General features: G+C 44.9%; 1 protein-coding gene and 2 long non-coding RNA genes across 3 annotated transcripts; 2 read left to right on the forward strand and 1 right to left on the reverse strand.

The window, feature by feature from the left end:
- Positions 1 to 916: 916 nt before the first annotated feature.
- Positions 917 to 8,062, reverse strand: BHLHE40 (basic helix-loop-helix family member e40). The gene is made up of 5 exons (XM_084766155.1): positions 6,733 to 8,062; positions 6,485 to 6,554; positions 6,073 to 6,180; positions 5,055 to 5,178; positions 917 to 3,218 (listed from the first exon to the last, which is right to left on the reverse strand). Exons 1-5 carry the CDS (start codon positions 6,810 to 6,812, stop codon positions 2,353 to 2,355), a joined length of 1,248 nt encoding a protein of 415 aa, XP_084622281.1. The 5' UTR covers positions 6,813 to 8,062; the 3' UTR covers positions 917 to 2,352.
- A 1,061-nt stretch (positions 8,063 to 9,123) lies between these two features.
- On the forward strand, positions 9,124 to 18,674 carry LOC311588206. Its single transcript, XR_014776109.1, has 3 exons — positions 9,124 to 9,416; positions 15,602 to 15,723; positions 16,248 to 18,674. It is a non-coding gene; the product is annotated as an uncharacterized lncRNA (long non-coding RNA).
- Positions 18,675 to 23,099: 4,425 nt separating this feature from the next.
- Positions 23,100 to 33,064, forward strand: LOC311588207. The gene is made up of 3 exons (XR_014776110.1): positions 23,100 to 23,194; positions 29,142 to 29,230; positions 32,707 to 33,064. It is a non-coding gene; the product is annotated as an uncharacterized lncRNA (long non-coding RNA).
- Positions 33,065 to 71,723: the final 38,659 nt, after the last annotated feature.

Genomic DNA, 71,723 nt, shown 5'->3' on the forward strand with positions numbered 1-71,723 from the left:
AGAACTCCAGACAGCTAGATAATTCTAAATGATTCTAATGCTCTGGATCTTGGATCCTGTCCACGAGGAAACCTCAGGACAAACCAAGATGATGGGAAGGAAGCAACATTCTCAGCCCAGTCATTTAACAACAACAACAACAACAACAATAATAATTATTATTATTAAGTAAAAGCAGTAGTACTTGTTCCCACACATACCCAAAGAGAGACTGTTGGACAGGACAGCAGAAAATAATTATGGACTGTTACCTTCCAACAACACCGCTGAAGGTTTTGGCCAATCCATTAGAACTTGCTCGATTCCAAACTGTTGGACTGCTTTAGGAAAGAAGTGCTATCTCCAACCTCAATTACCATCAATAATCCACTAAATCTTTCCTCAATGTGTGTAACCCTCCAGAAGCCTCCATGGACGTTGCAGCCCATGAGCTCACACTCTGGACTTTTCCCATCAAGCTGCAAAGCAGTTGAGGTTAACTTTGAACACGGGCATTGAGTGAGTATAGACGCCCGAGGAGAGGAGGATGTGGCCGGGTTGGTAGACTGCTTGCCTACGATGTGTAAGGCGAGAGTTCTATCCTCAGCATTGCAGGAGACCAGCCCTGGGGGGTGGAGGGGAGCGTTACTGCTCCAGAGAGCCTGGCTATAATCCCAGCATTTAGGTGGACACAGTAGAATCCATTCAAGACCAGCCTTGCTACAGAGCAAATCTGATCCCAGCATGCGTTATTACATGTGACCTTGTCCCAAAACAAACAAACAAATAATAAAACAAAAATAATCCAGTATCTATTTACTATGTGGATTCAGCTTCTTCTTCATGCCAGGCACATGACAAGCTAGATGCTGTCTTCAGGCCAGAGAACTGAGGAAGTACCATGACACTCAAGTTATTTTTAAAACCAAGGAGACCATTTCTCTTCCACAGGAAAAAAAGATTCTTTTATTAAGTATTTTTAAAACAACTACTTAACATTTACTTAGATAAAAATATTTACAATTTCACACCTTCAGGAAGGTTCCAAAATATAAACACTGTAACCTCTCCTCTCCCTAGAGAAAAAGAATTATTCTTCTCTTCAAAAACAGGAATACATTCATTTTTCCTCACTGTGTAGATCAAGTAATTATACAAATAGACATCTGAAACATTTTCCTTTGTCATATATTTATATAATATATATTTATAACAGCTTTACAAAGAAAGGCAACGACTTTTATGCCCAAATAAAAACAAAGTTAAAACACAAGCATAGTGCATTTTGGAAAAGCTGGTGCAGGGCTGGCTGAGCAAGTCAAGAAAACAAGGACTCTGAATCAAAAATAAAACTTCCTTAAAGGAGGCAGAATCCTTTTTAGCAGTAAGGACACTCCATATGCTGCCGGGCAAAAGGGATTAGCCTACAAAAGGATCTTGGGGTGCCAAAGCTCTGCTAGGCCTTTGAGAAGCTTGATTCAAAGCTTTAGGATAGACTGAAATCCAAGTCTAGCTGTGCAATACGGGATAGTAGCAATTGATTGCTTAGCTTTGTGCACTTTGGGACATTTGGGGCATCTGCCATTTCCGAGACCGTCCTTTGGTTTCTTGGGCAGCATGCCATAGAAGTGAGACCTAGGAAGGGATGCCACGGGCCTGAGGACTGCTCAGGTCCAGCTTGGGTCCCCAGCAGCTCAGCTTGTACAAAGGGGGCCATTTTCGGTTCCTTAGTAAGCTTATCACCACAAAAGCCTGAGTTAGGGAACTGCATTGTCTTTATTCATTGGAGGCTGGGGTGGGGGGAGGAGACCTGTGGAAAGTTGCCCAAACCACTACCGTGACATGCCAGTGTTGGCTACCTCGCCACCTTAGCAGAAAGCTCAGTCTGTCCACTCTGTCAGCCTGGTGTGAGTCACCTCGACAATAAAGGGACAAGGGTGGGGTCCTAACAGCTGGCTGTGCGCTGTGCGTTGGAAGGCCCTCTTTTGAAAGTACCTTTTCTCAAAGCCACAGACAGACCCATCTCCCAAACTGAGGAGTGACTCACAGGTCAAGCTTCTGAAGCATAGGAATTATCCAACTGATTTCTCTCACAGGAGACTCTTCTGGGTAAAGGAGAAGCCCAGAGGATCTGCTACAGTCCTGTCATCTGATGCCAGGCCATCAGGAGGAACTTAATGTCCTACACACACACACACACACACACACACACACACACACACACACACACGCACACACACGCACGCACGCACGCTGAATCTTCTCTGTGGGTCTGCAAGGTGGAAGATCTCTCTCTGCACTCACAGATACCTTCGTGGTTTTTGGAATCAGGGAGGAAGGACAGCAAAGCAGCAGGCGATCCCCCTAAAGAGTTTAGTCTTTGGTTTCTAAATTTAAAGGAGGGATCTGCTTCAGAGCCTGCAGCAAGGCCGAAGAGTCGAGGGATGAATGTGCCAAGGGCGAAGGGAGTCTCTGGGGCAAGAGCAAGGGCGTCGGGATCTTATCTGGGTTCATGAAGCTGGAGAGGGCTGCTGCCGAGGTGTTGAGGCCTGGGTATAACACTGGCACAGAGGTGGGGTACCAGCATTTCTCCAGCATAGGCAGGTAGGCAGTCGCTGATGGTGGTATGAGATAGAAGGGCAGGCAAAATGGAGGCTGATGTGGGTGTGGCCCGAGGAACGGGGAACTCATCAGGTCACTGCCAGCAAAGTGGCCTTCCTCCTCTGAGAGCTGCATTCGACTCTTCTTGGTGGGAGGCTCCTCGGATTCTTGCTTAATCGAGCTGACGCGGTCTCCCACGGCGGCGGCGAACCTGCGTCCGTGGTGATCGCTTTTGAAGTATGGCTGCTCAGCGCGCAAGTCGCCCTTCTCCAATTCGCCTCCGTAGCCACTGTCTGTGTCTGTGTCACTCCCGCTCTGCTCCCCACCCGAGGAGGAGGCAAAAGTCCGCTGGATGACTGGCACACAGTTTTTCCCAGGGCCTTCCGTTCCCTTGGCTAGGAAGCTAGGCTTCTCTTTGAAGTCCATGGTTTTGGGAGCTGAGTCCAAGGGTTTCCTGGAAGCATTACCCTGCAGCAGCTCGGAGACCACACGGTGGAGATGAGTGACGAGTTGGGCAGACTTCAGGTCCCTTGTGTTCTCATGCTTGGCCAGGTACTGGAGCACCTCACGGGCACATGTCTGGAAACCCGAGCAGAACATTTCCTGTCCTGCCTCGATATTTCTTCCTGATAGCTCACCTGGAGAGAAAGACCAGAAAGAAGGATTTTAGAAGGCTGGTAGTAGGTACATCAGGGGCTTTTGTTTCGTGGGTTATTTTTTTAAAAATCATCAGTCAATTTGCATTTCCAACTCCAAAAGTAATATGCATAGAGAATTATGTTGAAAAGTGTAAAAAAAAATATTCCTACCACTTAAAGACAGATTTTTTTGTTTTTTATGCTTGGGCTTTGATACAAAGTACAATGGGTTATCACTAAGTTACTTACACTCCACTGTCCCCAAACAGGATTTTTAATGTCTGTATGGTACCTCAGAGATATAGAACAAATTACTCTTGTGGTATTTGAGGTAGTATCTACAGTTTTTCTTGTGATACACAAACAAACAAACAAACAAACAAACAAAACAAAGAGCATTCGAATATATTTATAAGTTCAACAGTCACCAGTCACACTTTTTTAATGACTGGCACACAGTTTTTCCCAGTCTCATTCTAGCCTAGATTGGCATTGAATTTACTCTGCAACCCAGGCAGGCTTTGAACTCATAGTGAGCTCATCTAACTTTCAGAGTGCTGGGACTGTGAGTCTGAGCTACCACATCCATGCCCAGGCGATTAGGATGGCAACAGTCTCATGAAAGCAGAAGGCCAGACTGTTACAGTGAAATCAATATAGAAACAATACCACCTAAAGAAACAGTGCCTCTCAACCCACTTCCCTTTTGGAAAGACAGGGTCTCCCAATTTTGTCTTAGATGGCTTGGAATTCCCTAGGCAAAACAGGCTGGCCTTGAATTTAAGATGTTCTGTCTATACCTCTTAAGTATGGGACTACAGGCATGCGCCACCATGCCCATGAAAGTTGTAGCTCACACCTGTAATCCCTCCACCTGGGAGGGTGAGGCTGGAAGATTTTTGTGTCTGAATTTTAGAAAAGCCAAAAACAAGAACCAACCAACTAAATAACAATAACAAAACAAACAAACAAAAACCCAACACCACCCGTACACACAAAAAACTAACCTATTGAACAGTTGCATCTCTCTCTGTGAACTTTAACTAGGCTCTTTATTTGTAAGTCTTTCCCATATACTGTATCCCTGACTCCCCTACAGATCAGTCCTGGTCAACTTTCTATTTTTAAAAGAAAACTGGCAGACACACAATGGTTTTTTTTTTTTTTTTTTGTGATTCTCGAATTGGCCATGGCCAGGACAGAATTATATGTGAAGAGGCACGTGTTAGGATTCCCTCTGGTCTGTACTGTATGATCCGGAGATAAGGAAGGTTAGAAGGTGCCTCTTTTTTCTCTGAAACTCAGGAGAAATGAATGATGAAACCAGTGGTTTCGTTAGATTGTGCAATTCGCCAAGATACCTAGTGGCTATTCAGGGAACCGCAATGAAATGCAGGAAAGGAAAAAAAAAAATCCTGCTGTCGTCCTGCCAAGGCTGCACCCCACATCCAAAGACAAGGAAGCAAAGAATCAGGAAGACACTGGGGGCAGACCCGTGTTCTGCTCACTCGTGAGTGAGGGCTCACAAGACCAGCTGTAAAACACCCACAATGCAAATTGTAGGTGCCTTGGCATTTTAAAGGAGAATGGGGAAGTCTCTCAGAATCTAGACAGTCTTGGGCCAAAATGTCACAGGAACATTTCATCACTGGCCTAAAATCTACTCATTCCAGGGGCACACAGCCGTGCACTCCGAATGGAAAGTATGACCTTTTAGGAAAGAATAAAAAAGCATCTCTCCCAATGAATGTGCAAAAGTGAATGGGGACAGAAGAGTCTGAGCCACAGCAAGCCTGGGGCTCTCTCTGGAGATGCTAATCAGATCCCAGCACTCACCGGCTTGTAAACCGCTCTGCAGGGCAATGATTTTTTGCTGCTGCTGATCAATTAGGTTTGTCAGTGCTTTCACGTGCTTCAAAGTAAGTTCCAGAACCACTGCTTTCTCCAAGTGACCCAAAGTCTGAAGGAAAAAAAAAAAAAGCCGGTGAAGTCCCAGGAGACTGTTTATGATGAGAACTGGGTATAAACAACAACAAAGACTGGACGAGCCTTTCCTGCCTTACTGAATTTATAAAGTTTTCAGTTTAGCAAGTACATATAGATGATCGAAGGTTTAAAAAAAACAAAAACAAAAACTGAACACACTGAACACATGTCCTCTATCTTTGGAGGCGTTTTGGTCGCTCTTACAGTCTCAGGAGTGAGCTGACAGATGTATTTCTCCAGCAGCTGCCCTGACCTTAACTCAGGGGACTCCAGGGATAACATTTCTCTGCTGTGGTGTCAACCCAGGGAAGGATGTCTACTGTGTCTGGCAACCAAGAGGCTTTCCCAATGTGTGTGTGTGGTTTTTTTCCCCTTTCCCTGACACTCTTTCAGAACTTCCAGTCATGCAGGCTTTTGTCTTCCTTTCCAATTATTTTTCTCCCCCGAAGGAAAAGCCTGAAAGCTTTTGGCTACCACTAAAGGATATGACGAAAATAAAAGACACACATTAAAGAAGATCCTCTTACAGATGGAAAGTGGAGAAGGAAAAGGGCAAAAAATAAAAAATAAATAAAATAAACTTTTGTGGTTTGTTCCTTCAGGAAAACTAAGAAGGCGGTGAGAAATCACCAAAAGGAAGCTGTGCTAGTGTTGAAGCCAACTTAAAAAGGCCCCAAATGGTTCTGGTTCTGTCTGCCTGAAAGTCTTGGGTCAGGGAAAGAGGTTCCCTCCAACCCAGAACTACCAGGAGCTTTGATCCGCCCGTCTAGCCTGCAGTTCCACGTGACGCCTGCAGGCGGCGGCTGACCCCCTCATCCGCCCTCTGGGCAGAAGAGCTAGTTTGGAGCGCTGCCAGCTTCTCACTTACTGTAAGTTTGAGGTGTTCGGGTAGGAGATCCTTCAGCTGGGCAATGCACTCGTTAATCCGGTCACGTCTCTTTTTCTCAATCAGCCGGTGCGGCAATTTGTAAGTTTCCTGCAAGGAGTACATGGAAGTGATGGGTGCCTGGGGGAGGGAACATGAAGCCACGCTTTCTCCCGGCCCGGCAGCAGGGGAGGGAAGGAAAAAAAAAAATAAAAAAATCCTGCGAGGGCGCAGAGACGCACCCCAGAAGCACCTTCTCTGGCCCTTCTTTCCCAATTCACTCATTTGTGACAACGAGCTCACCACATCTTGAATCCACCAGCCAACCTCCCAACAAGCAAACTTTTCTTGGAAACTCGGCGCACGGGGGGGTCGGGGGGGGGCTATGGACCAGGGTCCCCAGGGATGCACCTACCTTGCTGTCCTCGCTCCGCTTTATCCCCCGCCTGGACTTGTACACTTGGTACATGTGGGCAAAATCCATCCTGCAGGGACAAGAACCAGAAAAAGCTATAACTCCCAAGTGCGCACAGGCTGCAGGCGCTCTATCCATGCAAGCAAGACCTCCCTCCCCCCCATGCTCTCAGGGGTACCCCAAGTTAACAGTGTCGCGGAGCACAAGGCTAGAATTGGAGACTTGAAGGGGTCACAGTGCACACTTACCCTGACAGGTCTCCGTGCTCCAGTCCTGGCGCTTTGGGCAAGCAGGTAGGAGGTGGTTGCGCGCTAGGGATCCGCTCCATGATGCGGCGAGCCGGGGCCACCGTGCGCTCCTGTCTGCACTTAGCAGAGCTTTAGAGGGAGGACTTTCCTAGAAGGGAGGATCCGAGGGTCTCAAGGGTTATGTTCCTTGGAGCTAGCCTGAGCGTCCTTGCAATGCGCTGGGCTGCTAGAAGCTGTGGCTTTGAGGCGTCGCTTCAGTTGGGGGCGTGCATGGCCGGGTGTCCCCGCGGCTTCTGGCTCCCGCTCTGCGCACAGACTGGCGGTGTGTGCTAGCTGCGCTGTCTGCGCTGTGCGAGCCAAGTGAATGAGAAGTGGGGCGGGCGGGGAGGCGGGAGGGAAGGGAGGGTTGCTCAGGGCGGAGCGGGGAGGGGGGGCGGTTGCTGGAGGGGACGAGCCGAGGAGTAAGGAGAGGCTGCGGGCTGGGTTAAATGGGAGCGAGTGGGTGGGTAGAAGCTACGTGTTCTACCCTGTGACTCTAAGCACGTCTGGCCGCTGCCGGGGAGGGAAGGAGCGACCTGCCCGCCCTCCCCGGGCTTCATCACATGAGTCTCACGTGTTGGACAACGCTCTGGCGGCTGCGAAGTGCTCCCCCCTCCAACCTCGGGCCCCAGGTGTCTGCGGCTGCGGCCTCCTTTCCCCGAAAGAGGGGGTGGCAGCGCAGCTTGAGTCCTACCCAGCTGGGTGGGGGGCACGGAAGCTGGAAGGAACCGGAGAGTTGGGGGGAGGGGGGTAACGTGGGCGAACCTGCCCCAGGGAAATGAAGTAAGTTCCCGTCTCCTGGGAGGGAACGGGGGAGGACGGATCCGCCCGCGTCTGAGTCAAGCCAGGAGAGGAATATCCCTTCGGTCGCTCCAGCCCAGCCCTCTTCCTCCTCCCCCGCCTGACCCGCTCCTAGGAACCGGTGTGCAGCGGAGGGAGTCGTCGGCCCCGCTTGGCCTTCCCCAGAGGCTGGGGTTTCTTTCCGTCCTGGCTTCCCAGCCGCCTCCCCCCACTCCTCATCCCCCACGCTCAGCCTCAGTGTCCAGGAATTGCCGGCCTTGGGGAGGGACCGAGGGCGGAGCGGATGTCACCCCATGGGAAGCGGGCAGGCGGCCAGGCGCTAGGGCAGCCGAGGCCGCCACCGAGCACGCCGCGCGCACCTGACTGTGGACCGTGTGAGCCGGGCGGGCCCCTCACTCTCCCGGGAGCTCAGCTCCGGGGCGCAGCCTGCGGGTGGCCTGGCACCCTACTGGCAAGCACCCATCTCCTCCCGCCTTCCAGGGTGCCTCACTGCCCCCACCCACCCTGGCTAGTCAAGCACAGAAAGATACCGGGCACAGTGCCCGGCGTTCCCTCCCTCCTCTGCCCCCTCCGGAGCAGAGGCGTCCGGGTCGCCTCCCCTCCGGCTGCAGCGTTACACAACCGCGGCGACGACGCCTGCCCTGCAGTAGTGCGGGGCGTGACGCTTCACGTGGCCCGGGCGCGGGCCGTAGCTGGGCTCACTGCAAGCCTCTCTGCGCCGGCTTCCAAGCTGTGACCCCCAGCGCAACGTGCTGCCAGTTTGCATGGGATCCCGCTGCTAACCAGGAACTTGGGTGGCGCTGTTGGCGGTCTATTCCAGGATAGGGGGAGAGAGGAGGAAGAATGAAGAAAAGAAAAGAAAACAAAAATCTTCGCCTATCACAGTGATGTCTCCACATTTATGCAGCACACATTCATGGAACCCCTTACCCAGTAGTATGCTGGTGGCTGGAGACAGTGGAGGTATCAAACACGGATTTTGACCTTGAATTTATAAGGACCTTGGGAAGGAGCCAATGAGGCCAATCGGAAGACATCCTTCAGCATAAAGTCTATCGGGGCCACTGGCAGAGAATAAAAGATGAGGTTTTAATTTAATACTAACTAAGTCATTTAAGTAGTAGAGGTTAACTCACAGGCCCGTGCGTGGGGGCACAAAGGGCAGCTCCAGGGGCCACAGCGTTCTTCAGTTTCGTTGAGGCCGCCCCCCCCCCCCAGCTGCCTTGGAAAAGTCTGGTCTCTTTGACCTTCTAAGAGCCCGGAGCTGGGAAAGCATCTGAGACGCAGAACCTGCGGCGGCGCTATGAGCAGCGCTGACACACAGCAAGGGGCCAGTGGAAATTCATGACTAAAATAAGGCCTGGCTGGGGATTTCACTGACCTCTGCGCTCCCCTGCCCTGCAAGTTCGGGGAGTTGAGAGATGACTGTTAACCTTTCCCACCGAGCTTGGGGTCAGCCACCCTGCTGCGGAGTGCCCTGGCTGGAGACCTGCGGGAGGGGAATGGGGTCAATACTGGGAGGGGGTGTAATTTGGGGGGGGGGGCGGTCAATCTAAATTGGCAGTGTTCTGACGACCTGGAGAACTGGGATTCACATGCTGACCAAACTGGGAGCGCATTTCCTTCAGGTCGCTCAAGCTCCTACTTCCTGTTTATGTTTCACAAGCGTCAAACCATTAGCAAGTGTGAGAAAAGATTGCTTTTCTAACTGTTCACTGGCTGACCTCACACTGGGGCTTAGCGATCCGGCCCTCCTCCCTAGACGGATGTCCTTTGGCTGGCCGGTTATCATCAATCTCTCTTGGAGGGAATGAATGTTCCCACCTTCCTGCCACGAGGCTTGGGTATGTGCTTGCAGTTGGGGGTGGGGTAAGGGTGAAAGAGGGCTGCGACCTTCCTGCAACTCTAATGAGGGGGAAGCGTTGTCATGGTTGCGTCAAAACCAAAGTTCCACCAGGAAATACGCTCTGTCAGAGGAAGGAGCACATGTCCTCTTTTGTGCTTCCCCCCTCCTCCTCCCCGCACTCCCACCCCAGGATTGAATCTCTGCAATTCTGCCTGTATGGTTCATGGCTCAAGAAAATATCATCCTTAAAACTATTTGAGTGGTCCGTACATTTCAAGTCTTTACTTAATGCTGTAGCTGTAAATAACAAAATGTGTGTATTGCTCACGTACTTAAAAAAAAATATTTACAGGTTCCCTACATATCTCAGGTAGGCCTTAATCTTGAAAAAACTCCACTTTCAGCTTCCCAAGTTCTGGACATGATAAACATAGAGCAATTCCTAATTTTTATTTGTTCCAAATATACGCTCAGGCATCAACATTATCTCCATCCTGCGGTGTCTGGATTTCTTCTTTTTAAAATCTGTGGAAGAAAAAGAAGGAAGTCAGGCAGGCAGAGCGACAGACAAAGTAACTTAATGTGTTATTTGGGGCTGTTGAAACTGAGTCAGTGAGTTGCTTGCTTGCTTGCCTGCCGTGCAGTAAAGCCTGAGTTCTGGTTCCAGCAGAACATAAAACTAGGTGTGATGTCACCACTTGCCTCTAATCCCAGCACTGGGGAGGTAAAGTCAGGAGGATCATAAAAAGTTATTTTTTTATATGTTACATATTTAAAATAAAAAAAAAATTAGCTTGGGCTAATGAGACCCTGCCTCAAAAAGTAATATAAAAGAGAAACCTGTTGTTTTCCCTTGTATGGTTTACAGCTATTTGAAAAACAATTCTTCCCAGGATGAACCTTTCTGTCCTGAAGAGTGTCACTACTTCAGACCCCATCCCCACCCTCACCCCACCCCCACCCCACCCCCATCTGTTTTAAAAGGAGAGACAGTGTATTAAGAAAGGCACTCCCAACGGTGGGCTAGGGACAGTTAGCTGAGAAGACCAGATGGTTAAAGTCTTTTGTAGATCCTTGATGGATGCTTGTTTAGTTACTGTGTGCCATATGCTAAGAACTTGGTGTATGCTGCGCCCACCTTACAAGGTTTAGTGTTAGTGTTAGCTAACACATTTATTTATTGAGAGACTTCCTCAGAGCAAGGCACTGGACCAGGTCCTGAAGCTATACAACATACTGGGAAGTTGATGCTCAGGGATACTGAGTGACTACCTTCCGTTATATGGTCTGGGCTTCGCTGGGGATAAGAATCCAGGTTTGTTAGACTTCAGGAGCTATACTTCGTTCTTTGTAATTTTGAAGTTACACAATGACACACTGACTTTATTAGTAAATCTGAAATAACATTATTGGGTTTCTTCTGCGTGGGGGAGGCATGACGCTTAGAAAAATCACATTACAATGAGAGATGAGAATTTCACTCTGGCAGTTTAAAAGTAGGCATTATAAACTGGGTGTGATGGCACACTCCTTTAATCCCAGCACTTGGGAGGCTGAGGCAGTTGGAATCTCTGTGAGTTTGAAGTCAGTCAGCCTGGTCTACAAATCAGGTCTAGGACAGCCAGAGCTCTGTTACACAGAGAAATAGACTTTGTCTTAGTGAAAAAGAAAAGTAGGCATTATGACACTTTTTATTACATTTTAATCATCAAGCCTGGGAAAGGTGATTTAAATAAAAATAACTGCTGCAGGTGGCTTCCCTCCCCCAACAAGGGCTTTACTTTTGTTCACGCCTCAGGGCTGCCTAGTGGAGGGGTACCACTTAGGAGGAGCCCATTGACATAGTACTTAGTGTGAGAGACCCTCCGGAATTGTTCAGTCCCACTGACCAGTGATACTCTTGCCCTTTTTTTTTTTTTTTGGTCACTCCCCTTTATCTTGTTTTGTCTAATTGTGTAAAGGTGAAAATTTTGTACTGGGAGGGATGAAATATTTCATTTCTTGCTTGCTCAGATAATACAAATGACATCTTTGCTTGTTTCCCCCCCCCCCCCCATTCACAGTAACAAATACATTTTATAATGGCCTGTAGTTCAGTTGTCAGACTGCTTGCCCAGCATGGGTAAAACCCTGGGTTTGATCCCTAGCACCATATAAACTGGGTGTAGTGGCATATACATGTAGTTCCAGGTACGGGGGAGGTGGAGGCAGGAGAATGAGAAGGTCAAGTTTATCTTCTATACATAGCCAGCCTGAGATACATGAGACAGCGTCTCATGTGCATGTATGTATGTATATATATTCCATCCCAATACATACATATTTCATATATATTATCATAATCCAAGACACATGTACTTCCATATGTCTTAAATACAGGTAAGCCGGAGTTGAGTTGGTATATAGCAACAGCTACTGTTGAGTGGCAGAGTTTTCCTTTGTAGACATTTGTCTACTCACCCTAGAAAGGGAGTTAGTGATAGACCAAAGTAATGATTACACCAACATCCAATTTGATGAGTCAAAATTGGCTTACTGCCCCACCCCCAAAAAACACCTCAAAGCAGTTGCATCCTGAGAAAGCCCACCCAACATGGGTGACACTGACTTCTTGAAAAATTGCAACCCTGGAATTCTCTGTTGCAGCTTGCAGGCAGCCCCTCAGTAGTCAAAAGATTTCATTCTTGGCTATTTGGCTGGTTACAATCTCTACCCCTAGCAATTGTTTATTCCTTAACATACTATTGAGTTAAGGAGGCCCTCAAGCCTCTTTCAAGTTTCTGTACTGTGGGAAATGTGACCTTTTGTTTACCTGCCGGGGCTCACCAGCCGTCCCTTCCTTCTGGCAGAAAAAACTTCAACCTGAGGGAATGTTGCCACCTGCCGAAACCGGCCATACCTACCTTTATGCTCTCACTTGGAACCCTGAATATTGAATATTTTATTTTGCTTTGTTTTGTTCTTTTGAGACAGGGTGGCCTGGCTGGCTTGGAACTCCCTATGCAGACCAGGTTAAACCCTAACTCACTGAGGTCTGCCTATCTCTGCCTCGATGAATACTGGCATTAAAGCCGTGCACCATTATGTCCAGCCACCCACTCCCCACCCCCTTTTGAAATAGGATCTCACCATGTGTCTGGAGAGTGTGTCAAATATGCGCCACACAACATACATGATATAAGATTTATTGTAGAAGCATGAGGAGAGAAAGAGGGGGGGAAAGGCACCCCAGGGGGACAGAGAGAAAGAGTAAGAGAATAAGAGGAAAAAGTAAGAGAGTCAAGGTGGCAGGTTGGCCCTTTTATAGTCTGGCACACACCAGGTGGCAGGTGATGACATGGTTGGTTGCTAAGCAACCTAGAGGCAGCAGGCCACTTATATGCAAACAGGAAGATCTGAAACTCACTATAAAATCCAGGCTGTTGTCCTGTGCCATCATCTTCTGCCTCTTCAGTGCTGAGTTTACAGGTGTTTAATTTTTGCTTACTTTGCAACAACTACGTAGGAAAAAGAATCCAGGCCAATGCATTTACAGACAAAAGCCTCACAAATAAATATGTATCATATAGTCTGATCTGACAATTCCTAGTCTAATTTACTAGATTTTTATCTAAAGAAGAACATTCTGGACTTGTCTTACCACACTGACTTTGCAGCATATCAACAGATCCTGATTTGGAGGTTGGAATTTTGCTCTGTTCTAGAGAGAGTATTGTCAGTTTGCTCTGCCTCTCCTCTACAAATAAAGAGATGAGTAGTATCTGCACCATGGAAAATCTTTCCAGCTGCTTATAAAAACATAAGTAAGGAGCTTCGATTGTAGCTGGGTCAGTAGAGTGCTTGCACAAAGCCCTCAGTTCAATCACCAATTCAGTGTCCAGGGCCATAAAAGTTTATAAAATTGGATGTGGCTACTGTACCATTCTTAGATACAGGGTAGAGTTTGTTACAGAAGATGCTACACACACAAAATAAAAGCATGCACGGATTCTCCATATGGAAAACACATCTAATAATTCTCTGTCTGTGTTCATCCTCTTTAAATCTCTGCTCTTAAACACACACGCAAACACACACACACACACCACATTTACTTGTTTTATTGAGAGGTAAACAGATAATAAAGTAAACAGATTTTAAACATTTGAGTCATGAATGGAGGTAAATGAAGTAAGTCTGTATTGTCGCTAGCTGGTATGGTTTTGGTCTTATTTTGTCCCACAAAAGCCATACCCTTGGTCGCCAGCCAGGGCATAATTGAGAGGTCCTGGAACTTTTAAGAGCAGGTCCTAGTAGTGTGAAGACAGGTCATTGGAAGCCTGGACTTGAAGCAGACATGGGGACCCAGTCCCTGGCTCTTTCCCTCCGGCTTTGTTCTCCACACCCTGACATGGTGTTCAACCTCATCATAAAATCCAAAGCAACACTTTTGAAAACATGAGCCAAAATAAAGCTGTTTGTCTTTTAAAAGCCTATTTGTATAAATTCTGGCAATGTATTTTGAAACAAATCCACGCTCCGGACTCCTCCCTGATGCGTCCCCACTTCTCCTCCCACCTAGCTTCATGGTCTCCTTCATGTGTTTTTAAACACATTGAGTTCCATTTGTGTTACTCTCGGGTGGTGGGTGGTGGTGGTGGTGGTGGTGGTGGTGATGGTGGTGGTGGTGGTGGTGGTGGTGATGGTGGTGGTGGGTGGTGGTGGTGGTGGTGGTGGTGGTGATGGTGGTGGTGGTGGTGGTGATGGTGGTGGTGGGTGGTGGTGGTGGTGGTGGTGATGGTGGTGATGGTGGTGGTGGTGATGGTGGTGGTGGGTGGTGGTGGTGGTGGTGGTGGTGGTGGGTGGTGGTGGTGATGGTGGGTGGTGGTGGTGGTGGTGGTGGTGGTGGTGGTGGTGATGGTGGTGATGGTGGTGGTGGTGGGTGGTGGTGGTGGTGGTGGTGATGGTGGTGGGTGATGATGGTGGTGGTGGTGGTGGTGGTGGGTGGTGGTTGGTGGTGGTGGTGGTGGTGGTGGGTGGTGGTGGTGATGGTGGTGGTGATGGTGGTGGTGGTGGTGGTGATGGTGGTGATGGTGATGGTGGTGATGGTGGTGGTGGTGGTGGTGGTGGTGGTGGGCGGTGGTGGTGATGGTGGTGGTGGTGATGGTGGTGGTGGGTGGTGGTGGTGGTGGTGGTGGTGGGTGGTGATGGTGGTGGTGGGTGGTGATGGTGGTGGTGGTGGTGGTGATGGTGGTGATGGTGATGGTGGTGATGGTGGTGATGGTGGTGGTGGTGGTGGTGGTGGTGGTGGTGGTGATGGTGGTGATGGTGATGGTGGTGATGGTGGTGATGGTGGTGGTGGTGATGGTGATGGTGGTGATGGTGGTGGTGGTGGTGGTGATGGTGGTGATGGTGGTGATGGTGGTGGTGGTGGTGGTGATGGTGGTGATGGTGGTGGTGGTGGTGGTGGTGGTGGTGGTGATGGTGATGGTGGTGATGGTGGTGATGGTGGTGGTGGTGATGGTGATGGTGGTGATGGTGGTGATGGTGGTGGTGATGGTGGTGGTGGTGATGGTGGTGGTGGGTGGTGGTGGTGGTGGGGGGGTGGTGGTGGTGGTGGTGGCGGTGGGGGTGGTGGTGGGTGGTGGTGGTGGTGGTGGGTGGTGGTGGTGGTGGTGGTGGTGATGGTGGTGGTGATGGTGATGGTGGTGGGGGGGGGTGGTGGTGGTGGTGGTGGTGGTGGGTGGTGGGTGGTGGTGGTGATGGTGGGTGGTGGTGATGGTGGGTGGTGGTGGTGGTGGGTGGTGGTGGTGGTGGGTGGTGGTGGTGGGCGGTGGTGGTGATGGTGGTGGTGGTGATGGTGGTGGTGGGTGGTGGTGGGGGGGGGTGGTGGTGGTGGCGGTGGGGGTGGTGGTGGGTGGTGGTGGTGGTGGTGGGTGGTGGTGATGGTGATGGTGGTGGTGGTGGTGGTGGTGGTGATGGTGGTGGTGATGGTGATGGTGGTGGGGGGGGGTGGTGGGTGGTGGTGGTGGTGGGTGGTGGGTGGTGGTGGTGATGGTGGGTGGTGGTGATGGTGGGTGGTGGTGGTGGTGGGTGGTGGTGGTGGTGGGTGGTGGTGGTGGTGGTGGGGGTACGATGCCTTAGAGAGCAGTCAACCTATCCCTAAAGTCACGCCCTTAGATAAAACTGACTCTTCTCTTCTAGCAGGTATCAAATGCCAATAACTGCCGGACTAAGAGTGGAACTTCATGCCAGCCCCTACTCCCCCGCTGTGATTTGGTCTGGCTTGAGTGTGCACAGGTCTTGTGTATGTCTTCACAATCCCCGTGAGTTCATATGGGTACCTGCTGGTGTCCAGAACATACTGTATCATTGCAGTCACCTACCACCTCCGGCTCTTACAATCTTTCTAGCTCTCTTAGGGATGTGCAAGCTATGTATAGTCCCTTAATCTCTGCATGTTGACCGATTCAGGTTCTCTGAGTTAATCACCATCTATCTCAAGAAGAATGTTATTTGTTGAGAACTGAGAGAAGAATTAATCTGTGGGGGTAGCCGAAAGCCATTTTAGTCATTTTTATGCTGTCCCCTTAGCAGAATAATAGTAGTAGTTCTTCCCTGTGGCCTATGACCTTCTAGACATAGGTTCTTGGCCCTAATAACAGTGATGGGTATGGGCTCTATCTTGTGGAATTGGACTTAAAAATTCAATTAGAGAGTTGTTGGTTACTCCCATAACATTTTTGCCACTAATGCACCAGTGTGTTTGACTTGCCAGGACAATCGTAATTGTAACTCGTAGGGTTCACAGCACAAATCAGATGATTAATGTTTACTTTTCTCCTCCCAGCATCATGTGTGGAACCTTCCAGCACTATGAAAGCTACACAGTAGGGAGGAAGCTTCCAGTGAGTCCCAGCTGGATTTTTCCACGTTCTACGATGCAAGTATTCGATATCGCCATTTATAGTGTCCTACCATCAAGTTCTGGAGGGTAGCCAAGAGCAGTGGCAACAGCCTGACATGTTTGGGGGTGTGTGAGACTCTGCTGGTTAACAACTCAAAAAGAAGTAACCTGTTCCTGGAACTGGAGATTTGATTTGCAATGCCCCCCTTATCTATGGATATATTTTAGGGAAACATTCCTTCTTTCAAGATTTAAAAAAAATTTTTTTAAAAATAGGTCCTCACTATGTCACTTTGACTCTGCAGTTCACAGAGATCAGCCTTCCTGTGCCGCCTCAGTGCTAAGTGCTGGCATGAAAGGCTTGTGCCACCATACCTGGCTTTTAAGGGTTTGTTTTTAATGTTACCTTTATTTAATGTGTGTTCATACACATGTGTGCAGGTATGTGGTCATGCATGTGCCACACATACATGTGAAAATTAAGGACAACTTGCCAGAGTCAGTTGTCTCCTTCCACTGTGGGGATCCCCGGGATTGAACTCAGACCATCAAGCTTGGTGACACGTGTCATTACTCACTGAGCCATCTTGTTGGCCTAAGGTTTTTTTTTTTTTTTAAATCTGAAATTTTGTCACAGTGACTGAAGAAAAGCTGACTGACACACAAGGTACAGAACTTCTTTTCTTTTTTCCTTTTTTTTTGGTAATCAACCCAGAACATTTACTCATGTTCTTTAGGTTCCATCACCCCCACAATCACCTTCTGAATTCTTTGTTTGTTTGCTTGTTTGTTTTTGCTTTTGTTTTTTCAGATGGAGTTTCTCTATGTAGCCTTGGCTGAGTCCTAGACTGAATTTGCAGACCAGGCTGGCCTCAAACTCACAGAGATGCACTGTCTCCCAAGTGCTGGGATTAAAGGCGTGTGCCACCACCGCCTGGCTTCCCCTTCTGAATTTTATCACTACAGATGAATTTATTGTTGGAACATGACTCAAGAATGGAGTCATGCAAGGGGATTCTGAGTGCGTGTGAGAAAGAAGACCCAGGAAAGCAAGTCAAGAATCTTGTGACCCCAATTTCTTCAAAAACACAGAATTGTTCTTGCAATTTGTTTTCATGGTTCTCCCAGGTGCAGTGGGTAAGAGTGAGTTTACTTCAGACTCTTCATTACAACTGGTTATTGTTATTTGTTTATATTGTCTCTATGAAAAAACATGTTTTTGCCCTGTGTGGCTTGTCCTAGGGTTTATACATTTTACTTATATGATTCTTCTTAACCCTCAAAGTACACTTGATGGCAAGTATGTTTACACACTAGACACTTCATTGGCCTTAATTGTATGGGAGTTTGTTTGTTTGTTTGTTTTTTTGTGACAGGGCCTCACTATGTAGTCTTGCTGTCCTGGGGCTTGCTATGTAGTTAAGGCTGGCCTTGAACTCACAGGAATCTGCCTGTTTCTGCCCACCGCAACCCAAGTGTGCTGGGACTAAAGGCTTGTGCCACCACACCTTGATGACTTTTATTCTTATATATAATACTTTTAAAGGGAAATAATCCAACATTTACACAGAGCAAAAATTTTTGGACAAATATTCCACAAAAGAAGACATATCTACAGCCAATAGGCACTTGAAAGGTTGTTTGGCTTCATTAGTTTCTGGGAAAAAGGAAGCTAAAGCCTCGATACACTATCTTTTCACTAAAATAAACTGTGTCAACTAAACGTTGGTGAGGAGGTGGGTTTCTAGCAGCTAATATTTCCTCAGTAATTAAAAAACACTTTCTGATGACATATAATGTATCAGATTATCAAAAACACGTTAAACAACACAAGTTTTTATCAAAAGAGTATATTCATGGCTGTACAGTGTTTGGTGGGTGTATTGAGGATGGCCCCTGTAGGCTATTGGGTTTGAATGCCTGGTTCTCAGTTGATAGGGCGGTTTGGGAAAGATTGGGAGGTGTGGCATTGTTGAAGGAGGTGTGTCACTGGGGCCAGACTTTGAGGTTGTAGAACATTAATACTAGTCTCTGCCAAGATTTGAGCTCTGTGACTGCTGCAGCAGCAGCATCCCTGCCTGCCTGCCTGATGCTGGGCTCCTTGCAATTATGGGCTCTCTTCTAACCTGAACCTGTAGGCTCCAAACAAATGCCTTTAAAAAAAAAAAGTTCTATTTTGCCTCCATCCCACCTTGTATGCTCTTATTTTCAGACTCTTGTTTCTTTGTTTTGTTTTTCGTGACAGGATTTCTCTGTGTAACAGCCCTGGCTGTCCTGGACTCACTTTGTAGACCATTCTGGCCTCGAACACACAGAAATGCACCTGCCTCTGCCTCCTCAGTATTGGGATTAAAGGCCTGCACCACCACACCTGGCTTAGACTCTTGATTTTTTAAAAAAATGTCTTCATATGTTGTAAATCTCAGGATATATTATTTATTTTGCTTTAACTAGTCAACAGTACACACACACACACACACACACACACACACACACATACACCTTTTACTTTTTAAAATTCAGACTTAATTTCTGTGTAGGAGTTTTTTGTCTGCATGAATACCATGTCCATGCCTGGTGTCTGTAGAGGCCAGAAAAGTGTGTTGGATCCCCCGAGAACTGGAGTTATAGATGTTTGGGTGCCACCATGTGGGTACTGGGATTCAAACTCAGGTCCTCTGTGAGAGCAACAGCTTTTCTTAATGACTGAACCATCTTCTGAGCCTCTTGCTGTTGTTGCTGCTGTTTTAATCCAGATAAGGTCTCACTATGTATTCCTGGCTGGGCGCAAACTCATGACATAAACCAGACTGGCCATCAACTCACAGAGCTCCACCTGCCTCTGACTCCCGAGTGCTAGGGTTAAAGGTGTGGGCTACCACATCTATCCTCAATAATATTTTAAAATATCCATGTGAGCGCATATGCAAACAGAAATAAAGCTCTAGATATATTGCATGAGGTTGCTATCTATTGGTCCTCTGGGACTTTTTCCAGATCTGGGTTTTCTTTCTGATCTCTTCTATCTAGTATGAAAAATGTTAATGCTAGCTTTTCTTGTAACATGAAACTTGTAGTATTTTTATGTTTTGTTTGTTCTTGTAGTAGGGATTGTTTGACTGAAAAATGACTTCATTTTACTTTATTTGAAAAGTCATTACGGTTTTACTTGCCTTGTGTGGTGAGTATGCATGTTGTCACCACTCACTAGAGGTCAGAGGTCAACTGTCAGAAGTCAGTTTTCTCCTTCCACCATGTGGGGCTAGGGCCTGAACTGAGGTTGTCAGTCTTAGGTTGTGATGCCTTGCCCACTGAGCCATCCTGCCAGCCTCCCTTTAACATCTGTATAGCATGGATGGTTTGTACTTTAGTGATTTACTTTGTGTCTGCCTCTGTCTTTTAAGTTTTTACTTCGGGTATACAAGCATATCTAAACTGTTGGTTTGTTCACTTGCTTTGGTGGTTCTGGAACAGAACCTAGGGTTGTACATGTCCTAGGCCAGCACTCTATCCCCAAGCCACACCCCAACTCTTCCATACCTGAGTTACACCCCAACCCTTTTCTGCTTTAGCCGTGAGGTGTATTCTCTTGCTTATCTCCACACATACACTTTGAGAAAGGGAAAGAAGGAAAAGAAAGGGCTGGTGAGGTGCTCCGGGGGTAAGAGTGCTTGTCAGGCTAAGACTGAACTCCATCGAGACCTGACTTCTGAAAGGAGTGTTGGAAGTTGTCCTTGGACCTCCCAGTGTGGCTCATAGCCTGATTTCACCCCACCCCTCTCTTTCCACAGACACAGGCACACACATACAATAATAACAACAATAAAGAAGGATAATATTAAAAATGTAAGAATTCTTTGTGAACGTTTGGTCCAATTACATAGTTAAAGTGTCTTCTTAAATCTTTATCATTCTGTTGCGTTGGGACTCTTTCAAACTTTCTCTCAGTTCTTTGTAAAATCTCTAATAACTTACTGCAAGCTCCGCTGTGCTGTAAAGCATTAGGACTTATTCCTAATAGTATTTTACTACCTGTCATCCATCTTCCCTCCGAGCCCCCGCCCCCAGGCCCTCCCACGTCCTCGCCCTTCTAGTGGCCACTGTCCATCCGCGTACTTCCTTGAGATCAACATCTTGGTTTCCACGTAGGAACGAGAACATGCCATAGTGTATCTTCCAGTGCCTGGCTTATTTCACTTAGCGTTAAGTTCTCCGTTCACACTTCTGTAATATCACAGGATTACATTTTTATGGCCGAATTACAACACCATGCATTATAACCAAGATATGAAATTGCCCAAGGTGTTCTCAGATGAATGGATTTAAAAAAATTCTCTCACACACACACACACACACACACACACACACACACACACACACACACACACACACGAGTATTTCTCAGCCCTGAAAAAGAATTTCATCATTTGCTCTTAACTGGCTTGATGGGAGCTTTGGTTCTTAGCTTTCAACTCAGCCTGAGGCCTGAGCTGTCCTGGAGACTGCTGAGATGCACCTGTACTTCACAACTAAGCTGGCAGGTTTCACAACTGTGGGGGAGCTCGCCCTGCTTTACAGCCCTACTCATGGCCTCTTTATCCTCTTTGCCCTTTGCTCCTTGCCTTCTGTTTCTGATAGCTCTCTCTTCAGCACCAACCCCTTTACAAGCTCTACGGATTCCACAAAAGCCCCCACATGCTCCAAGGAGACCCCTTAGGTCCTTTTTCTGCCTCCGACTTTGCAGAGCCGTGTCTAGTAGCCCGTGATGGTTCTGTGTGGAGCGGGAAGGTAGGGCAGACCCATTCAGGCTGCTGCTCTTCAGGCAGGTGAGTTCAAATGGTTCTTGGCCAGCACGGTTTTTCCCTATTCCAGCCAACGAAGGTGAACGTGACCGCACAGTTCTCTGCTGGGTAGAGATTGGCCCTTGCTTCCATTAGGTTCACTTAGCTATCTCTGTGCACCTGATGTGCTTTAAACAGCAATCGTTTTGAGCTTACCTGCCTTGTTTTGGTTACTGGAATTAAAGCAAGGACCTCGTGTAACCCTATGCATCTGTTCTTGTAGGTGCTCTTATAAAAATCTATTTTAGTTTAGGTTTCTTTTATCTTTCTCCCCTCTCACCCCAGTTCCTTCCAACACCCCACCACCAGGTAGGAGAGAAAGAAAGTGGGGAGACGTGCGTAGTTCTCCTTAGCTACTTCCTGCTGCTTAGTGTCATTGGGTTCTTTGGGCCAAGTCCAGTGTTCGTTTCAGGATCTCTCCAACTTCTTGTCAAACAGCATCAAGAGCAACCAGGAGCAGCAGGAGAGAGCCCCCTGCCTCCCTTCTAGGTCTGGGACTTACTCCCTCTCCTCAGTCCTCAGAATTAAACTATCTACAACTGGCACAGAGCCCCTCTCAGGCAAATAGTTTGCTGCTGTGGACAGTCTGAATCAGCCCCATATCCCACACACCTGGGATTAAAACAGAAACACGCTTCCAAGAACACAACTGAGTTTTTTAAAGACACCAAAACTTCCACTACATGCTCTTGTCAGAAACCTCCCAGATGATGGTCACTTACCAGCAATGAAAAGGTGTGCTTGCAGCTCCCGTGCCTGGGCAGCACCCCTTCAGCCGGGAGTCAGAGTGAAACATCGGTTACACCGAAACTGTGCTTTATATTTCGGTATTTATTTCATCTGTCTACCTATTACCCATCTATCTATCATCTGTCTATTTTTAAGACAGATTCTCATTAGGTAGTAAAGTTGGCCTTGAACCTGCCGCCCATGACTCAGCCTCCCAAATAATCTGATTATATGCAGCCATGGCATGGCAACTGATCCAAGAATTGAAATGTTAAAAACTAAAGTTGAAGGAGAAGATGGAAATAATAAACCAATGCTGTAAAGAATCTACCAGTGAGTTTGTTTTTTAAAATATTAGGTTTCATAGAAGTAGAATTCAGCTCAAGAACCACCCCCTCTGCCGGGTCTTTCAAAGGAGGCGGTTCTGCTTACTTCAGTGGTCTCTCACTGGGAAGACATAAAAATGCTGTAACAAAGCAAGGCTGGGAAAACCAGAGCACAAGAAAACACAATGAAGATTTGCCACTGCAGTCTGACAGTTACTGATGTGCTAGACACCCATACACATGCACACAAACTTATATACAGAGAGAAGGGGGAAGGGAGGCAAAGAGACGCTTTGAGTGCCCAGCAAGCAGTATTTGTTTTTTAGAACATGGGTACTGCTCATCCCCTCCTGTGCCTCTTAGGATAGTGTATCTCACATTTCACTCTACATTCATAACACCTGGGTATTATATTAAAATTAAGATTCTTCCTTAGCTCTGAGGTTAGGCTTAGGATTTTCCCTCCCCCCCCCCCCCCCACTTTCTCTGTTGCCTTCTTCTTGCCGTGGTTTGGACCTGGCTACCTCTTAGCTATACCTCCTCCCCCAAATGCCATCCCTTTTCTATGTTTTATTTGTGTGTGTGTGTGTGTGTGTGTGTGTGTGTGTGTGTGTGTGTGTGTGTGTTTATGTGCACACTAGCAAATACGCAGGTAACAGGAATGATACTCAACTAGTGAGCACCTGGGCCACGTGCTTTCTTTTCGGTGGGCCACACAGTAGAACGAGTTCACCTGTGCTCAGCTGACGTGATGGCTGATTGGGGTTGTTAACTTGACTGCATCTGGGGTCGATCGAAACCCAAGCCTGTGGGCACGCCTGTGAGGGGTTTTCTTGACTGGCTCATATGAAGTGGGAAGACCCCCTGCCAAATCTGGGCCACACCTCTGGTTTCAGGCCACATAAAAGAAACACGGAAGCTGCTTCTTACTGTCTGCTTGATGTCATTGTTGCTGGCGTGTTCATCTGTCTGCTGCTGAGGCATTCCTTCACTGGTAACGTAACGTACTTGTCCAGTATGTAATGTAAACTGAAGACCAGCTGAACCATGAAGCCTCAGGGGCTGAGAAACTACTGGATTCTTGGTCTTTTGTCAGGACACAGCCATTGTTGGACTAGCTGGACTGCAGCCTGTAAGCTGTTCTAAGGAGTCCTCTTTAGTAATAAAGGTTTAGTCTATCAGTTCTGTTTCTTTTGACAACCCTCTCTAATACAGAGGACCCCAGTGTAAGAAAAACAGAAAAAAAGACTTTAATGAAATTAAATAAATGAAGCCAAACCCCAAGAGCTGGAAGTAGCTGGAATATGCTTTAGAGGCACATGAGGTACATCGAAAAATGATGTTTTGGTGCAGCATGTTTTCAAAAGTGTGTGTGCTACTGTTATTAGTTATAAAGTCAATATCTGATATGTAGGATATCTGATATGTGTGACCCCCAAAGGGGCAGTGACCCGCAGGTTGAGAATCACTGTTTTAGTGTTAAGCCCATGCAGTGAATAGGGTTCATTTTTTTTAGATTAAAAAAAAATATTTTAATTGCGTGTATATGTCTATGTGTTGTTATGCACGGGTGAGTGTCTACCCAGGGAGGTCCAGAGGGGCCCTGTAAATTATAGGTGGTTCCTTCCAGGATGGGTGATGGGAACTAAATTTGGTCCTCTACAAGAGTTGATGCCATCTTAATCTGTAAGCCATCTCTCAAGCCCGGTAGGCCTGTTGTCGCTTCCTAGGTGGTGGCTTGAGTTTATTCGGAAGTGGGCAGCTGGCACTGGAGCAGTCCATACAAAACTCTTTGAGCGTCAGTGCCCTCAACTGCTGACCTTGTAGGGAGGAGCGGATGGTGAAGGACCTGTGAGAGAGGACAAACAACCTTCGATTCCAGATATTGAAGTAGACTGTGGGAACAGTGGTGATTGAAGTAAAGATTCATCCAGAGCCTATACAATTAGTATGCAGAGATCACTACATAAGTTACCCTTCCAACAAGCCACAGCACTCCCGCACTCCCGCACTCCCCCAACTCCCCGACCCGCACCCCTCAAAAGAGACTTGGCAGTTCAGGCAGTGTTGTCCTGGTATCCGGTGCTGGTCCCTTATTGTTTACAGACTAATCCACAGTCTGTATTTTTCCTCACTGTCTGTGCCTGGCAATGTAGTGGTAGCCGTGAACAGAGAGCTTAGGACCCGACCGCCATGAATGCAAGAGTCAGGTGGTCTGAAGATTTTTGTTCCGTTTTGTTAAGTGTGTGGGTGTACATGTACATATGTGTGCACATGGAAGACGGAGGTGTCCTCCATTTTTTTTCATCTTGTTATTTGTTTGAGACAGTTTCTCACTGAACAAGGAGCTCATGGATTGACTAGGCTGGGTGGCCAGTGAGCCCTTGAGAGTTTCTTGTCTTTGTCTTCCCATCACTGGGAATATAGATACATCTGGCAACACACAGCTGATGATAAGAATTTTGGGGATTTGAATGCAGAGCCTTGTGCTTGCAAACAACCACGTTACTGACCACCTCCCTAGGCCCTGTTTTACTTCGTTTGAGATGGGGTCTCACTGTGCCAGTCTGGCTTTGAACTTGGGATCCTTCTGCCTGGACTTCTTAAGTGCTGAGATCGCTACTTTTATTTACTAGTTGGCAATATTTAATTAAGTGTAGTTATGCTTTTTTGTTCTCTCTCTCTCTCTCTCTCTCTCTCTCTCTCTCTCTCTCTCTCTCTCTCTTTCTCTCTCTCTTTGTGTGTGTGTGTTTCCTAGACTAGGCTTCTCTGTAGCCCTGGCCATCCTGGAAATTGTAAGGGCTTTCATTCATTTACTTAATTAAAAATATTTGCTGAATGTTTTCTGAATACCAAACACACACTGTAAATGATATTTTCATGAGTGTGCTCCCCATGGATCCAATAGTTAAGTCAGATGTCAACACATAAGCCTGGAAGAGGATGACCTGAACTTGTATTGTTGATGATGTTGCTCCAGGACAAGTGTTTAACATGTAATGACTGCAGTGATTATTTTTTGCATAGAAACAAAAACATTTTGCCTAGAAAATAGTTTTTTCTTTGTTCTTTTAGATATTTGCTTCCTCTGTTATTAGGAACAGAATTGGTTTTCCTCAGCAGTAGCTATTTTATTTATTTATTTATTTATTTATTTATTGTGTGTGAGCGCATATGCAAGGGTGTACAAGTATGGGGGTGTGTGAGGACAACTTTCAGGAATCAGTTTTCTCATTCTGTCACATGGTTCTAGGTCCTCCCCTGAACTCAGGTCCTCCTGCTTGGCAGCCAGCTCCTGGCCCTGTAGCACTTTCTTAAGGCCTCAGTTTACTCTGTAGGTAACAGTATCTCATTCAGAGGGTCACTGCAAGGATAAAGTTAAATTATTCATTTAAAATACTTAAACAGTGCCTACCTACAATGAACCAATTAAAACCTGTTGTTTCTATGGAGCTTTAGTATTAGAATGTTGGTAATTATTTAGCATATCTGCATATATAGGCCATAGATGTAACTGAGATAGTAGCATTGTAACCAATGTTTTCTCAAACAAAACGTGTTGAAGAATAAACTGGGTTCTAAGATTGGATAGCTCTTTATGAAAATTTAACAATGGCTCTTTAGGACAACCAGCAATAAAACAATTTAGGAGTCCTGAACTTTTTGCCCGGAAGAAAATAAAACTAACATTTCCCAAGAGGGTGAAGTTGCCCAGAGTACCCTAGTAGTTTAACTTAGTTTTGTTTTTTAATAACCAAAGAAAAAATTCAAGTTTCAGTTTTCAATAAAATAAACAAGTAGCTGATTTTGAGGCGTTTGAAATTAATGTTTGTAAGCCAGGTGCGGATATCACATGCCATTGATCCCAGCACTTTGGAGGCAGAGGCAGGCAGGTTTCTGTGAGTTTGAGGCCAGCCTGGTCTACAGAGTAAGTTCTAGGACAGTCAGGGCTACACAGAAAAACTGAAAGAAAAAGGGAAAGAAAAAAAAAGAAGAGAAAAACTAATGTTTGTAAGGATTGATTAGGTTGAGTTTTAAATTATTATCCTTTAGCATATAAGAAAAATTGCATAAAAACTTTAGAATTAGCTTTTATAAATTCACTTAACAGAGGGCTATGCAGCTCCACTGGGGTGTTCTAAGATTAGTTTCTTTCTACACAGTGCTAAAGCTTCTGAAGAATTCTAATTTTTGGCCAGAACGGGTGCTGCTTATATAGGTCAGTAATGCCAGCACTCAGGAGTTGAAGGTTATCCTTAACTTTGTGGCAAGTTCAAGGCCAGTCTGAGCTACATGTGTCTCAGAAGCCATCTGACAGATAAAGTTAGTTAATTGAGACGTCTGACCTGGTAGCCAGCTGTGCATGTGGACTTTGCCTAGATATATCTTCTAGTAGTGTGGCAGTAATAGAGATTTATGATGAGACCAGCAAAAAAGAAAAAAGAAAAGATTAGCCTGTGTTTAATTAAACCTATGTCTCAATGGCCTGATAAGCTATGCAACCCTGGCCAGTGAATGCTTGAGAGGGATCATCTAGGACCACATATCCTATCATAAAAGACAGTTATGTTTTCTTTTTTAAGTATCATCTCGTTACAGAGAGGATTCAAACTGGGCCCTTCCCAGATGCTAGGGAAATACTTGAGCCTTAAGCTACATTGGCAGCTTTGTGAAGTTCACACTTGGTTCTCTATGGGCCCCTCTCAAGAGGAACTCTGTTTTCTTTTGCACAGAGTTTCTCCTTTCTGGAACCCTGCCTCATGACTTCACCTACAGCAACTCACCTCCCCAAACCCCATCTCCAAGGACACACCACTCCCTGCACTGGGGGCTGCATCTTCAGAGTAGAATTAGAAGGGTGGCATTTGTGCCTTTCACTGGAAATGCAAATATATCTGTCTTCCTGTGAGAGAGAGACAAAAAATGAAGAAAATGAACAAAATCAGTTTATCTCTGAATGGAATATTTTAATGATTAAAAAAATAAGATACCAGGCAATAGATATTATATGGAAAAGTTTATTATATGAGCATGGGGAGAGAAGAAAAGGGGGGGAGCAGAGACAGAGAGAGAGAGAGAGAGAGAGAGAGAGAGAGAGAGAGAGAGAGAGACAGAGAGACAGAGAGACAGAGAGAGAGACAGAGAGAGAGACAGAGAGAGAGACAGAGAGAGAGACAGAGAGACAGAGAGAGAGGAAGAGAAGAAGAGGAAGAGAAGAAGAGGAAGAGAGACAGGAAGAGGAAGAGAGGAAGAGAGTGGAGGAGGGAAAGCAAGAGGGAGGAAGAGAATAAGAGGTAAGCGGGAGGGGTGAGGTGGCTCTGTCCTTTTGTATACTAGGCAGAGCCACTCCTAGTGGCAGGTAGGCAATGACATCACAGGTAGGCAGACTGGTACAGAATCCAAACAGAATGGCCATGGTGGGAGAAATAAGCAAGGAACGAGATGGAACATAAGAAAATGAGAGCTATGGCCCTTCTGATGATGGGATGTTTCTGCTATGGTCTGAGGAAGAGGGAGGAGCCAAGCCAGGAGAAGAGCATGCCCTACAGAAGGGGCATCCCTGGCCAAGTGGGATGTTCTAGATCAGACACAGGACTGATGTGATTTGACAGGGATGTAGGATGAGCAACAAGAGGGGACTCTATGGTAGCCAGGGCTGGACAGCTTTCTTTGTGTATGTGTGTGTGTGTGTGTGTGTGTGTGTGTGTGTGTGTGTGTGTATGTATATGTATATGTGTGTGTGTGGTGGGTGTAGGAGTGAGTGTGTACCATAGTATGTAGGAAGGTCAAAAGACAACTTCTACCAGCTGGTTCTCCTCTTGTATAATACAGGTCCTAAGGACTGAATCCAGGTCATTAGGCTTGGTGGCTAGTGCTTTCAACTATGGTCCCTGAGGAATATCTTGGAAGTACAGCTTCCTCAATTTATTCTGCCTGTAGGAATATCCTTTGAAATCCAGACATCTAAATACCTATGGTGCTTCAGGAAGGCTGAGTCGGTGGGTGGGTGAACGGGAGCAGTGGCACCTGAAAGAGAGAAGTGAGACCAAGCTGACTCATTACCCGAGGCAGGCTTTTACTGTGTACGAAGAAGCAATTCTCAGACCTAACTCTTCTGGGAAAGTTGGGTTTCTGTTTTCTCCCAGTTGAACCATTCCCTCCTGTAGGAAGGAAGGAGATTCTGGAAGGTGGGAGGCTGACAAGATTCACAACTCCCCTCCCCACGACTATAAAAGCACTAAACATTACTGGGAAGGAGAGACTGTCTCCGGAGGAGACACCTGCAAGTTGGGCAACTTTTGTGAACCTTACTCAGGATAGATAGTATGAGCTTTTTGGTGATGTAGATGCTTTTGAGTTGCCCATGTCCCTGTAAGTAAGTCTTTACTCATGTACCTACCTGCAAGGAACCCCAACAGCTCATTGGTTCTCTAAACTAGAGTTGGATGGAATCATTTCTTTTGTATGTCCCAGTACTTTGTCTGGGACAAAACCAAAGCCAACCAAAAAAATTGTTCACATCCAACCAGAAAAATCACAAGAGACAGATAATTCAGCCATGTCATCAGTTAAAAACCACTGTTCTGTGATTGGAGAATAACTTTGTAGGGTCATGTGCAAGGCCTAGAACACACACAGGCATCAAAGCCACCCACACAATGAGACCCCACACTGCTTGATTCCTTCTCTAACCAAGCCCATCCAACCACAGGAGGCACTGTGCCTCCTCACCCAACATCGAAGAGTCTTTGTCCTAGTTTGAAAGAGCCAGAAGAAGCCTTTGCGGGAATCTCTCATGTAGTGCCAGTGATGTCCTTGACAGGTGGAATATATCTACTTCTTGCTGTTTGTCACGTTCGGTGACTGTTGCAGACTCCTGAGTGCCTGGTCTCTCTGAGAAAGAAGTCCTAAATCCTCTCTTCCACTTTTCTATGTTGCAGACAAAAGAGTCCTAGAAAACTTGTACAAACTCAATGCGGTCGCCTTGTGTGGAATCGACAGCCTTGGACCTCAGGCCTACAGGTTCCAGGTGAGCTTTCATGGCTCTTGAGGATTTGCTACATTGCATGCCTTTTCATTGTTCAACTACTATACTATAGAAATCACTGCCTATGGAACCAACACTGAAAATTACACTTAAAGTGTCTCTTCAGTAAAAGAAAATACATACTGCTTCCTAGAAGGGTCTCACCTAGTGACATGGAAGCACTGCAGAGCATGAAATGTTAACCGTTTGTGAGCAGGGTAGATAGATGGTTTCCTGGGACAGGGCATGCATGGTCTCCACTCACCCCAGTGCAGGAACCATGAGGAAATAGAGATGCTCTCATCTCTTAGTGCTGGAGTGTTAAAGGCTTGATGCCAATTCTCAGAAAGCCAGTGACTGCCCAGGGAGTATGAGGCTAGCCAGTGACTACAGCCAGCGTCGTAACTGTGGAAACATGCTTGCCTTGGCTTTTTAAAATCCTTTTGTGAACTGGACCATGATATAGAACTATTTTCATAGCAGTTTCTTGTAACAGAGTGTAATTATATTAATGGCCAAATAAATGAAGCATTGTTTATTTTGTAGCTTTTAAGCAGGTCGTCTGGACGGGCCAGTTATCACGTCAAAGTGATATCTAAAGGCCATATATTTTATAGTATTTATTTAGGCAGTGTTTACCTTGACATTTTTAAAAAAATTAAAAAAGGAAGGAGTCAGGTAAGCATCGAGGAGACAGAGTCCCCCATGCTCTGAACTAACTGCCTTTTGTGTATGCCTCCTTAGCCCCTCAGAAGTGCTCCTTGTGTGGTTGTAAAGAAGGAGAAACGTGGGTGAGGGAAGGAAAGTACGTTTGCAGAGCAGACCGGACATGCTTTCTGGAACAGCTTGTTCTTGGGCTTTTGCTCCACCCAGCTTTAGTCATTAGCTCTAAGTTCAAACAGGACTTAACGTTGGGAGGGCCGCACTAATGAGGAGACTGTACAAATGAACATAGCACCACGTGGCACATCCGGCTGGGAGGGGTGACTCTTTAACTACAGGACAGGTCAGGGCCTCTCTCTTGACTCCTACTGTAGGTCCTACTATTCTTCTCCTGGATCTTCATTCAGATGATTTTCCTGAGTCTTCATTCATTCATTCACTTGTTCGTTCATTCATTGATTAAGGTAACAAGTGTCAGGCATTAGTGACTCTCTGTGGATGTTGTCAAAGTCACTGTGCTTTTCAATAATAAGGGCAATAGAGCAGCTAGTGACTTCAGTTACACATTGTTTGGATTTCTATCCCTGCGCTAGTTGAAGGGGCCACCTGGCAGACCTTATAGAAGGCCATAGCCCAGGGGCGGGTCCAGAGAGGGACTCTGTGATTCTAACTTTGACCCAGAACTACTGTAGAATGCCAAAAAGAGGGACCTGAAATGCCTCTTCTCTTGCTTGTGATCCCCCTACTAGGAGGTGGAGGCAGGAGGATCAGAGGTTGAAGGTCATCACAGTGAGTTTCAGCTACACAGTGAGTTTGAAGCCAGCCTGTCCTACATGAGACCTTAAAAAAAAGTTTGTCTTCCACAAAATGAAAGCCCTTGACTGGCTATCTCAAGCAAGGCATTACTATGGGATGTGGCTTTCAGGGGTGGCAACGGATTGATTGTTCTGGTCTATGCCTGGGAAAGGAAAGTGAGATGCTTGGGGCATACATTTTACAAAAGCCTTGGGTCTCAGGGCCGTATAAGTATTTTCATCCATGCGCTTTCTTAAACCGGGGCCCCTACGTGCATCATTTATTTTACTCTCTCTCTCTCCAACTCTGTCCTAAAGACTCCATAATCAAGTTTGGAAAATAGTATTTACCATATACTATGTGTTCTCAAATAGTCCCTACGAATCCATTAGAGGCTGTGCAGTTTTCTGTAAGCAAGGGCTCTCATGAGCCCTACTTAACCCTGTGTGCGCCATGAGACAGATTTTGAGACAGGCTCACTCCATTGCCCAGGCTACCCAGGAAACGACAGTGTAGCCTAAGCTGGCCTTAAACTAGTGGTAATCCTTCTGCTTCGGTCTCCTGAATACTAAACTTAGAGCTGTCTGTCACCACACACAGCTTTCTTCCTATGGTAGCTGAGGCACAAGAATTGCTGTGAGTCTGAAACTGGTACAGTGAGCACCTGGCCCAGGCTACACAGTGAGACCTTGCCTCAGGAATACTGGTCAGGAACTAACGCAGAATGTTTACATAAGGAATTATTCATTGTTTTGAAGTTTTGTTTGCTCAACAAAAGAGTATCAGGCAGTTTTACGTTACAGCTACAAAATACCTGAGAGAATCTTTTAAAAGGAAGAAATAAATTTGACTCATGCTTTCAGTTCATGCATTGCCACTTGGCCCTGTGGCCTTTGGACCTGAATGTTCTGCCTCAGGAATGGTAGTGCATGTGGAAGGGGAAGCTGCTTTCATTAAGGCCAGGAAGCAAAAAGGGAGAGGAGGGGTCAGGGTCCCCCCACTGTTCCTTTCAAGACTGTATCTCAAAATGACCCCATTTATTTCCACCAGACCCCATTTCCTGAAAGCCCCTTGAACCTCCCAGTAGGGCTCCAGACTGGTAGCCAGCCTTTACCTCCGCGCATTGGCCTTTACGCGCATACGCCCTTCAGTGCATGGGCTGTTGGAGGGCATTTCATACCCACACTATGGCCAGTAGCTATTTCCTATCCTACGGTTGATTGGACTGAGCTCTTAGTAGCATGAGAGAAAGGGAAGGGTTTGAACATTATTCAGGCTGTTCAGCCTCAAGCTTATCAGTTCACTGATTGGACCAATACTGAGTAAGCACTTACTTTGACTAGGAATACAGTGATGAATGAAAGGAGTCTCTTACCACAGAGGAGCGTATGTTCTCTCTGAGTCTAAATGGATCTTGATAATTATTGTAGAAGAGCAATACAAGCAAGAAAAATAGCTCACAAAAATACCCATTGACTGCCAGGCCTCCAGAGGAAATTAGCTGCATAGGGAGAAATGCTTGTGATCTTTTCTTTTCTTTTTTCTTTTTTTCTTTTTTTTCCTTTGAGACAGGGTTTCTTTGTGTAGCCTTGGCCATCCTAGAATTACTCTGTAGACCAGGCTGGCCTTCAACTCAGAGATCCACCTGAATGCTGGGATTAAAGGTGTGTGGTCTGTTTGTGATATTTTAGAAGTTCTCACTCACTCAGATTTCAGATTCTGGAGAAACCCTGAAGCCGATTGTCATTTGAGTAAGAAGTTAGTTAGAAGGCTTATGAATGACATAGACATAGGTACGGCTAGATAACAGCATGGCAGGAATTTTATGCCACAGTAAGCAGATAGCATGGCAGGAACTCAGGTGAGGGTGCAGGACAGTGAGCCTGGAAGAGGCAGAGGCTTACACATCCTAGAGGAAGGGGGAAGGTTTAAAGGCACCATCAGTGGGCTGACCAGCTCTCAACCCAGGCCCAGATCCAGAGCTCCGAATTGGCCCACTGCCAAATCTATATCATCTGCAGACAGTTGGGATGCACGAAAGAGCCAGTCCTGCTGTCCCAAAGCTGCAGGATCTCCATGACACAGGGCAACAGCAGGATAACCAGGACGAGTCCTGATGAGGATCCAATGTTGATGGTGTCCCAGAAGCCTGAGACCTCGGACCAGACCAATGAGTCATTGCAATGAACATTTGCAAGTGAAGATCTGTGGACAGAGGGATATATTGTGGGACACACTGTGAGATACTACAGCTTCCATGATGAGGCCTTTTCTATGCTTTGTTTTTGTTGTTGTTTGTGTGTCTTTTAGTGGGGGAGATTGCAAGGGCAAAGGGTGGAGATGAGTGGGGTTGGGTGCATAATGTGAAACTCAAAGAATCAATAAAAAGTTAAAAAAAAAAAAGAACCCACAGAGATAGATAAAAGATAGATAGATAGATAGATAGAGGGATGGATAACATAATCTACCCTACAGACACATTTTAGCAGGCACACATAGCCCACAATGCACAGTATGTGCACCCACACACAACATCACCATACCCTCCCAACACAGTGTGTGCATCATCACTCACACTTGCGTTCTCCCTTCTTCCTCCTGTGAGAGGCACCAGCAGCTCCCTACATGGTCTGATTCCCCCAAACTTCTGTTGTGCACTTGCCTTGCAGGATTCAGGCAGAGCCCCTTCTTGGAAGGCCCTTCTGAAAGACACAAAGCAGGACACCAGGAGGGAAACCCCCTAGACACCTATCGGCAAAGTTCCACATCAGATCAGAACCAACCAGCTTCCATGTCCCAGTGGACTCAGTTGTGTGCTGCTTTGACCTCTCCTCCATATCATAGCCAGTTGAATTGTCTTCTTGCCATTAACACACACACACACACACTCACACTCACACTCTCTCGATGAGATGGATCCATATTCACCATGACATCACTGGCTACCCCTGCAGTGTTCTCCAAACTAAAATAGACATGCACATTTCCTCGGTGGTTTGTTAGGCATACAGTTTTTAGGGGGAAAGAAAAGGAAAAACAAAACAAAACAAAAAACCTTCTGCAACTGGGCCAAAGCTAGCTGTGTCTTGCAGGACTTGGCTTAAGGTTACACTCACATTTGACCTTCCGTGTTTGTAGAGAGGATTAAGGACTGATGAGGGCAGGGCCTTGAGCAAATAAAGACATTTGGCAGAGGGGCATGTACACACACACATACCTACGTGTGCTCTGCAGGAGAGTTCAGTCTGTGACATGAGATGGTGTCTGCACTTCAGAACCAGGGACACAGCGGGCGGAAGGGCCTCTGAAGGAACTGGTACTGATGGGCTGTAGGAACGTGAGAGACTTAAGAATGGAGCTGCTGGCCTGTTCCTCAGCTCAGGAACAGAGAAGTGGCAGACTACGAATTCTGCAGTCTCTGCACTGATGGCTCCAGACGCCTCCAGGCTTACATCAAGCTGCCCAAAGTTCCCAAGGCAAAGAGTGAGCACCGTAAAGAATCAAAACACCACTGATGGGAGGCTGGCCCCTGCCTCTGCTTTACCCGCATATGCTTGCCCTTCTGTGGGTGAGCCTTGTAACCAATGAGCTGGGGGGAGGGGGGCATACTGTTGGCCTGTTCTAGATTTCCTAGTCCACAGTGATGAGCAGTTACAGCAAAAGTACATGAAATGACAAGAGTTGTTTTTTCACAACAAATGGTTGTTAGGACCAGGATGCATCTACTCCAAGTCATGACCTTGGCCTGCCGTAACCAGCTTAAGCAGCCCTAAGGGAAGGTATCATGAGGTCAAAGCTTCTTCTGAATTGATGGCATTGTGGATAAGTGATCTACCACTGAGTTATATTCCCAGCTTTTACTTTTTATTTTGAGGCAGGATCTGACTAAGTTGCCCAGGCTGCCTTTGAATTTGTGATCCTCTGACCTCAGCCTCCCAAGTGGCTGGGATCCTATGCCTGAGTCATAAGAGGGTCCTTCCTCTTGAAATAACTTTGAAGATGGTTAAGTTATTGTGAGTGAAGAGTTAGAGCTTAATGTGGGTATAGCAGTCTCAATTTCTTGTGGAATTCTTTGTTCACATGAAAAAACATTTTGTGAAGTTTATGTTATCCACTTAGTGCTAAAAATAATGCTTATCAGCCAGTTGTGGTGGCACACACCCTTAATCCTAGAACTCAGGGAGGCCAAAGCAGGCAGATTGCTGTGAGTTTGAGGCCAGCCTGGTCTACAAAGTGAGTCCAGGACAGCCAAGGATACACAGAGAAACCCCATCTCAAAAACCAAATTAATAATAATAATGATATTAATAGTGATGCTTATCTACAATTTTTACTTTGAAAGTTCCCAGATCTTCATAACAGTTTTAAAAAATTGTGCCAAGAAATGTGATGATGCATGCCTGTGATTAGAGCACCCTGGGATTTGAGGCAGGATTGTGAGTATGAGGATATCCTTAGATCTGGAGAGTTCTGGGCCAGACTCCACCACATAGATTTCATTTAAAAAATGCACAAAAGCAAAAACTCCACTATCCTTCATTTTAAACAATATTTTACCACACTCACTCTATCCTTTGCTCTACACACATGTGCACAACGTGTGTGCTTTTGTTGTTGTTCTACCAGTTAAGTGTTAACTATAGGTATGTTGACTAATATTTTTTTTAATACCCTGAACATAATTTTGAGTATATAGGATTGGACTGAAGAATGTTTATCCTAACCCAAAATTATCCAGCATACAGTTCAGATTTGGGTTTTCATGCACCTCAGTGATGCCCTTTAGGGTGGCTCCTGCTCTGGAGTCAAGGATGACACATTGGGCTTGCTTGTCTCATGTCTTTGGTCCTTTCTCTTTGTCTTTCTCACCATTGACATTTTTGGAACCTGAATCCTGACTGTCTTGTAAATGGGCATTAGTTTGAGGCTCATGACTGTTTTTGATTGTGATAGCTGTTCATGGAATACTAGAATACTGTGTTTTCCTTAGCATGGCTTTTGTGGCCTTATGATGTCAGTGTGTGCAGTGCCAGTGATGTTGCCTTGATAATTAGCCATCCACATTGCCAAGTTATAATAATGGCCTTTATCCATGTAGTTAATAAGTACCTCATGTGATAACATGTCCAAATTCTGCTCTCCAAACTTTTTCCTCAATGGAAAATTTAAAAAACATTTATTTATTTTGTGTATATGTGTGTACACAATATGAGTATGTGTATGTGTGTGTGTGTGTGTGTGTATATATATATATATACACACACACACATGTGTGCCATAATGCTTTTGTGGAAGTTAGAGGACAGCTTACAATTGTCTACAAATTCACAGGCTTAGGGTCTAATCACATGTCTAATCAAAGTACATTTCATTTCCACCTTTTTTTTTTTCTCCTGAGAATGCACGTTTGAGACAGCAGTTTCAAGGATAGGAGTCAGAAGACCTAGTTTCTCAGGCTAATAGCATAGAATTGTCTTAAAATAATAAACTAGCTCCTCTTTCAAGGGGCATAAAGAAAAAACTCTTATCAGTGGGTGACTTCACAAGCCACCCAAACTTTCCCTTAGGTTGGGTCTCCAGACAGAATGAAACACAAATTTAAATAATCAAAACTCTTGAGTTCGAGCTCCTAAAGCAAGGGTAGGGAAAACCATAGTGCTGAGCCATATCCTACCCACCATCTGAATTTTTGCCAATAAAAGTTTTATCCAGCCATGTCCAATCATTTGTATATATCCTGTGGCTACTCTCACAAAAACATTAAGTCATATGGCCATGAGAGAGACCTTGTAACACAAAAACCTAAGCTATGTGCTGGTTGGCCCATGGCATGAAAGGATGCTGATCTATATGCCCCCAGATGGCTGCAGCAGTATCTGACATCATCTGAGACAGAAGGGCTCACTTGAACCTGATCAACCACAGGATCCTGAGCAATAGTGAAAGAGATGCCATCTTTACTTTGGAGATGATTTGTTAGACAGCAGCAACTGAAACAAATGATAACACTCCAGATCTATGTCTCATAGGCTTGGCGAGTTCATTGCTTAAATTATTTTCCCCTCCTCCTCCTCCCCCTCCTCCCTCTCCTCCTCCCCCTCCTCCTCCTCCTCCTTTTCCCCTTTTACCTCTACTTAAACGTTTCTAACTCATGGTAGATATGTATGTGTCATTGACTCTCTCGCCAAGCCCACATCCTTTTGGTAGCTAAACCCAACAAAGGTTTCTAGAACACCTCGTTCATCTGACTCTTGGCGAGCATTGGCCACTTCTTAGTTCTTTGAAGCCTTATAATCTTTCTTTTGTCTCATAGTGTATTAGTTATTTTCCTATTGCTGTGATAAAACGCATGGCCAAGGCACTTACAGAAGAGTCTGTTTGGGAGGTTACAGTTCCTTAGGAAGCAGAGTCTTTCACCGTCCTACCATGGAAGTAGTAGGGACCAGGCATGGGGGCAGTAAGCTGAGAGCGCCCATCTTAAACCGCAGCCAGGAAACGGAGATCAAAGTGGGAATGGGTGTGGCTTTTGAAACCTCAAAGCCCACCCCTAGTTGTATGCTTCCTTCAGCAAGGCCAACCCTCTTAAATCTACCCAAACTGAACCACCAGCTTGGGATCAAATAGTCAAATGACCCAGACTCTGTGAAAGATCCCATTCAGACCACCAGGCGTATAGGAAGGACCTGTCAATTTCCTTTTGGAAGTTTTGTCCAACAGCTGTAGTTCCCCCAAGAGTCTCTCAGATTTCATTTCACAGTTAATAGAGCTCCATCCTAGTGCCTATCAGGCACTTGTCTGGGCCCATTAGTGATTTACTAGTGAACAAAATGTGAAAAAAAAAATACCCCTGTCCTTGGATAAGTGACATACATTATCACAGAAGCCAGAGTGGCCAGTGCTTTGCTCATTATTACTGTATTTGGCAGTACTAGGGATTGAACCCAGGGTCTCATAGGGCTGAAACAAGCAATGTTCTGCTGGGCTATTGCACCAGCCAGTGACAAGCACTTTTAAAGAGGAAGTAAGGTAGAAGAGTAGGGGACAGATGGGAGTAGAGAGAGGGGAGGGCAGCTTAAAGAAAGGCACTGAGGTGCTGACCTCCATGGGAAGCCTAAGGGGGGGAGGGGGGGAATGTACTGACACATGGGTACCTAAAGGAAGAGAGTTCCAGGCAGAAAGAAGACCCAAAGGGGACAATCTAGAAGGGCTGAAAATGCTAAGAGTGGCCTGACGGTGCATGGAGAGAAGTCTAGGACCACCACGGTCAGAGAAGTAGTGGGCTTGGCATGCTGTACCACGGTCAGCGAAGTAGTGGGCTTGGCATGCTGTAGGACCTTGCAAGTCAGTGTCCGTGGCCAGTCTCCTCTTGATGAGACGGGGTTTGTGGGGGACCGCTGGGGAGTTTGTGGATAATCAGGCCACCTCAAGGATTTCTCTGGCTGCTTAGGGGAAAGGAAGATGGAGTGGGAGGAACGGCAACAGAGGCATGAGCTAGGAGGCTGGGAGGCTCTAGGAGGGGCCTAGACTAATGGGACAGCAGTGGGGGGTGGACTGGAGAGTCCACCTTTGGGGAGTCCTCGTGCTCCCACACTTCCAGGAACCAACTACTGTGTTCACTCCCGGCTCTTCTCTTACCAACCTAAACCTTCCTTTTGAACTAGTCACAAGGCATCTAATAACCCGCTGGTTACCCTATTTCAGGTTTCTGGGAGGCACTGCAGTCGCTGGTTTTTACTCTTAACTTTGATGAGATTGAGGATCATCATGGAGACAAGCCTCTGGACATGGCGTGGGCGTGGGGTGGGGTAGCAGGCTAGGTTGGGATAATTGAGACAGGAAGATCTACCTTAAATGCAGATAGTACCATTTTCTATGGTCAGGGATCTCCAACTGGATAAAAGGGGAGGGAGGAGAGGGGTAGTAAGTTGAGCACCAGCAATCATCTCTCTGTCTGCTGACTATGGGCACATTATAACTGGCCGCCTTTCTTCCATCCCTGCTTTCTGCACTGTGATGGATTGCGTGTGCCTCAAACTATGGGCCCAGGTCCATCCTTTCATTGGGCATTTTGTAAGAGAGGCAACAAAAGTATCTAAGACATTAAGACAGCACCTCAGCCCTCCTCTCTCTTGCCTCTGAAACCCTTTCCATGCCCCTTTTAATCACTGCAAAAAACAAAACAAAACAAAACCAAAAAACCAAAAAACCCCCTGTAGCCACATCTCATAAAGGCATCCTCTATTTAAACCGCTGCCGTCAGCACATGTGCTAATGGGCGATCTGTGCTGGCCCGTAAATGCCACGCCAAGACACGCCGCCATGACTCAGTTTATTAGATTTTTCTGTTGTTGTTGTTTATAATGGCAGCTTGAATGATTAAGAGCAAGGTAGGGACGTTTTAATTAGGAGTTGATAGTGGGTATACAGCCTGAGTTCAGGGCAGGGTGCCACTGTGGTTGGGCATTAACGTCCCTAAGGAGGGGAGGACAGGAATTACAGAGAGAGTGCTTTTTATTTCACAGCTCTATCCAACAGAGCATCGCCACTGAGACTATGATTTTCAAATGACCACTTTAGTTCCAGACACTAGATTTAGCATGCATGTAGTATATACAAATTAAGACTCAATATTTATTGCAGGTTTTCCTATGTAATTTTAATTTTGTTTAATTTTAATTTTTTTTTTTTAAAGAGAGAAAGTCCTTCCAGATAGCTCTGACTGGCCTGTGCCTCATGATGCAGATAAGGCCGGGTACACAGCTACCAAACTCTTCCTGCTTCAGCCATTCAGGTCTTAGGATTACAATTGTAAAACAAATTACTCACATTAAGGAAATTTTTCCCCATTCCCAGTTGTAATTTTAGAATGTATATATTTACAGAGTGCCTTTACTTTATTTTTTGAGACAGTATCATTTACTATATAGCAGAAGATGACATTGAACCTTGCTGTGCTGGGACCCCAGGTGTGCATCACTATGCCTGGCTTATGTGGTGTTGAGCATCAAACCTAGGGTTTTCTACATGTGAGGCATGCACTCTACCAACGGAGCAGGGTCCCCAGCCTTTCATTCTTTTAACTTGTATCAAAGGAGCTACTTTTGCTCTGGAAAAACGAGAAGACAAAGGGGTGTGTTATTTCTACTCCCAATCCTTGTCTCTCCCTGAACCCTATAGCTTGTGGGTAACAGAGACTAAGAAAATAAGAAATTCCTCAGTCTTTAATGTCTAAATCATGCACTGAAAAAGGTAATAGATACAAGGGAAATATGTTTTCCTAGATTCTGTTTTTAGTACATCGTGCTTGCATGTGGGAAAGTCTTGTAAAAATCATTAATGTGAAACTAACTAGGCCAATGAGAGCTATTAGTTTTTATTAGAAAATTACCTTCAAGATGAATATTTAGATGTAAGCTTAACGTAGTTAAAAATGTAATTAAGGCTGATTCCTGGACACTTGAAAGCTTTTTATATATTTATCATTTATTTGCCAAGTGTTTATCAAAGCCTTGGTTTGTACGAGGCTGCATGCTGATGCTGGGGCTGGAGTAAAAATAAAGATGCTTCTGCAGTGGGACATCCTACCATTACAGGAGGCAGACGATCGAAGCATGAAAAATAATTCCTCCTAGGAATGAGCACTAAAGAGAAACTAGCTGAGTGGGGAGAGATGGGGCGCAACAGAGACAGATAGACAGACAGACAGACTTATGGGAGTTCCCTTTGGGAGAGTATCTCAGATGACTGCATTGACAAGGCTAAGAGCTGGGAAACACCTCCCAGCAGAGGGGCGCAGGCATGAAAGGAAGGTAGCTACAGGAAAACGAGGCAAAGCAGGCTGAAGAGATCAGTGGGAGTCAAATCATGATGGGTTTTTATAGGTCTTGCTTGGGAAAGGGTTTTGGTTTTATTCTGAGTGTGACAGAAAAAAGAAGGAGGAGGAGGAGGAGGAGGAGGAGGAGGAGGAGGAGGAGGAGGAGGATGTATGCAAAGGAATGGCAGCACCTGACGCCACAGTTAGAGTTTTGTTTGAAACATGCTTTTATGTAGCCCAGGTTGGCTTTGAACTCCTGAGTCTCCTTGTCTATCCCTTCTGAGTGCTGGTATTACAGATGTACGTGATAGTGCCTTGATTCTTGACTTGCTTTGGGATGGAGGGGCGTGTTAAATACACATAAAACTTATCATTTTAGCCATTTTTAAAACATGTGCACATCTGTGTGCCCAACAGAGAGCAATGAGCAGGGAGGGGACTGTTCTCTCTTGCTACCATGTAGGTCGCCGGGATCAAGCTCAGGCCCTCAGACTTGGTGGCAAGCACTTTACCTCCTGAGCCACCTTGCCAACTCCCATTTTTAAATGTACAATTAGTTAACATTTGCATTGTTCATATTAGTGCTGCTGATATCATCCTTTATCTTTAGAAAAATTTCCATGTTCCCAAATTGAAATTCCATCCCTATTAAACATTTTCACCTTGTCCCAGCTCTCTGTTCCTATGCTGGGCATCTCACGTAAGAAGAATCCTGCAGCCCTGTCCGGCTTATTTCAGTTAGCTTCCTGTTTTCAAGTTTTGTCTATGTTAAAGCATGTACTGGAATTTTTTTCTTTTTCTCCTTTTTTCCCCTTTCTTTCTTTTTGCTTTCTTCCTTCCTTCCTTTTGAAACACAATCTCATGTAGCCCAGACTGGTTTCAAAATCAGTACATAGCCAAAGATGATCTTGAACTCCTGACTTTTTTGCCACTGCTTTCCAAGTGCTGGGATACAGCATATACCAACCGTGCAGCTGTGAGCAGACAGTTAAACAACCTTACAAACATCTAGCTTGTCACGAAGCTTTCCCCATGTTAGTCACTTTTCTGTCAGTATCACAAAATACCTGAGACAAGCATAAAGAAGGCGGTTAGTTACTTTTTTGTTGCGTTGGTAAAACACCATGACCAAGGCAACTTATGGAAGAGTTTATTTGGGTTTATGGTTCCAGAGGGTTAGAATCCATAACGGCAGAATTGAGGCATGGTATCTAGACCTAGAAGCTAAGAGCTTATGTTTTGAGCTGCAAGCAAGAAGAAGAGAGTGCTGTGAGTCTTTGAAACCTCAGAGCCACTAACATGGGACCAAGTGTTGAAATGCTCAAGACTATGAGGTCCATCTCATTTAAACTAATAACAATAACAACAATAATTAACATTATATTATATATTATAATATATAATAATATATCATATCAATACTAATATCAATAATAATATGAGATATCATTATAATATAATATAGTATGATTATCCATATAATAACTGCCATTATATTGTTGATATAATAAACTATTATTGTTATTATTATTATTATTATTATTATTATTATTATTATTATTATTGGTTTTTCAAGAGAGATTTTCTATGTGTAGTCCTGGATGTCTTGGAATTCATTCTGTAGACCAGCCTGGCCTCAAACCCAGAGATCCATCTGCCTCTACCTCCTGAGTGCTGGGATTAAAGGCATGCATCAATACTCCCAATAAGAACAATTTATTTTGGCTCACAGTTTCAGAGTGATTTTTCTGTTTGGGCTTTTTTTGTTTCCTTATTTTTGTTTTTTGTTTTTGAAATAGGGTCTCACCATGTAGCTCTAGCTGGCCTGGAACTCATTATGTAGACAAAGTTGGCCTCAAAATTATAGAGCTTTGCCCGCCTCTGCCTTCAGAGTGATGAAACTAAAGGCTAGACGTTTCTGTTTTAACCCATGGCCACTTAGCCTTATGCGTTGGACTGGCTCAAGCATACTGCCTTAGAGTAGGAACATTTGGTGAAAGAGATCTGTTTAATTTGTAGTAGCCAGAAAGAAAAGAGAAAAGGGAAGCCCCACTAGTATCCCCTTTGAGGACACACCTCCAATGACCTAATTGCTTTCACTAGCCTCTGTTTCCCAAATGTCTTACCTCCCAGTAGCACTGGAAGCTAGTGACCAAATCTTTATCACATGGGACAGCCAGTTCAATTTTTGTCTTTAATAATGGTGAACAGTAATTCTTTCACTGTGTTTTCACATTAGCATTCTAAAGACAGAAACCCGTATTACTGACCAAGTATTTTTGAGGGGAAAGGGGAAGATGTGGTTACAGTCTTGTAAAATGTTTCAGATAAACATTTTAAAGACCAGCATCAGAAACCACTTAGGAAAAACTAGAAGTGATGGGGGAAATGGTGTGTTGATGTTATTAAATGGAAACACCTTATTGGGGACACAGCATGCAAATTGCTGACAATACATCACAGACCACAAGTGCTTTGCTTGCCTTCTGTTATTGCAGCTTGCTTTATTTCAGAGACATTTTCTGTTTTGTTTTGTTTTGTTTTGTTTTAAGTCTCCCCCCCACCTCGAGACAGAGTTCTCTGTGTAGCCCGGGCTGTCCTAGACTCACTTTGTAGACCAGGCTGGCCTCAAACTCACTGCGATCCGCCTGCCTCTGCCTCCCGGGTCCTGGGATTAAAGGTGTGCGCCACCACTGCCCAGTGGTTTTAAAAGTCTTATACACCCTTCTTAGAAAGTTTCTCCAGGCAGATATCTTTTCAGCCAGGGAAAGCTGTAACTGCGAAATCAGTGTTGAGGCTTTATTATCTATTGATTCATTGTATGTGGGGAGGGTCTGCATGTGGAGGCCAGAGGACAACTTTTGGAAGTCAGTTCCTTCCTTCCATCATGTGGGTTTTAGTGATCAAACTCAAGTCACGAGGCACTGTTTACTGAGCCATCTTGCCAGCTGAATAGTTCTGTCTTTAAAGTTGGTTTTTACACCTGTCATCTTGCCTGGTGCTTGTTGAAGCTTAGGAACAGCGGCTAGATTTCTCCGACCAAGACTTGGGAGATGTGCCTGTTGCCACGTAGATGGATTGTTCCAAATATTACTGCCGAAGAGTTAGAATTAGTTTGTTTTATTAAACTTTCTGAGACCATTTATGTCTCAAATGGCTAAAAAGGTTATGATTGAGAAAGGAAACCCTGGACAAAGAAATCCCTTGGTCAGGGTGTGCTAAAGTTTTGTGCTTTAGGTTTTTTTGTTTTGTTTTGTTTTGTTTTAAGTTAAAAAATGTGTGTGTGTGTGTGTGTGTGTGTGTGTTCATTCACTTTGCTTATGGAAGTCGGGATAATTTATGTGAGTCCAGTTCTCTCTGTCTGTCATGTGGGTTTCAGGCTTTCCCCTCAGATCATCAGACTTGGGGACAAATGCCATCACCTTACCTGTTGAGCCATCTCAGGCCCCTGTGCTTGAATTAAAAACTATCTTAAAATTAATATATATATATATATCTTTAAGTGGATGAATGTTTTGCCTTTCATGTGCATATGTTTATCACATATGTGCCTGGCCCCTCTGGAGGATGGAAGAGGGCATCCTATCCCCTAGAACAGGAGTTAGAGGCATCTGTGAGCATGGTGTGGATGCTAGACGTTGAACACAGGTTCTCTGCAAGAGTAGCCAGTGCTCTTAACCACTGAGCCGTCTCTGTGGCCCCCTAAACTAGTTTTAGTTTACAGAGCATGGACATTAAAAGAGGAGCTGCCTTACAGAAGTCTTTTTAATGTAGGGTTTGGAGAAAAATCTTAAGAATGAGCATGAGAAAAGCAAGGGTTTATAGTTCATGAAAATCAGTTATTTCAAAATAGGGAGTAACACAGAAAGGTCGGTTGGTCTGAAGCTGAGGGAAGATGCTAACCAGGGAATGTTAGCACCTCACAGAACTAGAGAAAGGTGTGATGGTCTATCTCGTGTCATTTGTGAAGGATTATCTTTTTGTTTTTCATTTTTGTTTTTTCTTTTTGTTTTTTTGAGACTGTTTCTTGTGTAGACTTGGCTAGATTCACTCTGTAGACCAGGCTTGCCTTGAACTCTCAGAAATCTGCCTGCCTCTGCCTCCCAAGTGCCGGGATTAAAGGCATGCATATGCTACTGCTCCAGGCTGTGACAGATAATCTTCATTAGGTTAACTGTGGCAGGATCCATAGACTATGTAAAAAGAAGACTGTGTGCTGAGCATCATTCACCTTTCTTTGCCTTTGGATCACATATAGGATGTGATCACTGTCTCAGTCTCCTGTCCTTGTGACTTCTTTGCCATGGTGGAGTCTGTGTTGATTAGTTCTCTGTCAACTGGACAAACTAAAGTAATTAGGAAAGCAGGATTCTCAGTTGGGAAGGTGTTGGCCTATAGGCAAGTCTGTCCAGTATTTTCTTGATTAATGATTGATGTAGGAGGCCCAGTCTCCTGTGGGTGGTGCCACCCCTGGGCAGGTCGTCCTGTGTGTACAAGAAAGTAGGCTGAGCAAACTGAAGCCCTTCTTGACTTCTTTTTCTTTTTAATTTTTCAACATTTTAGCTATTTAAAATTTTTTATTTGTTCACTTCATGTCCTGATTGTAGCCGCCTCCTCCGCTCCTCCCAGTCCCAGCCTCCCTCTCTCTTTCCCCCATCCCCCCTGCCCTACTCCTCAGAAAAGGGGAGTGTTCAGTCTTCCTGCCTATCCCTGTGTCTCTCCCGCCACTGCCCCTCCCCCCATCGACTTCTTGAGCTACCCACCCATCCCCTAAGGGGACAAGAACTCCTTTCTTGACTTCTGCTTCAGTTCCTGCCTCCAGGTTTCTGCTCTGCCTTGGCTTCCATCAATGATGTGGTGTGACCTGAGAGCTGTAAACTGAAATAAACCCTTGCCTCCCCAGCTTGCTTTTGGTCATAGTGTTTTGTCACAGCAATAGGAACCTTGACTAAGAATCTTAACTGGAACTGTAAGCAAATAAACCCTTAACCTACAAGAAACAAAATCGTAATAGATAATGGATATGTCCCTATGTTACACACACACACACACACACACACACACACACACACACACACACACACAAACTGATGCATATCTGAAGTGACAGATATGGAAATTATCACGATCTGATCATTGGACATGATATACATGGATTGATATATTACGCCGTACCCCACAAATGTTTACAACTACCATATACCTAATTACATCCCATATTTTCCTATGTGTCCACTAAGGGCAGTGTGTACTTCTCAACAATGCTGTAAAAGTTATAACAGGTTCTTATATACAGGTTCTGAGAACATCAAGAACTAAGAGGCCTTCGTGTTATTGCCATGAAAAATGCTCTTTAGTAATAACCCGTAACATAGTTGTTGTTTTTTTTTTCCCTGCCTATAGTCCTGACGCGACTTGATGTGCTGGGTTGGGTTGGGGGGGTGCCTTTTTTTCTGAGGAGTAGGGGAGGGGGAGGAGGAAGAAGGAGGGAGGGTAGGACCGGAAGCAAAGGAAAGGGGGGCTATGATTGGGATGTCAGTAAAATGACTAAGTAAATAAATAAACCAACGAAGAAGAGAGCGAAAAAACAAAACAAAACAAAGAACAAAAACCAATGTGTATCTTTTTTGTTTTTAAAGTTGTTTAATCATTTTATTTATTCTTGAGAATTTCATGTAGATATGCAATGAAATATGATTCTGTCCCATGCCTCCCTCATGTTGCTGCCACTCGTCCATGTGTGCCTGGGCACAGGCCATCCGCCACAGCATGGGAAGCCATTGGTGCCCACAGCCTCCACAAAGAATGATTGTCTCTCTCTCTCCCAGAAACTGTCAGTTGCCAGCAGCTCCTCAGCAAGGGGTGGGCCTGGAGATCATGTACCCCATCTGTGCTGGGGTAACTTTGGGCTGTGAGTTCATGTGTGTGGTAGAAATGTCATGTCCACAGACAGTGTTTCGCAGCACTTATTTCTACCCTCTATTCACCCCCTTTTCTGCAATGTTCTCTGAGCCTCGGTGGGGAAGAGGGCGGCGTGCATATACTAGGGAGCCACTGTGCTGCCAAGCCATACCCAAGTTCTCTTATATCTTGGATTTTGCTGTCACCCATATCAGCATCAGCGGATACTGCTGAATCATCCATACTTAGGAAAGCAGGATGGGAGGGTGGTTACTTGAGTGGGTAGACTCTTACTACTCCTGGGCTTATGTCATTTCAGCCATCACTGACACCAGTGACGTTGGGTAATTCACTCAGCCTCCTTTTAGCTTGTTTTCAATAACGTATTGGGGGTGGGTGGGTGGGGGTCTTGGTGCAGGGAATATAGACCATTGGCAAAGTGTTTGTTCGCTTTCTGTGGTTTAGACCCTGGGTTTGATTCCCCAGCACTGCACGGTTAAGTAAGCGGAGGATCATTGTAGTACCTTGTCATGAGTAGTAAGCTGACTGGCAAAATGTATGGAAAGCATCACACAGTATACAAACGGGGCTGGAACGGTGCTGATGTTATGTTCCGTGTTATGATCCCATTTGTGGCCATAAAGCAGCTTTCTGTTTGCACTCTGATGGTAAATTGTACGTGTTTAGTCAGTTTGATGTTCATGAAAGCCCACGTTTTTTTGACAAAATGTTGGGAAATGTGTGGTTCATCTTTAGCAGGGGATGTGCATCTACTAAGAGCTGACCTTGACCACGGTCACCCCATCGCCCCTACCCTTTTGTATACCTTTCTCTTTCCTAGCTGTGAGGCTCTTGATTCTATAGTCTTCGTGTTCTTTCTTATAGTAGTTGCTCCTCATAAGAAGTAGAGTCTGACAGAGGGGAGGGGAGAAGGGGGGAAGTGGGAGGGAGGGAAGAATTGGAGGAAACAGGAGAAGGGCTAATAATCGAGATGTAATATGAATAAATTAATTTTAAAAATCTAATGCTAAAAAAAAAAAAAGAAGTAGAGTCTGTTGGTCCACACCTTTCTCCAGGGGTGGACTAGGGTCCGCTGACCGAAAGAATGTCCCTTAGGCTGGGGTTGTAGTTCAGCAGTAGTGCACGTGCTTAGCAGGTGCAAGGCTTTGGGTTCAATTTCAAGCACTAAACAGTGTCCTGGAATGTGCTAGAAGTGATAAGATACAAGCTCAAGAGACTCAAGAGATTTGGTAAGAAAAAAGGGGCCCAGACATCCCAGGGTCCCCATGGAACTCCATGGAGTCAAGAAGAGTCTACCGACTGATGGGGTGTGGTACCCTAAATGGAACAACAGTATGGCCCACAGAACTGAAGTGCCATCGAATTTCAGGATGGTATGTGACTCAGAGAATCATAACTGGTCCTGTCTCCAATTTCCTGAGAGCTCTTCAGTACCAATAACTATCACACATGGGCACACATGCACTGTGCACTTGTACACATGCGTACTCAAACAACTCTCTGTCTAGCCAGTTTAAGACCTCACCATCCCTCTGGCCATATTGTCCCACATTTAAACTCACTTCTGTTGTGGCCTGGCCTTTAAGAGACTTTTAGTCCATTGATGAGCTTGGTGGTTGCCTCCTAGTTTAGTTCCCCGTGTCCTGACAGACTGATCATGGTTTAATGTTTGAGTTTGCTTTAACCCAGAGGACCAGGTCTCCGAGATGGGAAAGCTGAGGCCTGACAGTGGCAGCATCTTGGAAAGGGTTCCTTCCATAAAGGGACTCTCACTGATTTAGAGGTAGCCAGTTCTATGAGGACAAAGGAAGTGGCCTCCTGTCTTTAGACTGTGTTCACTTGCATGTAACATACTTCACTGAATCAGTGGTTTCCAGTGATGGCTTCTGGACCCTACTTAAAATATCACATTTAATTCTTCCCAAAGGAACCTGAGATTCTGATTCCATGGGTCTGAATGTGCTGTTATCTTTTATCCCTGGTCTTAGTGACTCTGAAAAGTAGGTGTACATGCACGCACGTGTGCACAGACACATATGAACTTTCACAAATGCACGCTCAGATACACATCAATACATGTGCAGACGTGCAGACATAAACACATGCACACATAATTTTACACCCATGAAACACACATTTTGAATATAGATACACATTTTCTCACACACACACACACACACATACACACACACACACACACACACACCACTAGCTCATCTACAGAAAGCACAGTTCTAGAGGCAGCACCGTGATCTATCATTGCATAATAACAATGTGGGAGATCTGGGCTTAATTTTATAGCATCTGACTAGCCTTTGTAATCGAAGGTGGAAGGGAACTGTACCAGCCCGAAAGAGTCAGGACCGCGTCTCCATATCTGTCTTGCTTCCTGGGTGTGTTGGCCGTCTAGGCACTGGGATATAGGCTGGAGACAGAGCTCAAAATAGATGACTTGCCTTACCACGCTTGCAGTCTCGGGTTCCATCCTGGTGACACCCCTTCTTCCTCGAAAAGCTCTAGGGTAGATGAAAAGATGGGAGAGAGATTATCTCTCCTGTAGGGAGGGGCAGCCTTGTCTCTAAGGCCTGTCCCAACTTAGAAGTTCCAGAAGTAAACAGTTTTTGCTGCTGTTTTTTCTTGTTGTCTTTAAGAATAGAAGGTAGCACACATTTTTAGTCCCAGGACTTTGGAGGCAGAGGCAGGTGGTTCTCTAAGTTTGAGGTCAGTCTGATCTACAGAGCAGGTTCCAGGACAGTCAGGGCTACTCAGAGAAATCCTGTCTCTAAAAACAAACCAAACCAAACAAAAGAATGGGTTTTACTGTAGTGGATGTAAACATATTTTTGTTTTGATCCCAAGTGCGGCATGGGAAACAGGTGATGTTTATCCACTAGAAAAGGAACTGCCTCTTGCCAGCTGAAAAACATCTTAGAACAGACTCTGACACACACACACACACACACACACACACACACACACACACACACACACACGGCCACATTTACAGTATAAAAAATTATCATCAGCCTTATGAGTAAAAGAAATCTCAATAATTTCTCATAATTCCTACCCAAGTATCAGAAAAGCATCATCCTTAAAAAAGTTTCAAAGAAACTTAGGTACATGGAAAGGCCTCTGAAGCGCTGTAGACATGGTTAATTTGGTAAGGGTGCTTGCGGCCAAGGCTGACAGCTTACTTCCCAACCCTGACACCCATGTGGTGGAAGGAAAAAACCAACTCGTACAGGTCCTTCTTTGCCCTCCACACACATACCCAAAATAAATTTTAAAAAATAAGCAAAGAAAAAAAGAAAAAAGGGAGGTGACTGAAGGATGCAGACAAGCAAGATGAAGATTTATCTTCCAAACATTCCTCCTTGTTTCCAGGTTTTTCTATAGTCTTAGAATGTGGAACATTCAACAAATGTTATACTTCAATAAATAGTCTTAAAGCCCACGTACACAAAATTGTTTGCTTCGGTTTAGTTGCATGCCTTCAGAAGTCCATATGGAACTGCGGTTTGATGGGCGCTGGCTCCTCTTTGCTGACAGCCTGGCTTGTGTGGTCCACGTGGGAAGACTTTCCTCACCTGCCCCAGGGATGGCGGTGGTCAGCCCAGATCAGAGAGCCACTAACCGCTGCTGTCATGAAATGCTCAAACATGACTCCTTTTTATGGGTGACTTTGCAATACGAAACGTCACAAGTTTTCTTTTAATGCATGCCCCCTCTGTGTGTGTGTGTGTGTGGGGCAGGTCAGAAGATAATTTTGGGGAGTCCATCTCCCCTTCCACCATAGGTGATCAAACCAGTGTTGTCAGCATCGCTCTGTACTTTTAACCACTGAGCCGTCTTATTGGCCCTCATTCATGATTTTTAGTAAATCATCTTGCAAATGCCGGGTGTATGCTGTTTTTTAAATGCAGCTATCCTTGTCTCTGATTAGGTTCTATGGTAAGAACAGAAACCTAATAATACTCACAGATATTTCAGTGTGGGTTGTAGCACAGTGGTAGAACACTTTCCTAACACACCCGTGCACCTGGGTTTGATCCCCGGCACTGTAAAAAGTGATACTTCTCTGGGGACCATACTGTGTTCCGTACTGACTGGTAAGCAGAAATTCACATGCTTAGCCACAGGGAACACTCTGAAAAATGTAAGCAAACTGCATTTAATCTGTTTGAAGACGAAGTTATCTTGCAAAACACAACTCCATTTTGCAAAAGATGAAAGACTGGCTCTAGTGAGAACCTCAGGTTCATCTTCAAAGCCCAGTGCAGTTCACAATTGTTCTTGGTACCTCACAAGCACCGACAAAACTCCTGTGGCTGAAATGGGCTTGGTACCTCACAAGCACTGACAAAACTCCTGTGGCTGAAATGGGTTTGGTCCAGCCTGCTTTTGGCAGTGAAGTCATTACAACTTTCAACTTCTCCCGTGACACGGGAGGCCTGGCTGTTCCAGAATTTCTTTTTCATAGTACGGGAGTTCTAGGAGCAAACAACCAAAAATCAAAATGAACTCCTTCAAACCCAAAGGATATAAGCGATGCTGTCAGCCCAAAACACTGTCATTCTCAAATCCCACAGGAGTTCTGATAAAGACAGCCGTGGAACTCATCCAGGCTTAAATTTTAGCCCACGAAAAAGTAATCTTTTCTCTATGAATGCTTCTGGAACTATCAGCACTTGCCTCACAAATGGTTCAAAATATGGTTCCATAGGCCGTAATTTATCCTGATAAACAGTCATCATAGGAGCCAAACAGCAGCAGTTCCATGTTCAAAACCAAGTAGGATAGACAGTGTCTTAACATCTCTGAAACAACCATGCTGGGCAATCAAGTTTATCATCAAGGCAATATTTTTCTAATGGCCTGATGACATTGAGAGGTTTGTCTCCACAAGCAATCTAAATAACACGTATTTTAGATGGCCCAGTTTTTATGATCTCATTTGACATCAGCTGTCCTAAATCATTTGAGATCTCCTTCAGTGTGCCCAGAGCACCCTTCTGGTAATTTAACTGTGTCTAGATGCACCTGCTGCTATCATAACCTGCTATGACTTAGGTTTCTGGGTGACAATGAATTTCTCAAAGTTCACATTTGTGCCGAACCAACCCCCCCCCCTTTTTTTACTACTTATTTCTAAGCAGTGCAACTTTTTTTTTTTAAGCCAAGTGAAGTTTTTGAAAGGCAGGGAAGGGGTAACTTATATACTTCACAGATCATCTTTTTTTTTCACAGTGACAGTCTGTTTTAAGGCATCGCAAGGCATGCCCCAAGTCCGAGCCCTTCGCTTTCCCAAACTTTGTGTCAGCAGATGTGCGGAGACTTGGGAAAGAAAGTGCCAAGATCGTATCAAAAAGACCCAAGGCTCATAGGCAGCCCACCATGGCACCTGGTATCCCCCACTTCCATAGGAGAAGGACGGCCCCTTTCCCATAGGTTGACTGGGAATGCACTGACCATGGTTTTCTTGAGGAATGGGCTAAGTTGGTGTCACTGTGCATGCTCCTGCAGCCTCCTAATGTGGTGTGGACTGCCTAAAAGATCTCCTTCTCTCAAAGGTCAGAGCCCCTTCTGCTGGGAAGCCTTCCTTGAGTAGCCTAAGGTAGGGCATGGCTCAGAGCTGCATGCCCCTTTTGGAGAGCTGCAGAGGTCAAGTTCCCAAGGTATGTTAGGCAACCATGTAGCAGTTCCTCCTGTCTCTCTACCTGCCCTTTACAGCTTCATTGGCTTCACCCTGGGGAGAGCCTTTTCCTGTATTCCCTCCTTATGGGCAGCGGTATATCTCCACGCTGTGTGTTTGGAAACGACTCATAAATGACCCAGCCATTGAACTGCGTACCTCTGCATCCTACAGCTTCTGTGCTGAACCCAGTTAAGTAGTCTTGATTTGGAAGAGGGGTGCTACCAAACCTATATAGAGGACTTCATCTTTCTTGCTTTTATTTTTCATTTTTTTCCCAACTGTCACCTCCTGTGGACACCAGTGCCCTGTGAGGATGGGGCACAGAAGGGTCTGGGGTGGGATTGAGAGGCAAAGTTAACCCAGAATCCCAGATCTGGCCAGCAGCAGAACTGTTAATGTTTGAAAGCAGCAATTCCTGCGAGTGCATAGCCTTCTCTTTTGGATGTGAACCTATCAGCTCTAAGTTCAATTCTGAGTAGCAGGACACTGTATAACCAGGAAAGTTCGATTTAACATTCATTGATTTTATGAGCATACAAGTTTCTTATAGATATATCAAATTTACTGGCATCAAAAGAGTTGGTTCTGCGTTGTGGAAAACAAAGCCTTCTGCTGTAGTACATTTTTCCATTAAAAAAAAAAAAGCACGAATTTTCCCCCCAGAGTCTTGCCAACAACACTCTAAATGTAAGAGCTAGATTTGCAAGTAGGCTTATATTCATATTTAGCGAATATGCATATTCAGAGGCTTATTATTCAGGAAATATTTGGTTATCTTCAGACTAAGTAAAACTTTTGGCTAAAAATAAGAGAGGTAAAATATAAATAGTGGGGAAAGTTAGGGAGCAGGCACACAGAGGAGACAGGAATAGGATGGCAAGGACTAAGCCTGTTTTTGTTTAGGTCTGGGTCTTTACACTACCTGAAATTCCATCCCATTATGATGAACGCTGACTGGGTGCCTGGCATATGCAGGATAGCAAAAGCCTAACTTGTATTTCATGACTTTAGTGTTGGTTAGGCAAGACATATCTAGGCCCCAAAACATCCTCTCTTTAGCCTTCTTGAAATTGCTATGGAATTGAGAGTTTAAAGTCCAGTGCAAGGGGTGGATTCTGAGTAGGCTAAGCCTATCAAATTTGTCCCCTCACTGCTACCGATGATGGACACAGCCACCCAAGATTAAATGTCAATATAGAATTCTTGCCCCGGTAGCAATCAGTTCAGGAAAGATGTAGGACCTCCTGATTGGTAAAGAATTATAAGAGGTAAAAGGAAGTTTCCTGAGGGTTCTGGGAAAAGTTTCCTGGCTCCTAAGACAAGAACAGACAATATTCTATCCTTAGCCCTCATGGGCATGGATTGGATGCTCTTGGCAACTACAGCCTCTTCTGCTTGTTTCAACATAAAAGTTTAATCACAGCTGGGCAGTGGTGGACACCTTTAATCCTAGCATTTGGGAGTCAGAGACAAGCAGATTTCTATGGGTTCAAGGACAGCTAAGGCTGCCTAAAGAAATCCTGTTTCAAAAATAAAGTTGAATCACAAATTGGTAGAGTCCCGGAGAGATGGATAAAGACGCTTACTAGTGCAATGGTTCATCAGGCAAAGGTGCTTGCCACCAAGCCTGACCACCTGACTTTGATCCCCAGGATCCACATAGTGGAAGGAGAGAACTGAGTCCCCTAAGTTATCCTGTGGCCTCTCCATGAATAAATAAATGGAAAACCATTTTAAGCTTTATACTATGAAAGCTCTCTCAAGCCTCCGTGAGTGACTGCTTCGCTTTTCACCATGAGTCTGTAGCCTCTTCCTGTTGTTTAAGGAGTTGACTTTAGTTATCTGCCTTGATGGAGGTGGTGAGCGTATTGCTATCTTTAACCCACCTCCTAATAGGATGAAATTAAGATTACACCAAAGAAGAAATCGGAGGTCAGCATGCCTGTAATGATAGGATGTGTGCAGGCAATATAAACATTATCAGTTGGAAATTGAACCAAGTTCACCAGAATGGATTAAAATGGCGGAGCCAGGCAATTGCAAAGCCTGACTACTTTTTTGAGTTCTAGTTCAAAGAAATTCTTCCTTTTCCCTTTCTAGCTCTCTCTCTGGATACTGGCTCAAATCCTAAGTGCTTGCCTGTCCTGACGCTCTCGCGAGACTTCAGTTACTGTCCCTAACTTCAAAAGCTGAGTCCCTCTCTCTTCCTCTTCTCCATCTCCTTTGTCCCCGGGCACCTGCTGACTTGCCCTGTCATTGTTGTTGTTTGTTTTTGTTTTTCCTCCTTCTCTCAACCACTAATAAAATGGTCATTCAACAACAACAACAACAGCAAAAAAATTCCAAGAGGACAAATTGTGGCCATTAAATAAAAGAATTCTCTAAATCCTAAGTGAGAGAATTCCAGAGTTAGAAGGGACCTCAACTCTTAGAAGCACCTCTAGACTTCTTGTGTAGATCAAATCCTGAGAGGTCACGTGACTTGCCCAGAGTCTGGCCAGGCAAGCTGAGCAGGCTTGAGGACCTGGTTTTCTGGAATTCAAGTGGGTTTTTTTGTGCTACGCTGAACAGTTTCCTTTCTGAAGCTGTGTAACGAAACAGGCAATTGGTATTTCAAAATGTCAGCATAGGAAGATGAGTGAGGAAAACACCGCATTTTTATTTCACAGAGATTTGGGAAACTCATAATAGAAATTTTGGATATTTTGTTTTTAAATAAGACTCTAGCCTTTACTAAAAGGTTGAGCATATGTGCCCGCGTGGAACCACCTGGGGTGGCGGTGCTGCCAAACGCCATGCTCCATGGAAGTTAGTGAGACTCTGCCCATCCGCGCCCTAGACTGTGACCTCCCTCTCGGCTATCTCACAGCTGGGTCTCCTTCAAGCACGACTCTACCTCATAATGAACGAGGTCAAATGCCAGGGCACAGCCAGACCTGCAGTGTATTCCTCCTTGGCTCCCCCACACTTTCTCTAAAAAGTGTAGCCTGCTTCCTCATATTCTGAGTTAGTCTTTGAATTAGGTGTGCTAACACTGTGTACAGTCACTGTGTACTGTCAGGTGGTCCCAGCTCTACCTCCGGTGTTCTATTTTAATCGCCCTGTGATCTTACAATGAAGTGTTGAATCTTGGGGAGTCCAGGCTACTGTTACTAATAATTTCCCTGCTCGTCCTCTGGCTTGCTCTCAAGATACGAAGAGCCAGGGGTTGTGAAAAGCAGCAGGTGAGTTCTGTAGCCCCGCTCTCACGATCTGAGGCAGCCCTTCAGTCTATGGGTGAGGGAGGCAGAAGCAGCCCACGAGGCTGACTTCCCTAGATGGCGTCTAGGCTGCTGGTGACAGGGGGAACCTACCCTTTCTTGTAACCTGTGGTGTAGGTATTGACAGCGACAGGCAAAAAGCCAGCCATAGAATGCCTTCGATTTATATCCAGCAACCTAAAGCAATAGGACAACACTGGAGTCTACCGTCTCTTTTTTAAATTTTCATTTGCTATTTATTTATTGTTTGATTTTTTTAAAAAAAGGATTTATGTGCCGTTTGTATGCTGTGGCAGAGATTCGAGGACAAGTGAGGGGGTCCATTCTTTTCTTCTACCGTGTGAGTCTCCTGGATTAAATTCAGGTCGTCAGGCTTGGCAGCAAAACACCTTCAACTGCCGACTGTCTTACTCACACCAATCATCTCTTTTATGGTGGATACCCTAGATGTAATAGACATATAAAACGCCAAAAGGAAACAGCGCAAACAGCCTAGACTAATGAAGCCCATTTCTAGATGGTGCCAACCCTGTTGGGCTTTTTAACTAATAGGATGGGGGTGGGGAAGGGCAAAGAGCTATCATGGAGGTTAACGAAGGACAGGGAACCGTTCCTTGAAGCCTGGCATTCTTGTTCTGGCCAGCAAATCCCTCTCTTCTCAGACCTCTTGTGGCGACTCCCTTACTGTGAGCCCTGCAGTTTGAACAGCTTTGTCACCTCTGGTTAGCCAGTTTAGACATAGGTTCTTGCGGCCTATCCTCTGTTGTATTCATCTGTTTTAGATTTTATTTCCTGTGTTTTTAGTACTTATAACCTATTTGAAAGTGTTTGGGGAGGTTTATACAAATATGCATGCTGTCCAAGGGTAAGAAGGAAAGAGTTTGAGGCTAAGCATATAGCAAAGGGAAATAATGAAGATCTGGAGAGGGCAGTTAGCATAGCCAGTAGAGAATGAGCCGTGCAAGCATAGGGATCTAGATTTGATCCCCTGAACCAAGTGCAAAAGCCTGGTGTGTTGGCAAACACCTGTAGCCCCGGTGCTGGGGAGGGAGAGCAGGTAGACCCCTCAGCCCTCTGCAATCCTAGCCTTATTGGGGAGTTGCAGGACAACGAGAGACAAGGAGAAACAAAAACAAGGAAACACGGCAGACAGAGACTGAGAAACAACACCCAAAGTTGACTCACTGTGTTGTCTAGGCTGGCCTCAACTTCAGGGTGGTCCTCCTGCGTCAGCCACCCAAGTGCTGGGATTACAGCCACCCTGTCAAAATCTGAATATTCACTTTTTAAAACACCTGTCATTCACCCACTGAATCCCGTAGACGGGTTGCTTAGCCGCTCCAGCAATCTGCTGATTTACATGTTCCACTACCCTGTGTTTATCGGGTAATATCTAAATTCATGGGCTGGTTTGCTCTCCCAGAAGCTATAGGGAAGTCTGCTACCCTCCGTAATTTGCTGCCCTAGGCAACTGCTTGTCTGGACTCTGTTCTCCCAGCTGGAGTCATTGTTGCAATTTATTTGTATGGTAAATTGTTTCTTAGATCCGTGGATGCCTTATTCTCAGAGCTCACGGGGTACTCCTTGGTTTTATTTTTATTTTTATTTTTGTACTTAGCAATTATGTTCTTTTGTAAACTAGCTAATCTGAAGAAAAGCAAGCTATCAGATTGGGAGGAAAGTATTTCAACTGTTGTCATAGCATGTTTATGTGTAGAGCGTGGAACATTCTAGTTCTGTATGTGAGTGATGCTAATCTGAAGCTCTCAGGAATGGGTCTTTATCCTAGCTTCCTTGTCTCTTCAGGTATTCTGTGTCATCACTTATTTTTCTGTGGCTGTGATAGTTACTCACACTCCCCCTCCCCCCATCAACGAGTTAGGGGAGAAAAGGTTTATTTTGGCTTGTAGTCCATCGTGGCTGGGAAAACACTGCAGCAGGAGTGGGAAGCTGGTCCTCTGCACACTGGAAACAGAGAGAGAGAGAGAGAGAGAGAGAGAGAGAGAGAGAGAGAGAGAGAGAGAGAGAGAGAGAGAGAGAAGAGAGAGAGAGAGAGAGAGAGAGCGCGCACACAGGAAGTGGGGCCAGATGGAAAGACAGGAAGTAGTCAAAAAATGGCCAGTGTCAGTAAAGAAGTTTGACTGAGTAGTGTCTACAACTATTGCCTGTGATAAATTTTTTTAAAAGTTACCATCTGCTTCCTAATAATGTTTTTAAAACGAGGACCTGAATTCAACCCCTCCAGATTGTTTGTTTAAAATTATTTGGTCTATCTAACGAGCAGTGAGAAATTACCAGGAGCTCGGAGCAAAAACTCCATAATTCATTCACACAGACTTGAGGATTTAAATTAGGCAAACATATCATCACATTTATTTTAGTCAGTTTTCTTCTCTTGTTTTGATCTGCTGTTTGACTTTTTGCCTTGCCAACCCAGATTCAACTGTCTGCAATAGGCATCTCGCTATCACTTAAAAATCAGCTCTTTTTCTTCAGCTAATCTTGTACTCAGAAGAATTAAGACAATATTGTCTAGTTGTGCTATTGCCTCGTGTGCAATCCACAGAAAGCTAACTCGCTTTCATGTGGCTAATTAGGTTCTAGCAGCAATGCTCCCAGTGAACATATGCTCTTTCAAAGATGACAATAATTCCATCAGTTTAAATTTTTTAGTCTCTGTAATATAGAATACATATAACGCACAGGAGATACATTTTATATGTTTGGGGGGGTTGTTATTGTTTTTTGAAACAAGGTTTCTGTATTTAATCCTAGCTACCCTGAAATTCACTATGTAGTCCAAACTTGTCTCAAAGTCAGAAAAATCTGCCTGCCTCTGCCTCCTGAATGCTGGGATTAAAGATGTGTGCTACCATGCCTGATAAGTTTTATATGCATGTTTTAAATCCATATTCTTGTCAAAATAGTCTTATTGAATAGTACAAGTTAGGGCAAGAAAGTATAAATATGTAAAAACTAATTTCTAACTGGCATGGTCTTTTTTGTTATGACTATAACAACATACCCAAGGCTGGGGTGATACATAAAGATAAGAGGTTTACTTTCGCTTGTGGTTTTAAAAGTCTAAGAGCATGGCACCAGCATCTGTTTGGCTTTCTGTGAAGACTGTGTGCTGTAGGTGTGTAAAACAAGAGTGTGCAAAAGGAACAAAAGTGCAAGAAAGACAGAGTGGTGGTAGTGGGATGTCAGGCTTGCTTTGTTACAGCTAGCCGTCATGAGAACTAACCCATTCTTATTGGAGCTACATCAATCTCTCTGTAAGGCTGGACCCCTCACCAGGGCATAATTACTTCATAAAGGTCCCACCACCTCACAACACCATTATGCTGATGAACAAACCATACTTAATATGAGCTTTGTCAGGATGAGCAAAATCTTTGCTATTGATTCCTACCACACCTTATCCATCTGTTTCTACAAACTTTAGAGCTGAGAAATAGCAACCTATGAGTGGGTCTTTCCATTATTAAAATAGATTCTAGAACTTTCTTCAGTGGAAATCTGTAAGCCTCTAGGAAGTAGAAGAATTCATATTATTTTATAGGTAGAGACAAGAAAATACTAAAAATGTCATTAAATCCTGAAGTCCCATCACTGTGTTCTAAGGTAGGATTTTAAAATTGAGATTTAGGCACCAGAAGTACAATATGCCACAAACCACGCCAATGGGGATTTGCAGATGTTGACGCCACAACCATTTTTATTTATTCAGTATTAGGATGTTCAATTTGACTAGCCAGTTTGTCTTCCCCATTTAATCAAATATCGTAGGGGCCCAAACCAGATTTTTCACGTTCTTTCTCTTCTGAAAGGTAAAACAGACATTACAATAGTATTTGAAGAAATAAGAAAATGTGAAGATCTCATGTTAAGTGTTCAGTCGTGACACAGCTCCTATTATTCTTGTGATCAGTACATAAAAAGAATAGGTGGAAGCAGGCTAAAGGAATGCCTGTAGTGGTTTTCATTTTGGGAAAGAGAAAGTGTCTCAAAAGATTAGAAGGAATAAAAAGACTCAAATTCTGTCAGCTGTTCATACCTATCATCTGATACCACTCACAGGTCCGTTACCTATCACTGTCTGCTTCTGTCTTTTAACTGTTTTTCTATTGCTTTTTATTACATTCTTACCTGAGAATAAAAATTTTTATCCCGTAACTGTTTCATTTTCCCATGGCCAGTGGCAAGGGTCAAAGACAGTACCACAGAGATGATAAAGAGGAAACAGTGAAATAATAGCCAGCGACCACTTATCCAATTGCCAAAATTTGATGTTGCTTTCAACTGAAGAAGCAGCAATTTTGTAAGATTCAGCGGAATGGATGCTGCGTCCGGACTCAGCGAGGTTAAACATTCAAAACCAATGCTCCGGCAACTTGCCCTGGTTCCCTCTCACATGCTTCCACACTGAGCAAACACATGATGGATAATGAACAAAAGCTTCATCAGAGAAAATGGTGATTGAAAGTTTGGGCCTGTAATTGATTCTGTACAAACATTACTATGTTTCCACTTCTATTTCAGAAGCATTTGGGCTCAAGAGGCATTTTCTAGGTATAAAGAACAAGTAAATAACAAGTAATGCATATTTTAAAAAAATATGACTATTTTTAGTGTAAAAGCCTCTTAATAACAAAGCATTTGAACACTTTACTGTGGATCAGCTTTACAGAACAGACTATCCCCTATGGCCTTCAGCCATACTGTTTTGCGTTGGGGGGGGTGAGGGGCCGGGAAGCTTGATTTTGGAGAGTATTCCAACAAGGTACTTTTATACCTTCCTTCTTCCTGTTTCTGCATCTTTGTCCGTCACCTACCTGATGGATCTTTCACTTTGAAATACTGTGGCCTCCCTGTCAGGAGTAAGGAAATAGCATACTGTAATTATTGCTGTCTTTGAGGCCTCAGTTTTTATATTCCTACAGATGTGACTTTCATACTGCACACAACCATCTATTACATCGTCTTAGCCTCGTGCACCGGGCCAGCCTGGCCTTCAGCATGCTAATGAGAGCGGGGCATGCCCTCCAACACACGAGCCCTGCTCACCGAGGGTTGGAGGTTTTTCAGATGTGACATCTTTCAGACAGTTTTATCTGCACAAGTTTCACAAATCATACACTCGGGCAAATTATCAGCCATCGAGAGTCCACACTGCTCCCAGCTGGAGCTCCTCTCAAAAACAAGCTTCAGCATTAACAGGAGGTTTTTCTGAAAAGGCTCCCCACGGTACCTCTGCTGCAAGAATGTTAACCCAAACTGCTGCTGATATGGAAACCGGCTGTTTGAACTATAACTCAGTGAGATATGCTAATAGAGGAAGGCCATGATATCGTGATGCAGGAAATGACTAAACATTTAATGCTTATTACTCGGCAGTACTCCTGGCCTCGGGAAGGTGATGCAGGTGGGACTGTGTGGGTGAGTGCAGTAAATCAGGTCAGAGAGACTTTGAAGGGAGGACTGGGTCCTTTGTCTTTCTTTCTTGAGTCTCAGACATGATAAATATTAACTTGTTCAAGATCCGGCTTTATGGCGGTCGTTGACAGGATGCATGAGACATTTTGAAACACCTTTGGAAAATAGTCCTTCCAGTATCTTAGAGCTGTTTATTACCTCCACTTCCTAAAGAGCCATGAGAACTCATTAGGCAAGGACGAATCTTCATAAAGCTGATGGAATTTGGACCTTTAATGACGCAAAAGGATGCATGCATGGGTTATGCAAGTTTAGAGTTTTCGATACATAAGTGATGACTTTCTTCTACATTTTCCTTGTTCTTATCTTTTTTTGTTGTTGTTGTTTTAGAGACAGGGTTTCTCTGTGTAGGCCTGGCTGGCTCACTTTGTAGACTAGGCTGGCCTCGAGCTCACAGAGATCCGACTGCCTCTGCTTCCCAAGTGCTTCTCATCTTTTATTTTATGAGGATGATTTATTTTATTTATTTGTTTATTATTTATTTTGGCACGGTGCTGGGGATAGAATCTAAGCCTTTGTACGTGTGAAACAAGCACTCCATTACTGAATTGTATTCCTGTATGTGTGTGTGTACATGTGTGTACTTGTGTGTTTGTGTACACAAGTATGTGTGTGTGTGTTTATGCACATGTGTTGCCCGTGGAGCTTTCAGATCCCCTGGAGCTAGAATTACAGGGGGGTGTGATCTAGAACTCAACTTATATTCTTCTATAAGAACTAGTATGTTCTCTTAACCTCTGAACCATCTCTCCAGCTCCCATTTTTTATACCTTAACAAAATTAATGCAGATACTATTTTCTGTAACTTTAGAGAAAATTCTCTAAGCAGCAACAATAGTAAAGACTAGAAAAATCTATCCAGATTGGGGCTGGAGAGATGGTTCAGTGGTTATGAGTGCATATTGCTCTCGAGGAGGACAGACCAAGTTCACTTCCCAGCACCTGTGTCAGTCACAATCACCTGCAACTCCAGTGCCTGGGGCATCTGTCACCCTCTAGCCTCTTGGGAAACCTGTACTTGAATAAATCCACACACACAATTAAAAATTATAAGATTAAAAAAATCATTATGATAGGCAGATTTGGGCCCAGGGTCCTGCTCAAACTATAGCACCAGCCAAGGACAATACAGACCGTAAACTTCAAACCCCTACCCAGATCTAGCCAATGGACAGGACATTCTCCACAGTTGAGTGGAGAGTGGGGTCTGACTTTCACATGTATTCTGGTGCCTCATATTTGACCCAAGTCCCCTGAATGGGGAGACCTGGTGACACTCAGAAGAAGGATAGCAGGTTACCAAGAAGAGACCTGATGCCCTATGAGCATATACAGGGGGAGGAAGTCCCCCTCAGTCACAGTCATAGGGGAGGGGAGTAAGGGGAAAATGGGAGGGAGGGAAGAATGGGAGGATACAAGGGAGGGGATAACCATTGAGATGTAATGTGAATAAATTAATAAAATTAAAACAAAAACCAAAACAAAAAAATCTATCTGTGCTACATGCTGCAATTCCCTTTTTGTAATACCAGGGATCAATTCTCCCCCTGATCTGGGAGCTAAGAATGGTTCCTATATATTTAAACGATTTTGAGGAATCCGCAGGGCTCCATTGAGGACAATGGAGTCTGAAATATAGGCTGCTTCTTTGCAGCAAAAACAAACTTACCTTGGAAGTGCACAGTGTCCCTTCGGAGAGGGCACCGTGTTTGCCTTGTCAGATGTTGCAAAGGTGAGTTAAAAGCATCCCTGTCCCACTGGGCTGGAACGGCCATGAGACCAGTGAGCAAGAGGTGGAGGAAGATGGTGCTAGATAAAGGCTTCAAAGAAAGAGCCAGGGGGTGGTGGGGCACTAGGGAGTGGCTTCCTTGGGAGGTGTTCTTAAGATAAACCTTGAAGATAAGCGATTTTGAAGGATTAAGAAGGCAGGGTGGAGAGAGATCAGAGACCAAGAATGTAGAGTCCTGCTGTGGAAACAGTAAGGTCCCTTTCATGAGTCCCTGTGGCAGCTGGAAGTAGCCTGTCCAAGGAGGAGACTGTGCTAGGCAGTTCCAGCTCTTAGTGGCGGGAAGGAGATTGGTTCTCAACTTCCCTTGGTGTTTGATGTGACCGTAGTCTCAGGAAGAGACATGGACGTGTTTTATTTTGATCGCTGAAAAAAAATGAGCCTCGTCTTTTGTAGGCTGAACATCTAATCAGTAGCTCTCAGCTATAGCTCTGTGATCAATGTTAACCTGTGCAGTCACCGTCAGTCACCGTCAGCTCGGAATTTCTTGACAGTGCTCCTAGACAGCAGTGCAAACAGCCTGGGGAGGGTGCCAGGAGTGCGACGGTCATCCCGATTCTGAGTTTGTCCCTGCCTCAGTCAGCGGTTGACCTTCAACCATTGTCTCAGTTTCCTCAGCTATAAAATGAGGGCAGAATCAGTTGCCTAATGTTTGCCCATGGAAACTTCTCAGCATGTTTTGGACACTGAAGGAAGAAAATTCTCATTTCTCTTAATAGTTTTTTTTTTTTTTTAAATGGGGAAAATGAGACCATCAGAGTTAAAATCAGAACAAAGAGCTTTACAAAGCAAATGATTACTTTTACAGTGTATTTAATATTATTGTATGTGCGGATGTACACACATGCCATGGTGCCCTGGGGGAGGTCTGAGGACAGCGTTTGGAACTTCTACTGTTTGGGTAGTCCTGGAGATTAAACTTGGGCTGCTAGGCTGGTATAGGAAGTGCCCTTACCTGCTGAGTCATCTGGCCAACCCTTGAGTGATTATAGATAAATGACACAAAATCTGAAGCCTGCTCAAAGTACTCAGAATCTACTAGTGGATAACACCACCTCCCTCTTCCCTCCCTGCTCCTCTCCTTCCTCTCTGAACTCAGTCCTCCTTTCTCAGTCTCCTGAGTGCTGGGATTATAGGTTAGCTGTTGTTAGTGTACCAGCACACTCAGTACTTTCTAAATTAAAGTTAGGATAGTTGTTGTTATTGTTATTATTGCTATTATTGATGGGAAACAGCACTGTCCTGGACCATGAGATCACAGGTCCATTCCTCCAGGTCCATTCAGATAATCGGCCCAGTTCTGTTCGTAACTCAGGGCTTGAGAGTAAAGACTGAAGAATTCTGTCTTGTCCTGTTCTGCGCCTTCCTCTGTGACAGGGTCTACGCACCAGAAGGTTTGCTCCATGGCCAGGTCTCTGCGTGGACTTTACCATTGGCTCATACAGCTGAGGGAAGCACTAAAATCTCCAATGAAAGCGCAAAGCAGGGCTGGAAGCGTGGCTCAGTGGGTAGAGCACTTGCCTGGCATGTTTGAAGGCCTGGGTGGGATCCTCAGCACTGCATAAAGCCAGGTATGGTGGGACACTCAGGAAGTGGAGGCAGGATGACCAGAACTTCAAGGCTTTCCTCAGCTACATATGTAACAAGTTTGAGGCCAGCCTGAGCTACATGAGACCCTGTTTCAAATAAACAATCAAAAAGGCGGTGGGGGGGGGGGAGAGAAGAAAAGTTTGATACACAGTCACACTGTAAGTAGAACACACACTGAGATTCTTAAACATAACACAGTCTAAAAGGTGAGAAGCACTTGACGGCCTGTCTGTCCTCATGTATCTCTTCCTGATTTTTATTTTTGTGTGTGTGGCTGTTTTGCCTGCCTGCCTGCCTGTGTACCATGCGCATGCCTTGTGTAGATAGAAGCCAGAAGACGGTGTCAGATCCCCTAGAACTGGAGTTACAGATGCCCTAGAAGCCATGTAAAAAGCCAAGTGCGGTATCCTGTGCTTATAATCCTAGGGCTAGGGAGGGAGAGATAGGTGGGTCCCTGGGCTCACTCGCTAGCCAGGGCAACCAAATAGGTGAGTGAGCTTCAGGCCAATGAGTGACCCCCATCTCAAAAACCAAAACGAGGTAGAGGCTGTCTAGACGGCTCAATGGGTCAAGTTGCTTGCAGCAGAGCATGATGCCCTGGGCTCAGTCTCCAGAAACTACGTGCTGGAAGGTAAAGATGGCAAGTTGTCTTCTGATTCACACACACACACACACACACACACACACACACACACACACTCACACACACACACTCACACACACACACACACACACACTCCCACCACACCCATACACACACACACACACACACACACACATATACCCACCAAACCCATACACACAAACACACACCACACCCATACACACACACACACACACCACACCCATACACACACACACACATCATTCCTATGGACTAACTGTCTATGCCCCATCACTTGAAAATTCCTACACTGAAAGCCCAACCTTTAAGGTGATGACGATGATGACAGGAGTTGGGAGTTTTGACAGCTGACTAGGGTGAGAAGGTGGCAGCCCTATGAATAGAACCAGTGTCCTTGTAATAGAAGCTGGCAGAGTTGGTTCATCACTTCTGTCCTGCAAGGACACAGCAAAGTGGCCATTGTCTCTGAACCAGGGAAGTGAACTTTCCCAGGCTCAGAATCTGCCAGCACATTGTTCTCCAACTTCCAAGCCTCCCACACTCTGAGGGAAGAAATGTCTGTTTCAAGGTCTTCCGGTATGTGGTACTTTTTTTTTTTTTAATGCCCCAAATGGAATGACAGCATCTAGGCATGAGTTAGCACTTATGCACTGTTCATCAGACTGAAAGAGCAAAATCTAATGTCTGTTTTTCAGCTGTTGGTAAAAGGAGTCTTTAAAAGGCCTTTAAACTTTTAAAGACTTGCTGATAAGTCCTTTAGAAGCTGTGAGCAGGGTGGTCGTGGGGCACATGCCTTTAATGCCAGCACTCAGGAAGGCAGAGGCAGGCAGATCTCTGTGAACTCTGAGAGTTCAAGGCCAGCCTGGTCTACAAAGTGAGTCTAGGAAAGCCAAGGCAATGAAGCAATAAGACTACATTAAGCATAGAAGAATCTGTGTGAAGTCAATATAATGTAGGACTAGAGAGATGGCTTAGTGGTTAAGGGCACCGGCTGCTCTTCCAGAATATCAGGGTTTGATTCTCAGCACCCACATGGCAACTTATAACCATCTGGGACTTTAGACCCAGCAGATCTGATGCCTTCTTCTGGCCAGGCATGTATGTGGTATGTAAACACATGTGCAGGCAAGACAGCCATACATATAATCTGCAAGAAGAACATCGAGACGGGTGGATCGGGGTCCAGGGGGATCTGTTCAAACTATTGCACTAACCAAGGACAATGCAAGTAGTAAACATCGAACCCCTACTCTGATCCACCCAATGGACAGGACATTCTCCACAGTTATGTGGAGAGCGGGGACTGACTCTGACATGAACTCTGGTGCCCCATATTTGACCACCTCCTCTTGGTGGGGAGGCCTGGTGACACTCAGAGAAAGAATAAGCAGGCTGCCAAGATGAGACTTGACTTGATAGCCTATGACCATATAGTGGGGGAGGAAGTCCCCTTCGATCATAGACCTAGGGGAGGGGATAGGGTGAAAGCAGGAGGGAGGGAGGAAGGGGAGGATACAAGTGATGGGATAACAACTGAGTTGTAATCTGAATAAATTAATTAAATAATAATAAATTAATAAAAGATGAATCAAATGAAACACATTTAAAAAATATCTGATAGAGTGTTGCCTTTTAATGACATGAAAGTATTCATGCACAGGTGTTTCAAATTTAAGGTTCAGTATGCATAAATACAGGTTATTGCCCATATCCTATGGAGAAAGAACTTAGAAAGATGGTAGGTTTGGATGTCATAGCACATCTCATTTTTACTATTTTACCCTGTTTTGTAACATGAAAATAGCCATAGACAGTACATGGACAAGAGTTCTAATAAAACTTTATTCACAAAGCACATGATGAGCTAGATTTAAAGTTTCCTGACCTCCAGTTTGAACAAGCAGATTTTTTTTTTCTTGTTTACAAGTAACATGAAGTTCCAGGCCCTGGTCAATACTGCAGCACCATAGCTTCGTTCAGGATGTGAATTCCCTCCCTCTGCTCTACTCTGTGTACTCTGTGGCTTTTGTTTTGAGCTTTCCAGGATGAGGTGCCCATAGCCCTCCACATGTCATACCTTTTACAAACAGGGGCCAAGAGCCACAAGAGTCTCTTATATTTCCTTTTAGGAGCAAGAAAAACTTCCCCCCTGGCTTCCTAACAAGCAATTTACTTCCTAAATGGGGACATTTGAGGTGACTGTGCCTGAGTGCCTTCAGCCTGACAACCTATCACAAGGTCTGCATTTCTTTCCCGTTTCTGCTCAGCAAATTAACACACACACACACACACACACACACACACACACACACACACACACACACACGACATCACAGATCCTGTGGGTCAGCACTCCAGGTAAGTCACGGGGTCCTCCACTGGGGATCTCACAAGGCTACATACAATTGAGGCACCACAGCCTTTATTTGCTTATGAACCTCAGGATGTCTTTCCAGGCTCACAAGATTGCTTGCTTCATTCAGGATCCCCTGGATAGCGACAGAAGTCTCTGTCTTTTTCTGGCTAGTTGTCACCTTGGGACAATTTGCAGCTCTCGAGAGTTCTTAGATTCTGTGTCTTCCACTGGCCTAATAAGACACCTTCACATCTTCAAGGCCGGCAGGAAAATGATTCTCTTTGAAGATTTTCTATGGTGTAACCCACTTGAGGGAACAATAGCCCGATTGTATTCACCAGTCCTGTCCATAATGAGGAGAGCACTCTGAACCCCAGGAGACCTGGCGCAACATGGCTTAAGGTAGGGGTTGGCAGATGCGCTGTGTGGACAAACAGACAGTCCAGACTGTAGGGTCTCATCTGCCCTGTGAACTCACCTAAAGCACCCCTACATCCTCCATGAGCAACTGAATTTGGCTGTGTTCTAAAAAGACTTGAGTGAACATGGAGGCCATCTTGGAATGCTACCTCCCTGGTACCAGGTCTCGCCTGGAAAAGTCACAGTAGAAAATTATACATTATACATTTAGAGGGCTGCAGAGATGGCTCAGCACTTAAGAGCACTTGCTGTTTATTCGGAGGTCCACAGCTACCTATAACTTTAGCTCTAGGAGATCTGACACTTGCACACATGTGTGCATACCCACACAGAGATAATATAATTCTGCAAAAAATTAAGTATATATTCAGAAGAAATATATTCTATTTGGTGCTCCTTTGGCTGGGGGTCCATTCCTTTCTTTTGATTTCTTTGGATAATCTTGCTTATTTTTCCATAGTAATGTTCTAGTGAACACATGCCATTTTTGTTTGACATAAAGTATCATTTTTTAAATTATTAATTATTAAATTGGGAGCTTTGTACTTATAGATTAATTTGGGAAGGACTGACACTTTCACGGTTGATTCTTTTTGTCTAAAATCCCATAAACCCTTCCTTCCATTTGTCCAAGTCTTTAGTGGAATCTTCCTCATATGGCTTACCTCTTCAGCTTATTTTTTTAGGAAGATTTTTTTCATTTTTAATATAGATAGATCTTTTCTTTTTTTTCTAAACTAATATTATTTCAAGGACTCCTTTTTTAGCAGGGTATGGTTCAAGACAGGGTTTCTCTGTGTAGCCTCTGCCGTCCTGGACTCACTCTGTAGAGCAGGCTGGCCTTGAACTCAGAGATCTGCCTGCCTCGGCCTCCCATGTGCTGGGATTAAAGGTGTTGGCTTCAGGGATTCTTAAATATCAAAAAAAGCATTTTTTTCCTTGTGTCAAGAAGTAAAATATTTTAAATGTTTTTATTTGATTTGTGATTTTTTGTTTGTTTGTTTGTTTAGACAAGATATCACTTGTAGTCCTAGCTGGATTGGAATTGGCTGCATAGACCAAACTCAGAAAGAGCCTTTACCTCCCCAGCGCTGGGATTGAAGGCGTGCGGATTAAAGGTGTGCCCCACCACTTCTGACAAGTGAAATTTTGTTTTGTTTTTCGAGACAGGGTTTCTCTGTGTAGCCTTGGCTGTCCTGGACTAACTTTGTAGACCAGGCCAGCCTCGAACTCACAGCGATCCTCCTGTGTCTGCCTCCCGAGTGCTGGGATTAAAGGCGTGTGCCACTACCGCCCGGCTGCAAGTGAAATGTTTTAAGCTGCAATAAAGAATACTTCTCATTTACTTCTGACCAAAGCAGTTTATAGGTGGTATGTGCTGTGGAAAGGGAGACCCCCTTCACACAATTCATCTAAGTGAAATTACATTGTGAAAAACTAAAATACCTCTGAAATATTTTTTTTCTTGGCTACCATTTGGATCTTAGAACATGAACTATATTTTTCTTACCCTTGCATGGGGGATGTAGGGTGTCGGGTGTGGGTGTGCAGACGTGTGTGTTTGTGTAAATAGTAGTCAGAGGTCAACCTCGGGTATCTCCTTCCTCAGATGTCATTAGATATCTTGTTTCTATGAGACCGAGTCTCTCACTGGGACTTGGGGTTCACCAAAGTAGGCTAGGTTGGGTGGTCCCAGAGACCTGAGATTCCTTATTGCTGGGATTACAAGCATCTGTCACCGTGAACAGCTTTTTATGTGGATGTTAGGGTTGAATTCAGAGGCTCATGACTATGATGTGGTGGGCTTATGCAACATGAGCTATCTCCCCAGCCCTCAAGGGTCTGACTTGGATGATCTTGTTGCATATTGTTACACTAAGACCTTGTGAAAATTGATGGCTGGGGTACAGCTCAGTGGTAGGGTATGTGGGGCCCTGAGTCCAATCATCTGCACAGGAAGAAAGGGAAGGAAGGCAGGAAGACAAATATTTAAAATAGGGATTAATAGGTTCAAGTTGCTTTGTACATTATTTCTTCCTAGAATTTTAAATATTGTTATATTCATTCTTTTAGCAAATAACTTTGCTTATGTTGATGAGGATGTCAGTGTGGGATGGTGTTGTTGACTCATAGGCATGAAAACCTTTTCCTTTGAGTCATAGGCTCACTTAGACCTTGAAATATAGACGGTCACCTGGAATGTTTATTCTGTAGGGCTTTGAAACTTGTTTCCCTTGTCACAGTAACTCTGTCCTCACAGTTTAGACTATTGTTTCAGAGAAATCAGTGTGTGTGTGTGTGTGTGTGTGTGTGTGTGTGTGTACACGATTTCCTCGTGGGTGTAAATTTTATCCTCTCTCTCTGTGATTCCTGTGCCCTAGCCATATTGCTAGGCAACACTAAGCAACATACATCCCACATTTTCCTAATCCTGTTTGATGTTTTACAAGTGGACGCTGGCTTTTATCTGCAGGCAGAACACCACCAGGGGGTCTTAGATTCTGGTTTTTGAGATAAACAGTTGCCCATTCAAACCAAAACTAAGTGGTACCAGATACAGGCAAAATGGGGATGATCAAGCATGAGAGAAGCACATGTGTTTGTTTTTAGATTTGGCCAATTGCTTCTTAATACTATTGAATGAGATCCCTGCCGTTCAGGCTTTTGAGGTGACTTCAAGGTCAGCCTAGTGCCTGGCATCTTTCCAATGATTTGGGGGAAATTGTATATGGGGAGTACTTTTTATGGTACTGGTGATGTTGTATATGATGGGATTCAGGTGTTCTTCTCCTGTCAAAACAAAGGACAATGTTTTCAGGTCAGGATGAAGAATTTAGTAGCCTGTGAGGAATGAACCCCACACCTCCAGGTGGCCTGCTTCCTAATCTGTTTGTCTCCTGTGTTTAGGGAGTTGTCAGATGCTCTGATGGGCATGGGAGGCGGGTGCGATGTCTGTTTCTATGGTAGACGACTAATATACATCACTCCTTGAAAGATGATCAGTTTCTCTCAGGTGCTCTTCCCAGCCTCACAAAACTAAAGAAAGCAAGGCAGACAAGCCTCACATATACTCAGAGCTGATGTTTACCTGGGGTAAACAAGTTAAACAGATTAGAGGACATAACTATACAACTTATCCTTGAGATGGAAGTGAGGCTACTGGTAAGAAGTATAATTACAGGTAAATAAGATTACATAATACCTTTTAAAAAATTCTAACTGTGGAAAGAGGTTCCATCTCATCTCTCCCTCAGAAAATCTTAGCAGTTTAAAAGACTGAATTGAGCAAAAAAGGGCATTTACTACATTATGGGGTATCTCACTAGGACAGGAATTGTAGTGACTTAGCAAGTGCTTTTCTCTGTCGAGGTCTCTATAGGGCTGCTGTCCACAGAGGACTGGACTGAGCAGCTTTGGATACTGTTCAGTTGGTAGAGTGTTTGCCTGGGATACATGAAAGCCTGTGTTGGGTCCTCAGCACTGCCTACAGTCCCAGCACTTAGGAGAAAGAGGATCAGGAGTTGAAGGTTATCCTAAGTGCAGTCAGTTTGAGGCCTGGGTTGGGTATAAGAGATGCTGCCTAAAAATAAATCAATAAGGAGCTGGAGAGATGGCTCTGCACTTGAGAGCACTGACTGCTCTTCCAGAGGCCTTGGGTTCAGTTCCCAGCACCTATATGGCAGCTCACAGCTCTCTGTGGCTCCCTGGAACCTCACGCAGACGTACATGCAGGCAGAGCACCAATGCACATAAGTTAAAAGATAAATAAAAGGATGCTGAACTGGGGCTGAAGGATGGCCTTTTGAGGTGAGGTGGCTTATTCACTTAGGTATCAGCTATGTGCTGGCTGTTACAGAAGGTTTGATCTCTTCCAGGGTTCTCACAGGATAGCACCCAACCTCTCCAGAGTGGACAAGGCAGGAGAGAACAAGACTGAAGCCTCAGTATCTCTTATAGCCCAGAGGTGGAGGTTACATGCCATCATTGCACTCAGGGAACATGGAACTCATAGATTAGCTTGACTGACAACTGGGCTCCAGGAATTCACCTGTCTCTGCCCATCCCTCG

Source organism: Acomys minous (assembly GCF_964271855.1).
Source record: "Acomys minous genome assembly, chromosome: 17".
NCBI lineage: Eukaryota > Metazoa > Chordata > Mammalia > Rodentia > Muridae > Acomys > Acomys minous.

Bases quoted from the DNA above. Each gene is read 5' to 3' on its own strand.
- BHLHE40 (XM_084766155.1), bottom strand. From the start codon at position 6,812: ATGGAGCGGATCCCTAGCGCGCAACCACCTCCTACCTGCTTGCCCAAA. The intron at 5,179-6,072 runs GTAAGTGAGAAG...TTTTTCCTTCAG, and splicing joins CCGAACACCTCAAACTTACA to ACTTTGGGTCACTTGGAGAA. The intron at 3,219-5,054 runs GTGAGTGCTGGG...CTTTCTCTCCAG, and splicing joins GCAGAGCGGTTTACAAGCCG to GTGAGCTATCAGGAAGAAAT.